Source organism: Mus musculus, chromosome 11 (assembly GCF_000001635.26).
Source record: "Mus musculus strain C57BL/6J chromosome 11, GRCm38.p6 C57BL/6J".
NCBI lineage: Eukaryota > Metazoa > Chordata > Mammalia > Rodentia > Muridae > Mus > Mus musculus.
The window spans coordinates 49,131,621-49,193,740 of NC_000077.6; the positions used below are offsets into that span (position 1 = coordinate 49,131,621).

The window sequence follows — 62,120 nt, forward strand, 5'->3', positions numbered from 1 at the left end:
CAGACAGCCAGAGTGACCAACAAACAACTGAGCTGAGAAGGAGGTGAAGACAGGTCTTTTTCTAGAGAAGACCAACAGTGGTTCCATTTATCCACCTTGGGGAAAACTGGCCAATTGAATTCAAAGAAACCATTGAAGATGGAGAAATGTTGCTTATTAGTTCACACTATAAGAGAGTTAGGATGAGGAAGAGAGGTAGGGAGTCTATGTGGCTGAATGCCTCTATCAGTAGGACAGAAGGCTCTCAGCATACAAAAGGAACTTCTGTGAGAACTAAAGGAGACCCAAGTTATTTTTCTCGGTTGAGATTAAGACCAATATATCTAGGAAGGTGCCTTAAGGCTTTGGAGACAGTAACTCACTCTTAAAGAAAACTTCATTCCTGGGTATTGTTCAGAAGAATATCTGGGCACATATGCTGGCACATCAGACATGTTGTGTTCTGTGGAGAAATGGATGATGTGGCAGCTTCTTGATCTCTGGTCTGATGTAACCCATCCTAATTTAGGGAGTTACCTCAGGTCTTTCTGTACAATGAGCCGGATGTCCTAGGTAATTGCATCACTTCACTTTTGCAGTGGGTGGGCTTGGTAGACACCAATACACCAGCACAGGAACATCCCCAAGGTGCAACTGTCATCCATTTGTGAAGCACTCCTTATGTTTTATAAATAACAGAGGCTATTTCCTACACTACCGCTCATTTTCTCACCAAGAAAAGAGTCATGTAACAAATCACTGTGCTCAGATAAAACAAAACAAAACAAAACAAAACAAAACAAAACAAAACAAAACGCCTCCCTGAAATCAAAAGAGGGGGATTTCTGCTTTTGGAACTTGGAATTTTGAATCATGTATTTCATCTGTATTATCTTCTTTAGCCAGCCATATTCATTGAGGTCATGCTATGAACTAAATGGCTCCCCTAGGGGCTGTCCGGATGCTACTGTAAACAATAGATGATATTTATATCCCAGTGAGATGACACAGATATTAAAATATAAATAGGAGCATCTATGCAGTCAAATGAGGTAAGAAATAAAAATTAGATCACAGAAGGACCTTGGAGGTGTAAAATACACACACACACACACACACACACACACACACATATTTCTAGAGAATCTGGTGCTTGAGCAAGGATAGGGGTGGTTTAGAGATAGGGATCTGGGTACAAAGCCTCCCTCAGAGACAAGCATTGAAGAATAAAAGACCAAAGATGCAGATATGGTCAGTTTGACGAAATTCAAGGAAGCATAATGAAACATCAGGGAATGGTGTGAGTATCAAGACACTAGTGGGTGCAGATATGTGAGTGTGGGCTCATGTATGTGCACACCCATGTACGGGGGGTCTTGTTTGTCTGCAAAAACCTGATTTGTATTAGACTAGTTTAGGAAATCATTGATATACTTTCAGTAGGAGTTTTTTTTTTTTTTAAATCACTTTACGCTTTAATAGAACCATACAAACTATTGTGAAAACAGACTCAAGGGATTTACAAACAGTAGCTGGGAAACCATGAAAAACCATATATATAAAATCTCATATATATACATATACATAATCTCATATATCACACTGTAATAGCTACATTGATAGTGAGGATAATTAGATTCTTAGAAACCTTGACTTGAGAGTCAAGAGGTTTTCAGATGGCTTGATTCTTGGTTGAATGATTGAAGGAAATATAGGAATAATAAAGGTTCTAAGACCTTTGTCCGGAGTAAAATAAAGGCTCAGGAAATGAAGCCAGGCATGGAGACTCACACCTGTAATGCAACACTAGGAAAGCTGAGGTAGGAAGATTGCCTTGAGGTCAAGGCTAGTCTAGGCTACATAGTGAGTTTTCTGTCTAGCATGGGGTTTTGGGCAAGACCCTATATCAAAAACAAAACAAAACAAAACAAAAAAACAAAATAACTAACAAAAGACTGAGGAACAACCCAAGCTTTTATTTCATATGTGTGTGTGTGTGTATATATACATATATATGAATACACACACACACACATATATATATGTGTGTGTGTGTGTGTGTGTGTGTCTACATGTAGATATGCCACATGTGTGTGGATGGGTTTAGAGGCCAGAGCAGGGCACTGGATCTCTTGGAGTCAGAGTTACAGACACATGTGCATTGACTAAGGTTGGTTCTTGGAACTGAACTCATGTCCTCTGAAAGAGCCACAAATGCTCTTATCCACTGAACCATTTCTCCAGGCTCCCATCCCAAAGTCTTTCCCATCTTTCTTCACAGTATATAAGTTTTCTTTTGCATAGGAAATAGACTCGGGAGTGTTAAATTGTGATCCCAGCTATTTAAAGTCGGTGCTGTATGGTAAAGCCAAGAGGCTACTGGCTGAAGGAGGATTGTCCAATATCTCTGTGACTCAACAAAAATAGATTCTATCGTTCTTGGTATCGAGGTAGACAAATATAAACATGAAATATTTTTTGCTGAATTACAAAGCTGTATCTCATTGAAGTAGAAGGATTCCGAAGCAAAGGCATGGTGCTTCATCTCAGAACGTCTCTGCATCTATTTTCAGGTGTTTGTGAATCACTGAACCATGGGAATATGGCTGAACGAATCGTCTGTAGATGGGTTCATCCTCCTAGGCATCTTCTCCCAGAGCCAGACTGACCTTCTCCTCTTCTCCACAGTTATGCTGGTCTTCACCGTGGCGCTCTGTGGAAATGTCCTCCTCATCCTACTCATCTACACTGACCCCCGACTCCACACCCCCATGTACTTCTTCCTCAGTCAGCTCTCCCTCATGGACCTCATGCTGGTCTGTAACATTGTGCCAAAGATGGCAGTCAACTTCCTGTCTGGCAGGAAGTCCATCTCTTTTGCCGGCTGTGGCATACAAATCGGATTTTTTGTCTCTCTTGTGGGATCAGAGGGTCTCTTGTTAGGACTCATGGCTTATGATCGCTATGTGGCCATTAGCCACCCACTTCACTATCCCATTCTCATGAGCCAAAAGGTCTGTCTCCAGATTGCTGGAAGTTCCTGGGCTTTTGGGATCCTTGATGGAATAATTCAGATGGTGGCAGCCATGAGCCTGCCCTACTGTGGCTCACGGTATATAGATCACTTCTTCTGTGAAGTGCCGGCTTTACTGAAGCTGGCCTGTGCAGACACCTCCCTTTTCGACACCCTGCTCTTTGCTTGCTGTGTCTTTATGCTGCTTCTTCCTTTCTCGATCATTGTGACTTCCTATGCTCGCATCTTGGGGGCTGTGCTCCGTATGCACTCTGCCCAGTCCCGAAAAAAGGCCCTGGCCACTTGTTCCTCCCACCTGACAGCTGTCTCTCTCTTCTACGGGGCAGCAATGTTCATCTACCTGAGGCCAAGGCGATATCGCGCTCCTAGCCATGACAAAGTTGTCTCAATCTTCTACACAGTTCTTACTCCTATGCTCAACCCCCTCATTTATAGCTTGAGGAACAGGGAGGTGATGGGGGCACTGAGGAAAGGACTGGACCGCTGCAGGGTTGGCAGCCAACATTGAAAAGCCATGGCCTAGTGCCTGGCTGTGTTGCCTGATGTTTGCCTATACATTGGTAAGGCATCTTTGTTTTGTGAATCTCTGTTTCTTTATAGATAAAACAGAATCACGACATGTCCCTTTACCACAAGGATTTTGAAGGGACCACTTCCAATGAATCTGAAACCCCATAGGGGAGCGTTGCTACACTATTCATGTCATTATTGATTGTTTGTAACATCCTTGAATTAAACTTACTCTATTTCTCAGTTATTATTGGTGATAGTTGTCTTTTATTGAGTGCTTACTAAGGACTGGAATTGTCTTATTATTCAGTTCAGTACTATTTAATAGGTAATTTAGGATAAGAAATGTGAGTGTCTTAAATGGGATTTTTCTCGATGACAAGGAATGAGTTTCTATAGTATTTGAATATGTTTAGCTTGCTCTCTCTCTGTGTCTCTGTCTGTCTGTCTCTGTCTCCCTCCTCTCTCTCTCTCTCTCTCTCTCTCTCTCTCTCTCTCTCTCTCTCTGTGTGTGTGTGTGTGTGTGTGTGTGTGTGTGTGTGTGTGTGTGTGTGTGTGTGTTCTAGTCAAGGCTATAGAAACTGTCAATTAAAATGTTGTTTAGGGACCAGTGAAATGGGTCAGCAGGTAACTTTTGAAGCAGGTAGCTTCAAAGCCTGACAACCTGAGTTTGATTCCAGAACCCACACAGTGAGAGGAGAGAGCTACTTCCACAAGGTGTCCTCTGACTTCACATGTACTCCAGGACACACATGTATTTGCATACATACATACATACATACACAGAAAACATGTAATCTTACAAGAACCTGAGTGAGTGTATCGTTTAAATCTTGGGGAGATGTGCTTCTTGGGGTCCTTCCCCTATCTCCAAATTCAGTGTTCATCTTTTTCATGACTTGTAGTTCTTTTTTTTCTTACAAAGACTATGACCTTAGGAGACATGTGAGGCACAGATATTGTTTTCCCTTCCCTGAGCTTTCTTTTTACTTTTGGGTAGTAATTGGGTAATAATTACTCTTGGGTAGTAATTTTGATGCACAAAAGTTTTTAAGATTTTATAAAGTCCAGTTTTTGTTCTGCTTGTGGCTTTGGCATTGTAACTGAGAGTCCACTGTGATATTCAAGGCCATGAATATTGACTTCCACATTTTAAGGATTTATTGTTTTCAGCCTTATATTTAATTCATTGATCCATGTACAGTCTATTGTGGTATACCGTATAAGAGCTGAACTTCATCCTTTTTGTATGTGGATGGATGTCCAATTTTCCTAATGTTTGTTGAAAATACAGACTTCTTCCTCCACTAAATGACATTAGCATCCTTGCCAAAAGTGAGTGCACTATGAATGTGTGAGTTTATTTCTGACCTCAACGTTCGCTTCCAGTTTTCTTTCTATCCATGTTTATACCAGCAATGCACAGTTTTGATTGTTCCCATTCCACTGTTGTGTTTTGTATTTTGAAATTAGTGACTTGGAAGCCTCCAACTTTGATCTTTTTCAAAATTATCTTTCTACTGGGATTTCTGAAAATTTCCATAAACTTAAGAATTGACTTCTCCATTTAAAAAAAAGCCATTGGAATTTTGATAGCAATTTCATTGGATCTATATATCACTTTGAGTAGTTTTGTCATCTTAATTATGTCAGATATCTTGATCTGTAAACACTGGACAATCTCATTGTTTAGTTAAATGGTGTGTGTTTTTGTTTGTTTGTTTGTATTTTATTCTTGGGTGAATAATTGAATTTACTGCCTGCTCAATAGGAGAATATTTGTGTTTTCATTGTAAACCTAGTCAACTAACTGTGGGAAAGGTCATAGACTCAAGAGAAGAACCTATTACTCCTATTTTCATATATATAGTTTGTCTTTTGTCTTTTGAGAAAAGCTCTAGTTATGTTGCCCTGGCTGGCCTGGTACTCACTATATAGAAAAGGCTGACTACAGAGCTCTGTCTGCTTTTGCCTCATGAGTGTTGGGATTAAAGGCATGTGCCACCATGCCCAATCCTCAGTATAATTTATAACTGCATTCAAATACTTATCCTTATGCCCGCCAATAGGCATAGCTGTCATTCCTCATCCAAGAAGCTTCATTTTGCAGCAGATGGACACTATGGCAGAGATCCACAGCTGGTCAAAACATAGACAATAAGGGACTATAGGTGCCCAGCCCCAAGTCATCTGCAAAGCAACCCCTATACCTAACACTCAGGAAAAGTCATGGAAGAGGGAGACAAAAGATTATGAGATCTGGGGGACTAGGATTTCTGTTGTGACATAGTTGTGTCTTCTAGACACTATGGATACGGAGACTATGATTGCCTAAAAAGACATGCACAGTGACAACGCCAGTTGACATGCCAATGCAGATGAGGAAATTTCACAGTGCCTCACCCCTAGATGAAGAGCTATAGTCCATCAATGGCTCCTGAGGGTGGGAGAATAAGTTTTCACCAGGGATGCGCTCCCTCATAGGTTACCCAATTCCACTCTAGGCACAACACTAAATGGACTCAGTAGTGTACACATGTGTGTGTACAATTTGTACATACATGTGACAATAAGAATTAAAGATGAAAAGGCCACGGGTTTTAGAGAAAGCTGTGAACATGGGAGCAACTTGAGTGGAGTAGGAATTAAGTGGATACAGTACTCATATATAAAAAATTTAAAAACAAAAAATTTAAATGATAAAACATCCTATGCCACAACCAAGTTGATTTCATCTCACAGATGCCATGTTGGTTTTGAGCGAATCAGTAAATGTAATACCACATGCAAATAGAACGAAGGAGAGAGATCAATGATCATCTCAACAGATACAGAAAAGGGCCTTGGACAAAGTTCAGCATCCTTTCATAATCAAATCCCTGAAGTCACCAGGATGAGCAGGAACACACTTTAATTTAATAATGCACACACACACACACACAGTCACACAGGTCAGCAAAGGGATGACAAACTGAAAGCCTTTTTTCTAAAGCCAGGAATGAAGCAAGGAGGCCACCATCACTGCTCTTCTAGTGCTGTAAGATTTAGAGCAGCATTAGAAGAAAGGAACGGGAAACAGACAGGAAAGGAAGAGAACAGAGTGTCTGTTTGCAGATGATATGGCTAAAAGACTCTGCTGACTCCACCAGAAAACCCTTAGATCCAAAAAACACTTTCAACAGAGAAATGAGATGCAAAATCAACATACCAAAAATCTTTAGTTTTTCTACAGACCAAAACCAAACTTACCAAGAAAGAAATTGAGGTGGAAGAGAAGGTGGGAGAACCTATTTAAAGCTAACAATAGCTTTAGAAATATTTAGAAATAGGGGCCAGGGGATGGCTAAGGACCTGAATTTGGACTCTTGTCTCACACATAAAAATCCAGATACCCCCATACTCGTCTGTAATCCCAGGGCTGAGAGGTAGATCATGGCAGGTCCCTGGAATTCTCAGGCCAGGCAGCCTTGCCCAGTCAGTGAGTTTTAAATTCAGTGAGAGACCTTGTCTTAAAAGATTGGGTGGTGAGTGAGTGAGAAAGACCCTGACATCAACCTTTGGCTTTACACACACACACACACACACACACACACACACACACACACACGTGTTTACACAAGAAATAGAATGAATGTAACCTAAAGGAGTCAAAAGACTACTACAACTAAAACCTTAAAGTACTGTTAAAAATCAAAGAAGATAGTAGAAGATGTAGATATCTCCCATGCTCATGGGTCGGTAGAATTAATGTTGTAAAAACCAGTCCTGGGTTCAATGTATTTTCACAGAACTAGAAAAAACAATCCTAAATCATAAAATCCACACAAAGGACTCTAAATAGTCCCAACAATTCTCAGCATAGACAGAAATACTGGAGTGATCACAAAGCCTGGACTCAGAAAATGCTACAGAGTCAAACTGGTATAACTGCATGGTACTAGCACAAAAGCAGACATGTGGAAGAGACCAGTGGAATAGAGGGCCCAGAGAAAAAACCCACACAGCTGTAGCTCACTAATTTTGGCAAAGGTGTCAAAACTATGTTGGGGAAAAGAATGATCACTGTGTGTGTGCATGTGTGTATTTTATATGTGCACCTCTGTGTGCATGCAGAGACCACAGAAAGATTCTCAGTGCCTACTCTGTGTCTCTCCACTGTGTTCCATTGAGGCAGGCTATTTCACTGAGGTATGTTGTAATCAATAAGCCCTGGCTATCTCCCTGTCTCTGCCCATCATGACACTGGGATCACAAGTGTGCCTGGCTGGCCACAGGTGACCCTAGGACAGTTCTTTTAACAATGAGGCTAAGAAAACTAATATCTGCATATGGTGGAATGATACTAGATCCATTTCTTTCACTAAGTCAATTCAAAGACCTTGATATAAGACCTCAAACTCTAACATGGCTAGAAGAAAGGAACACGAGATATAGCATGTAAAGTACTCTCTGAAAAGGCAAAACACAGGATACAATCCAAATACTGATAAACAGAAATGCATAAAACTAAACAGCATCTGCATAGTAAAGGAAATGATCGCCAGAGTGAAGAAACAGCTAAGGGCTGGAGAGATGGCCCAGTAGTTAAAAGTGCTTGCTGTTCCTGACGAGGACCAGAGTTCTTTTCTCAGCATCCACATCAGGCAGCTTATAAGCACCTATAACTCCAGCATCATGGGATAGGATGAGTTTTTATAGCTTTCATAGGCAACAGTGTGCATACCCGTCCTCACATATGCATATAATTTAAATTTACAAAGAAACAGTCAATAGAACAGGAAAAAAAAAAAACTTTGCTAGTTATACATCCTACAGGGAACTAATATCCAGACCCTATAAGGAACTCCTAAAATGAAATACACAACCCCCTAAACTATTTAATCATTAACTGACCTAATAACTCAATAAATGACTCTCCAAAGAATAAATAAAAGTGACCAGTATACATGTAAATAAAGAAAATATCCAATAAAAAACAAACAAACAAAAAAGTGGCCAGTATGCATTTTAAAAGGGGTCCAATATTCTTAGCCATCAAAAAAATGCAAATTGAAATGTCATCAGGATTTCAGTTCTCCCCATTCAGGATGGGCACCGTCAAGAAAACAAATAGCAGCAAGTGTTGGTGATGATATGGGGAAAGGAGAGCCCTTATACAGTGCTGGTGGGAACGAAAAATGATGCTGTCACTATAGAAGTCATCGTGGAGGTTCCTCAAAAACTAAAAATAAAATTACCATACGACCCAGCTGTCCCTCTCCTGGGTATGTACCTGAAGGACTGAGTCAGCATACCATGGGCATACTTTTACATCCATGTTTGTATTGCTACACTACTTACAATAGCTGAGAAACTGAACAAACCTAGCTGTCTGCCATGAACCCGAAGGGTGGAGAGATGTGCTACATGCACTCAATGTGATTTTATTCAGATGTAAGTAAAATTGAGAACAACATGCTAAGTGAAATAAACTAACTTCAGAAAGACAAATATGGCATGTTTTGTTATTTTTTCTTTCAGAATTTCATTCGGTATATTTTTAGAATATTCTTCTGTGTCTCCCAACTCCTTCCAGATTCCCACCCACCTAGCTACCTACCCAACTTCATGTTTTTCCTTCTCATTAAAAGAAAAAAAATAAAAAGAAAACAAGCATGGAATTCAGTTTGTATTGGTTTTCTAAGCTTGGGGAGGGGGTGGGAATTGACCTGCAGTGTGGTAGATATACCCAGTGTCACTCCATTGAGGATAAATGCTTTTTCCACTCCCAGCTGCTATCATTTGTGAATGGTTCCTTGGCTAGGAGAGGGGCTGTGTGTCTACCTCTCCTCCTGTGTGCTGGGATTTTGTTTGGCTTGAGCTCATGCAGGTCTGGTGAATGCTCTCCCTCCCTCCCTCCCTCCCTCCCTCCCTCCCTCCCTCCCTCCCTCCCTCCCTCCCTCCCTCCCTTCCTCCCTCCCTCCCTCTCTCCCTCCCTCCCCCTCACTGTTCTCTCTCTCTCTGTCTTTCTGTCTCTGTCTCTTCTGTCTCTCTCTCTGTCTCTGTCTCTCTGTCTCTGTCTCTCTCTCTCTCTCTCACTCGCTCTGTGTGTGTGTGTGTGTGTGTGTGTGTGTGTGTGTGTGTGTGTTTGTGTATTAAAGGGGAACCTGAGAGGAGAGGAACAGTTTGCAAAATGAACGGGGGCGGGAGAGGGGAGAAACAGAGAAGGAGGTAGAATTCACATAGCCTGAAAGCAGAGTGGTTACTATTTGGGGAGGGGGCAGATGAGCAGCCATAGGGAGGCAAGAGACTTCGGGGAAGACAAATAAGTTAGAAGATACTTGTATCCAAATGCCATGATCTTTCCCAGGCTTTAGAGGGAATGAAGGGAAGAGGCACTAGCAACTCTAAGTTTTAGGACTTGCAATGAGGAGATAACTTTATGTTATTTAATTTTCACAGCGTGGGAAATGTATTGGTTAAGTCACTTTCCCAAGGTCAAACCTAAGTAAGATTCTCATCTAGCTTTGTCTGATATTGTCTATCTAGCAATTGATGTGTTATGTTGTTTGTTTGTTTGCATTGTTTTCTGAGACAGGGTATCACTTTGCCCAGGCTAGCCTCAAAACTACAATCTTACTGCTCCAGCCTCCCAAATACTGAAGATTTCTTAGTATGAATGAAGTCCATTTTGCTGTGAGCTTACAGGATGGTGGGCAGAAGGCAGACAATAGCAGAGACAACTGTTCTTTGGGCATGTTTGCTGTATCCTCCTGGGAACTGTACCGAAAGACAGTAGATTGAGCATTTAGGGAAGGGCCAGTGTAACTACCCTAAGTGGGTTAGGAAATAGGAAGATACAGAAGTGGGCTCCAGAATATTGTAGGCGCACTGCTGATTCTACTCACATATATCACGTAACGGATGTCAAAGTAAACTGCATCCCAACACAGAAGCCAACGCTGCCTACTTGTTTTTGGAAGAAAACCCATTATTCTCAAGTTGGTCCATAGAAACCCTCATACCCTAGTTTCCACTATGTCTTCCCCTGGGATGGAGTTTGTTGCAGCCCCAGAGATGATCAGAGAACTTTGCAGGAAGCTCTCTTCCCTCAGAGGTTTAATTTCCAGAGACTGGGACAGAGGTGTGGCGGAGGACAGGTCTCTGAGGACTTATCAAAGCAGAAGCAACTTTCTTTCCTCAGAGAGATGACAATGGGTGAGAGCCATCAAGGGATAAAACCTCTCCGTCAGGAGCTGGCCTTGGCCCTGGCAAAGGGTCACATCTGCAGGCAAGAACTCTGTCTATTCTTGTTCTCCTAGTCCATGGTTCTTCCGTAAGACTAGAGTTGATGCTTCTAGAAAGCATTTCCCTAATCCCTAAAGATAGTTCCAGGCTTTTAGGGAGGACTTTTCTCTTTTCGGGGTTTGCTGTAATCCTTTTCTCAGCATCTCCTTCACATCTTTGTGCATCTCTTCAAAATCTTGCCACAGCCGCTTAGAAAGCACTGTGTCTCCACAACTCCTAGAAGATGCGAAGAGCCATTCTCCTATGAAAAAGGAGGCTTTCTCCTACACGCTTCTCTTCCTTGTTTCCTAAGCTTCTTGCTCTTGATTTTCAAATCCTCCTCTCTCAAGGAGATGGAAGTACTTCAGCTTGTCTGCGTGGAGATCACCCTGAAGATCTAAGTCACTGACTGGAGCAGCTGCTGCTGGGTAGTTGCTGTGAATGGATTCTGCTTACTAAACCCACTAAAATACTGATTGGTGCCCTTCCTGGTTCCCCAGCGCTCCCTACTGTCATTGTTCCTGTGTTTGCAGGTGAGATTCTTCCTCTTTGCATCTTGGTCCTCCCTTCCAAGTCCTTAAACACCATCAATATCTGTGCGCAACCCACACTAGTCCTGACACTCTTTCGCTTACACCCCTTCAAGTGTAGAAGTCTGCGTGTCTCTGTTAGGCTCCTAACATGGTAGGTTCTTTGACCTAATCCTTTACTCTTTGAGTAGAATTAGAGAAGACACGACTGTCTTATTAGTTCATCATATAAAGCTGGGAGTGTCACTGAAGGGAGGTAGCATTCTCAGAGTCCTGTCATAGGTTTTAGGAAGAGTGAGCATAACTTGGTATTTTCAAGTCAAGGGAAGGCTGAACAATAGCTAGACACCTTGAAACTGGCACATGTTCTCATGAGCCCCACAGAGTGCTGGGAGAACTGTCTCTTATGATACTGAGATGTCAGATTTTGCCAGAAAGGCAGCAGTAAAATCCATATTTGTGGACCAACCATAGTCACCTACATGTCCCCTTCTTGGATACAGGGTATTGCTTGCTCTTCCTCTACCAACCATGTATCCTCGTCCCCCAGCCTCCCGTTTTCATATTCACTTTTTGAAAGCTAATTAGAAATCAGTGCTTATTTGGAGAGGTGTTCATTGGTGTCTGCACCCTTCTCTTCCATTCTTTTCTTTCTCTGTGAGAACGCTCCTGGTGGGGCAGATTCCCACTCTTTCTGATGCAAACCTCTTCAACAAAATCCCCAGGTGTGCTTCTGCTCGGATTCTCTAGTGCACAACAAAGGCTTTGGCAAGATCTGATGCTAAGGAAAAGGAAACTTTCATCAATGCAGCTTCATGCTCTGTTTTGTTCACTGACAAGGCAGGATCTTTGAATTTCTTTTTCCAAAATTATTTTAGTGATTTTTTTCAATACATTTTTACAAGCTACTGCAGTGGACTCTGTACTTGTTTGTTGGCTCTGTCCTGCAAATTTCCATGACAAAATCTATTTTAATATTTTATATACATATATATATACATACATATATATATTATATTCATTTTGACTAGGCCATTGTCTCACAAAGTTTAAAAATGCTAAAGATAAAAAGCTGTGTCCCATGAAGACTTTATTCTCTAACTCCGTGTCAGCCATCAGATTCCTAGACTCTCCCCTCCGAGTCAGTCTTGCTGTTTTCTTGCACACAAACCCGGGTAGGTGATTTGTCATTGCCTTCTGTGTGTTGCTGCATTTTAAAACAATTTAGAGAGAATTCTGTAGCCATTTACCCAAAGCCTATTTCCTATTTACCTCATCCCGTTGTCTACTTAATGTTTCCTCCAAGGAACAATTAGATTGTTTGTAGTTTTTTTTTAAACTTTAATCAAATCTACATCTTATCTACAAGTAATTTTGCATATGCTCAAATATTTCTGTAAGCTTGCCTGCCAGGAGAGCTATCCTTATTTTGTATCTTTGCTTTCTGAATATTTGCCTTCTGAATAGTTCTTTTTTCCCCTCGCCATAATCTTACCACTGCCTTTCCACATCATAACTTTGGGTTTGTCTCTAACACTCTCTTATCTTACTCAGATAAGTAGTTTTGATACTTCTCTGAGAAGTCTTTTTTCCTTCATTAGTGGATAGAACATTTTTATGTCTTTTAGCCCTTGGATGTTGACTCATATTAAAGTCTTAAGTATTAGTAGTAAGAATAAATTAGTTAGCCTGGTGGTGGTGGTGCATGCCTTTAAACTCCTCAGCACATGGCAGGCAAGGCAGGTGAATCACTGTGAGTTCGAGGGAAGCCAGGACTACACAGAGAAACACTCTATGAAAAACAAACAAAACCAAAACAAACACAAACAACAAAACCCAAGTTAGCTCTGAATGTGTGTGGGGTGTGCTCATTGTACCTCACTTTGCATTATACACCTGTATTTTTTTTCCCCTGTCTGGCATCAGTAAGTGGCTCCTGAGCTACTCAAATTCCTGATTGTAGGGAGGGCCCTCCCATTTCCTGCTTGGTGGAAATGCATCTGAGTCCAGGAAAAAAAAAAAAAAAAACAGATGATGCACGGTATTCACATTGCTTGCAGTAATCTCAGCTTCCCTGCTCTTTAATTCTGTTTTCCTCTCCCTAGAGAAGCAGTCTAGTCTGTCTGCTGTGGCTGAGGGAGCCCATCTGTGTGTGGTGAGGGGGGACATGCATGGCAGTGTGTTTCCTCAATAGACTTCCAGGCAATGCCTTTGTTGGTTTCCCACTCACCCTGGTTTACATGGCTGCAGCTGCATCCAATTCTGAGTATTCGGGTGCTTGCTCTGTGGGTGCTATTCTGTATCATCATGGCCACTACAGAGCTTAGCTGTCTTCGTTGCAAATTGGTCCCCTTCCACCCAGCTGCTCTCAGTACCTGAAAATAGTGCTTGCTGCTGCCCTCACAATACTTTCATTGTCTCTGTGGTCACTCTTCTCAGAGTGAAGTTTTAGAGATATCCTCAGTATGCATGTACAACCACCCATCTTCCCCCAGAACTGGAGCTCTTCAGACCTTCTACATTTTAAAGTCAACCTTTAGTGACCCTCAGTAGCTGAGACGGGGCTTTAGGGAGTACCTGGCACAAGCCTGCTCACCTTTCCCTAACACAAAGGCAGACTATAAACAGAGCCCACCTATGTGCCTTAACTCAGTATTGTTCCCTGTTCTGGGGAGAGTGCACCTGTTCTCGCCAGCGTGAACTATTGAGTTTGGCTTTGTTCATCTCTCTGGAGAAGGTGCCTTACAGCTGCTCCTCTCCTACCTTCTCCTTTATTTCTTCTAAGTCTCTACTGCTTCTGCCCCTTCAGGATGTTTTGTATGCTCAGCCTTCAGTACCCAGAATTTCACCTGCTCTCAACCTTCTGTTGCTCTGGGGGAAAGTATATGTATAGGTGTGTGTGTGTGTGTGTGTGTGTGTGTGTGTGTGTGTGTGTGTGTGTGTATGTGTATGTGTATGTGTATGTGTATGTGTATGTGTATGTGTATGTGTATGTGTATGTGTATGACAGGGTCACCTTATGTCCTGGAACTCACACTGTAGACCAGGCTGGCCTTGAACTCGCAGAGGTCCACCTTCTTCTGCCTTTCAAGAGTTGGGATTAAAGGTTTGCACCACAGTGTCTAGCTAAAAATATCTTTTAGTTGAGTTTTTAAATTAAGGATCTTTATTCCATACTTGTTGCAATTGTAAATAAATATTGTGGCTTTTCCTGCTATTTTTGTTAATTGGTTGGTGGTAAACATGAGAAGACTAACAATTTTTTAGGTGTTGAACTATACATAACTTAGATTTTCTCATTTTTTTTGAGCCTCACAATAGCCTGAAATAGCCTAATTTTAAAATTATATTTATTTTTCATGTCTCTTATAGAAAATGTAGAAAGTACAAAGGCATTTAGGGAAGTGATGTTTAATGCTACTACATGGAAAGGACTATACTGTTAATACCTTGGCATGTTTTCTTGAAGCTTTTAGAAATACTTAAAAAACATTTAGTGTATTTTTTAAATATTAAAATGTCATAAATAGCCAAGTGTGGTGACATATACCTTTAATTCCAGCACTCTGGAGTCATAGGCAGGTGAATCTTTGTGAGTTTGAGACCAGCCTGGTCTTCAAAGTCAGTTCCAGGAGCTTAGGTTGTCAGGCTTGGCTGTCCCTTAGTTTCTTCTCTGTGTCAGACATTTCTGTTGCCTCCAAATCTTCATTTGATTTTATTTGTTTACATTTCAAATGATTTCCCCTTTCCCCGTTACCCCTCCACAACCCCCGCCCAATCTCATTCCTCCTCTCCACCCTCCCCTTTGCCTCTCTGAAGTACTTTAAAAGGCCAGTGAGATTATTCAGTTGGTAAAAGCCTAAAAGTCTGAAGACCTAAATTCAATCCCTGGGACACTTGACTTGTGCAAGTTGTCCTCTGAACTCCACACACACAGGTTCTGCGGAACATGTGTGTACATGCATGCACACTCACACACTCACACACACATACTCACACACACACACTCACACACACTCACACACTCACACACACACACACACACACACACGCACACACACACGTGCACACATGCACAGTAAGTGTAACTGAAATGTGTTTCTGTAACATACTGTAAGCTGTCTGAAAATAATGGAAACCTTCAGCCTCAGTTTGCCATTAATGACATAGAGTTAATGAGCACTTCCCACCCCACCCCCACCCCAAGGACTTTGTGTTCTTATTGGGTTTTGCTTTAAAATAGGGTCTCACTATGTAGCCAGGGCTGACCTTGACTCCAAGATCCCCCCACCCCGCTTAGTGTCCCTCGTAGGTGGAGTCACAGGTGTGCACCACCACACTGCTACTTTAAGGATAACTATGAGGGTTAGATGTGAAGATGCAAGAGAGTCCTAGTCATGGCTCCCAGTACATGACAAATGTTTCAAGCAATGGCACCCGCCATCATTTTTAGCCACTAAGGGCTGTTTAGGTTCCCACACCTCTTTGCTATTAGCTTCTGTTCTTTCTGTTGTCTCTATCTAAATAACAGAGACTGAATTTTAGAGAGATTATGTTAGGTGCTCACTTGATCGTTCTTTTCTTTTTTCTTTTTGGTTTTTCATTCTTAATGCCTAAGATTTTTTGTTTTCATGTTTTCTTGTTTTTGTTTGTTTTTTGTTTTTTAAAGAGCAAATCCTCAAGTGGGGTTGGGACCTGGGACCTTTACTGATCTTATGCTATCTTACTGTGTGGTGATGGTGTTTGAACCCAGGACTTTGTGCATACTAGGTAAGTGATCTATCCCTTAAGGACATACCCTTGACCTAGAGAGCTAGAGATGAGAGCAGGAAAATAAACATAGTTCCTGTCAGGGACAGAGACTATTTATTACATTAGTTAAAAAAAAAAACAAAAACAAAAAAAACCCCAAAAACTTTGAAACTAATGTTAGAACAACCAACACAATCTTTTCTTTTTTCAAATCTTTAAAGAGCCTACACATTTATTTTAAACCAAGTTATTTTTAAAGATGACAATACTCCAGGTGGTGGTGGTGTACACCTTTAATTCCAGCAATTAGGAGGCAGAGGCAGGCAGATCTCTATGAGTTTGAGGCCAGCCTGGTCTACAGTTCTAGGACAGCAAGGGCTACACAGAGAAACTCTGTCTTGAAAAACCAAAACCAAAACCAAACAAACAAGATGACAACACATTGGACAAAGTCACAGTATCATATATATATATATATATATATATATATATATATATATATATATATATATATATATATATTGCTGAATTTGTAAACCTGCTTCCAGATCCCAGCGCTCCCTAACAATGGCCTGGGCAGGCAACCAGACTCTCATCTCTCACTTTGTCCTCCTGGGCCTCTTCACCCACTCTCCACTGCATCTCTTCCTCTTCTCCATCATTATGGTCATGTTCCTGGTGGCCCTCTCTGGCAATGGGCTCATGATCCTCCTCATCCTTATGGACTCTCGCCTGCACACCCCGATGTACTTCTTCCTCAGTTGGCTGTCCCTCATGGACCTCATGCTCATCTCCACCATTGTGCCACGGATGGCTGCTGACTTTCTCCTGGGCCGTGGCTCCATCTCCTTCGCTGGCTGTGGGCTCCAGATTCTCTTCTTCCTCACCCTCCTGGGGGATGAGTGCTTCCTGCTAGCCTTCATGGCCTATGACCGCTATGTGGCCATTAGCAACCCGCTGAGATACTCTGTAATCATGAGCCGCCGTGTCTGCTGGCTCATGGTAGCGGGGTCTTGGCTCTTTGGCCTGGTAGATGGGCTGATCCAGGCTGTTTTTACACTTCGCTTCCCCTACTGCGGTTCCCAGGAGATCGACCACTTCTTCTGTGAGGTTCCTGCTGTGCTCAAGCTGGCCTGTGCTGACACCAGTCTCTACGAGACCATGATCTATGTCTGCTGTGTCCTCATGCTTCTCCTGCCCTTTTCTGTCATCTCGGCTTCCTACCTCAGGATCCTGGTGGCAGTGCTCCGGATGCGCTCTGCAGAAGGGCGGCGGAAGGCCTTCGCTACCTGTTCCTCCCACATGATCGTGGTCTCCCTCTTCTACGGGGCTGCCATGATCACATACATGAGGCCACAGGCCTACCACTCCTCCAAGCAGGACAAAGTGGTCTCTGCTTTCTACACCATGATCACGCCCATGCTCAACCCTCTTATTTACAGTCTAAGGAACAAAGAAGTGACCGGAGCCCTGAGGAAACTACTGGGAAAGTGTCCCTGTGGTGGTGGGACTCTTGGTTGAACTTGGTGTCAGAAGAGGTGAGGGACAACGCTTGAGAGCCTGGATCTGTCAGCTGTGGTTTGTCTGGGGGATACCCAAATGTATCCTATTGAAATCATGTGCACACATTTATGCTTTCTTCATTCTTGAATGTTTTTACTGGGTATAAAATTATATGCTGACATTTGTTTCCTGTCTTGAAATGTCTTTTCTGGTTACTTCTGATAAGTGCTCAACTGTGTCTTTTAAAGGAGAGCCTGTATTGTGAGATTACTTTTGGCTACTTTTCTTTACACACCTTGTCATCTGCAGCTTAAAAATGGCATGTCTCTAGAGTGGGTTTGATTTAAAATTAATGGACTTGAATGTCCCTAAAATTGTTAATGTCTGTGGACTAGACATTTTAAAGACAATGTATATGAATACTTACCAAATTTGAGGGCTTTTGTGGGCTAGTTGCTTATTTTGTCCATTTTTGAAAAGGTCTCACAAGGTAGCTCAGGATGCCCCTAAACTCTCCAGCCTCCTGCCTGAGCGCCCTCTGTGCTGGGACTGTAGCACTACAGCCCTTTCCCTTAGACTGTGGATGGATAGTCTACAGACACATATTCATCATAATTATCCTATGATATATGAGCCTGCTTCCAACTTAACAATTTAAGACTGCCAGGATGCTCAAACGTGAGTATCCGATGCTGCTGTGATTCTTTCATTTGCCTTCATTTTGTTTGGCCCTGAAATATTTGATTAGCCCATTTTGCAGTTCAGAGGTCAGCACCCTAACCCACAGGCCAAATCTGGCCCACTGGTTGTTTTAGTCAAACTCCATTAAGCTTCCTTCCTGATAAACAAGAGCTGGGTAGTTGTGACATCTCCGTGTGCTCCAGCAATCCTGAAATAGGAACTGTCTTACCCTTTACAGGGTAAGCTTTATCGGTTCCCACCTTCGATTGTTAACATTTTCCCTCTGTTTCCAAGATGGCTCTTATTTCACACCATAACCCAGCATTTCAGCCATTGTATTTCTCAAGTCTAGAGTCATTTTATTCTTAGGGCTTCCATTTCTCTCTCAAACACAGTTGAAGATCTCCATATGTTCAAGCAGTCTCATAGTCTTTACATTCATTAAAAATGTATGAGATGTAAAACCATGATCGATTTTTAAATTTAAGAGATCTGTTAGTCTGGCTGGACTGTTTCTCTGGATGTTTTCTTTGTTGTGCACTTTGAATAAAAATCATATTGAAGAATAAACCAGACAATTTTTGTTCTAGTCATTTTGTTTTGAGGGCGAATGCCATTCTTCAAACTGACTGTTAATCTGTTAACTTTTAGTTTCCCTTTGATTTAGAATGAGATATCGGCCCTTCGCTACAACCTTTGATTTCTTTTATTGCAATGCTCACTTAGGGTATTTGTTTGAGCATAGTAGGATTGGAGCTGCAAGTAGGATAAGACTTATTGGTTCCCACCTTAGATTGCTGACATTTTCCCTCTATTTTCAAGATGGCTCTTATTTCACACCATAACCCAGCATTTCAGCCATTGTATTTTTCAAGTCTAAGGGGTTGGAGTCCACCTCTGGTAGCATGTGATTAGTTCTGTATGCACCTCCAGTGGGGCCTGACTAAAATGCAATTGAGAGAACTTTCCCTTTTTCTTTTTTTCTTTTTCTTTTTTTTTTTTCTAGCTTCACTTTTTTTCTATCAATTAGCAAAATATCTCTGAGGAGAGTATTTAAATTTATCAGGAGACAAAGATAGAATGGCTGCAAGTTGCAGGCCAGCTTGGACTGTATAGTAGGACCCTTTATCCAAAGAAAAAGTTTTAACAAAAGATGCTTATATCTGAGATTCTTCCAGATTCCAACCTGTTGTACTAGCCCATTAATTGTAGAGGAATTTTAATCCAGCTAAGAATATAGCACAGTGGTACAACACTTGTCTAGCACAGAGGGATTCCGAGATCCAATCCCAGGTACTACATCAAAGATGGAAAAAGACCAAAACATAAATTTGATCCTTTCTCCTGGCATTGCAAACCTCGCTTCCCTGTGTAATGCCATCTTTTGCCAGTGGGCATAGCTTATTCATTCACTGACTGTTTTGTTTTGTTTTTTCCCAGTGAGGTCTTAGTTGATTCACCTTAGTGAATTCTGCTTCCGTATCTGTCTTCCATCTGTTTCTTCACCTCCAGTCCTGGAACTGAAGGCAGACATCACACCCACCAGGACAGGACTCCATTCCTGAGCTACAGTACTAATTCTCTATTCCCTGAACACAAAGTCTGCTGTCCAGTTTCATATCTTTGAATTTAAAATAAAACTGCCCAGGCTGGGAGAACTATCTGGACCAGTAAGTGGAAAGGCTGTAAGAGCCAGGAGAACACCAAGAAATCTGTATTTTCCAGACACAACAGGATTGACATACATATCAACTCACTTCTAGAGAAAATTGTATTATTTTTGTTTCAAAGTAAAAGTTTCAAGGAAGAGGAGAAACATGTTTGCCTCTGGTGTCTTTTAATATTTTTATTGACTGTGTGTGTGGTTGAGTATGTCATGTGTGTGCACGAACCTGTGAAGGGGAGAAGAATCAGATATCATGGTGCCAGAGTTACAGGTGTTGTGAGCCACACAATGAAGGTGCCAGGAACTGAACAGAGACTATGGTAGCATGCACAGGCCAGCACAAGTTCAATCCGGATAGAGCCCAGCACTGAGACAGGCCTGGGACTAACTAAAAAGCTACCTTCAATTTACAACTGATTGCAAAGGAAAAATTAGTTTTTTCCAATGGTGTCTCACTGGGTCTATAAACCACACTGAAGACCATGTCCTATGCCTAGCAGTAGATGGCTAATACTCTACAAATTTATTTTTGGTATTTTGGGAGCTTTTTTTTTATTTCACAAGGCTTTATTTGGCCTTTCCCCCCCCCCCCCAACTGGTCTTCCTTATATCTTAGTTTTGTGTTTTTCTGTTTTGTGTGTGTGTGTGCTCCCATGTCTATGTATGTGTGTTAGTACTTACTTTTTTGGTTTTAAATTATGATATTTTTTTATTTGCTCTTACTTTTTAAAAGAATGAGAAGGCCATGGAGTTGGATGGGTTGGGAGGTAGGAAAATCTGGGAGGTGGGGGGAGGAGATGGGGAGGGGAAAATGTGATCAGAATATAGTGTATGAAAAGGGGCTTTTCAATTAAAAAAAGCTTCGGCCTCTTTAAACTTCTATTAGGAGGATATTTAAAACTCTTGTGTAGTGCTGGCATTGAACCTAGAGCTTTCATGCAAGCTAGACAGGCCCTCTATCACTGGGCTGTACTTCCAGTCCCAAACTTATTTTACATGCTAGTCTATTAGTAATCACACAGTCATATTGTATGCATATATATGTATACACACACACACACACACATTGATGCTGATGACTAAATTGAAGTCCCAATGTTCTGCCATAGTCATCCCTAGCCTTCAATCAGAATCTTAAGAGCTGTGCCAGCTGACCTAGCCAACGGCTTCCTTCAGTTTTCAAGGGTTAATGCTAATATTAGAGCCCAGGGGAGCATACATCTGGTCAAAGTTGAACCCAGGCTAGTCCAGGCCTTGGCAATGGCTATAGTGTTGCTCAGTATGCATGCACCTTGCTGTGTCTTGGCCAGGTCTCTACCAGGTACCATGGTGGGAGTTCAGTGGTTAAATGCTTAAGATTAAAACACCGGGCTGGAGAGAGGCCTCAGTGGCTAAGAGCACAAGCTCTTCTTCCAGAGGTTCTGAATTTAATTCCCAGCAACCACGTGGTGGCTCACAACCATCTGGTGTGTCTGAAGACAGCAACAGTGTACTCATATACGTTAAATAAATAAATATATTTTAAAAAATACTCAAAAACCAAAATGCCAAAAGTGAGATTTAAAATTTTCAGTTGCTAACAGAATGGAAGAAGTGAAGAGGAATTTGAGAAGGGAGGAACTGTCTCACCCTGAGGGCTACTAGGAGGAAGGACAGAGAGTCCCTTAGGAGATGTGAGTGTCAGAAATGGGTGTACCTAACTGCTCCAGCAGCCGCTGTCTCAGTGGTGTGGTTTCTGGAGCTATTTTGTTTGAAGGAACTGATCCGTAGCTGAGTTTGAAGGAGAGCAAACAATATCTTAGTCTATCCATTTCCTTATGAAAGGAAGTTTTCATAAAATTATAAGGCTATCTGTGATGTACTAGGATGGCTTATGTATGAGGAGGAACTGTAACTAAGACAAAGACACGGAAAAATTAAACCCAAGTCATTTCATTATGCACAGACTTCAGAATCTGATTAAGAAATATAACTTTGACCTCCTCAATGGTCTTGGAGGATTCCTAGGAAGGTGGGGTAAGGTCTGTGTATAGGTTCCATGTAGGCAGTCTGGAGACTGCTGTAACTAGACTCTAGATGGGGCCAACAGATGAAAATCAGGCCCCTTTTTTTCTAATCTTTATTTCCCTTTAATCTTTTCCTCTCTGTCCCAAATCACCCCGGCTGGTCTGGAACTTGCCATGTAGTCCAGGATGCCCTAAAACTTAGAGAGGCCCACTTGCTTCTACTTCCCAAGTGCTGGGATGCCAGAGGGTCTGCGGCACTGGGACTAAAGGCATCCATCACTATGCCCAGCTATTCCCTACTCACCATGTCTGCAGCTTCTGACTGTCAATCAAAACTCAAGAGACAGTAGCTGACTCCCTTGCTATGGCAACTTTGGGTAAATAGCCTTGGGTTTTCTTTGATTGGTCTTTATTTATTTCCACAGTGCTTAATAATTATTTGTGTATTGAGTGATTAACCAGTGACTGATATAGGAAAGTATTGGGTGTGAATTGAAAACAAGGGTCACAGAACACGTGAACTGTTCATCCATTAACAAAACTCCCAGAGTACAGGCAGACATTCTGGCACTCAGTGGCTGCCCTGGGACAAGGTAAACATGGCTCTTGGGGAAGAGTAGGTGGCATGTTAGACAATATCCCATGGGTGTCTCCTTCTGTAATTTACTGGGAGTCTAGGGTATTTTTCGGAATTAGGGCTATGGGGAGTGAACTTTGTCCTGGAGCCAGTTCATTATTTGGATTTCCTTTTTGGAGCAGAGTACATGTCTATTCCCTGATCTCATTAATAGCTGGGTCTGGAGTCCCAAGATGTCTATCTTGAATAAACCTGGGACATGAGCTCATTATCAGCTTTGAAAGAAACAGAAGACTACCTTGAGTGGTTAGGTCTATAAATCTATATCTGCAGCTTTGGGGTTGGGGGGTAAAGAGTGTGTAAATGTCACCCCTCCCCAGGACCAACACTTACACACTCTACCAAAGACTGGATTTGCAGAGTGAAGTAGAAGGTAAACTATGGGGAGTTGACTGGGGCTGGAAGACGCTGAAGAGGTGAGGGAGAGTCTGAGTGATGAGGGGCTGAAGGTGGTCAGGAGTTGGGAAGAGCTGTTCTGACGTTAGCCTTTCACTTCAGGCTCTCTGGAGAAAGTTGGGCTGAACATGGAGGTACCTGTGTGCTTTGACTGGCAAAGGCACTGGGAAGCAGGATGGTGGGTGGCACTCTTGGTTTTCACAATGGTGAAACTGTTGTCTTTGTTCATCTAATCTTGGGCTGAGTTCCAAGGTCAGTAAGATGATCCATTGAGTCCTAACTGCATCCACTTGTACTCTGACGTCCTCAGTGTGTTGGCCAGAGCAGCTCTTGAACTCCATCCAGACTATATTCTGCCTTCCTTTATGGGTGCCTGTCTGCAGCTTGCTATGTCTTAGGTATCTCCTCATCGATTTCCATGATCTCCTCACTCTATCCAGATTTTCTGCTACTATCAAATGAGAATATAGACCCAGATTGCCCTAAACCAATGTGTGAAAGCCTAATTACTTCCCCTGTAGCTCAGCTCACCCGAGGAGCCAAAAAGCAATAAATGGAAGAACCCCACCCAGATCCAGCAAATAAGAACGCCAGGAGTGTACATCAACACATACACTTATAAAAACTCTCTGCATTCCTTCTGTCTCAGCCTCTTGAAAGCCAAGATTACAGATGTGAGCCACCATGCCTGGCAGGTTTTGCTCTTTAAAACACTTTCCAAAGTGTCTCAGAGACACAATATGATTAAAAAACACAAATGCCTTCCTCCCATAGAAGCGCAGAACTGTCTCTAGTTAAAATATGGAAGAAGTTTATTGTTCCTTTGAATCAAGCCCAGTGAGCTAGCAGATATCTGGTCCAATCACCAAACCAAATGGCTCGGAAGTTCCTGCTTCGGCTCATAAAAATATTCATTTCAAGTCGGCTGTAGCGTTCTCTGCCTTGCTTTGATACTTTAAAGTTTATGTTGAGGATTCCTTCCTCTTCATCTTCCTTACTGTCCTCCTGCCCTGTGTCTATTTTTATATTTTCAAGTCGAGATACGTCTCAAACTTGTGATCCTCCTGCCTCAGAGTACTGGAATTATACCACATCTGGTTAGTTTGGGTTGACAAATAGTGTTTGTATGTATTCCTTAGGCTATAATCCAATGTTGCGTATGTACACATTACAGAATTCTTGAATCAACCTAACGAGCATATGTGTTCCCTTTGTGGTGAAAATGTGCAAGCATTACTAACCCTCAGCAGCTGTGAAGCATGAAACATTACTTTGTACCAAGCTCACTGTATTGTGCAGTAAATAAGAAAATGTACTTTCTCCTCTGCACTGTTACTTTCACTGGAGTCTCAGGGAATGTCCTAGATCCTGACAGATGTTTTACAATTTGTCTGATAAAGCTGATAGTGTACACTTCCTTGCCCACCACATAGGATGGGGTGTGAGCACTGGCCCAATTTTTCTTTCATAAATTGGATGAATGTAACAAAATAATGGTTCTAAAGAGTTTCATCCACCTAGATTAAGCACTAAGTTTGGCAAATTATGTTTGATAGTGACATGCGCAGGCATGTCCCCAGTACCTGCCCTCATGTTTTCTAAAGTCAAGTATCAGGTAAGATAGTGGTTGGGTTGCACCCAGATTCTCCGGCTTCCTGGAAACCTTTGACATTGACATTCATCTTTGTTCAGCACCCGGCTCTTTTGAGGGCAAACCAAAACCTCTCCCTACCTAGAAAAACAGAAAACCCTCTCAACAGACAAACATAGAGGAGAAAGACAACACCTTTTGTTACTGAATAAGCCTTCCACCAGAGGTGATGTTCCTCATGGGGAAAGGCCATGACGAGAAAGAAGGGAGGCTCAAGCTTTTGTATTCACAAACCCTTGTAAGCAGATCTGCCTACATGCTTATGCAGCTCTAGGGATGGACCTAGCTGGCATGGCAGGGGAATAAAGAGAGGACGGACGGACGGACACACAGAAAATCTCAGATTGGGTGGACCAGGCTCTCCGATGGGGAAACTGCAGCTGGAATCTCCTCAGGTTTATTTTATACAGTTGGATAGTGAAACAAGGTTATTGTATAAGCTGAACAAGAAGGTAGGGTTATAAGACACAGATAAACAAGGAGCCTGGGCTATTACACAGCTAAACAAAGAGACTGGCTTACCTAGCTTGGTAAGTGCAGTCTCTGTAGGGGAGCAGTCTTCAGGCTGTGACCATCCACAAGGCAGAAAGCTATGGTGGACATTTTCTTTATACACTGTCAATATTTGCTCTTGGATTAGGAGAGATGTTGCCATTTCCATGAGCCTAGCTCAAGGAAGGTTTTGCTATGTTCCAAGAGTCTAAGGCTCTGGGATTCTTGATATAGTAGTGCCCTTGTCAACAACCCACATTTACACAGGATGTCACTCATTCCCTACACTGGGGCATGTATTACTACACAGTTTCTTTCCGGTAAATGGACACTAGTCCCCCAAAAAGAGGATATGACTGTTGTCATACATGATTTACCTTAAATTTGTTTGCCAATTGAACAACACCAGCTAGATAATTGACTCTGTGTAAAGGAAAATTAAAATTACATCTATCCGAAAGGAAGCAACTTTGTGTTTCTGAAGGAAGTGCCAGGCTCCAGTTAGATTCCTACACTACCCCAGTGCCCAGGACCAGCTTCAGCTGAGGGTAGGGCTTGGAGTGGGTGGATACAACAGTGGGGAGGGAAGAATTGGACATGGAAACATTTCTGTTTCATAAGAGACAGGACAGAGAAGAAGCACATCTTGGTTTGGTTTGACCTACTCTGACAGCCTGTGTATTTCACAGGCTTTATTTATACATAAGATCATTTCCTCAGAAACTCTTCATTTATACACAGCTTTTCAAAATACATTTTCTTTTAAAGTCTTCCTTGACTATATATGAATATGGAAAGAGGAACAAAGCAAGCAAACAGCAATTTCACAAGAGCAAAAAATTAACATTATGACAAAATCAATTTTCTTTTAAGTCAATATCTTCTTCCTTAAGATTAGTGTTGTAAAGCTTTGTGGTTAGAGAAGTGCTAGACAGGATGACTCTATTTGAATTTGGTTCTGTTTCAATTTGGCAGAGAATTAATAAATCAAAAGTTATTTCCTACTACCTGTTATATCATACTTGGCTTTCTACTAAAGTTCAATCTCTGTGACCCTTATTTAATTCTGCCTTTCCTTCCTCTATATTTTTTTTATATTTGTCATAAGATCATTGTCGTTTTTCTTTGATTCTTAAAATACAGTGCAGCCCCTTGCTTAAGCTAAGGTGGCCTGTTTTCTGGTTTTCTACAATATCAGAAAAGTTCTGGTCTGACAATTATGTTCAGGAAGGCAGGCAGTTTGCTGAGCCAAAACGTTTTTCTCTGTGTCTCTGTCATGAGCCCTTGTTTCAATACGATTCCTATGTTTACTACAATTCTGTAATGAATAGAGGAACATCAGGATTCCTAAAACTGCTTACTTTTGCCTTTAGGAAGGTCCCAAGGCTTGTCATTAACTGTGTGACCACAGTCTCTTCTATTCATACAAGTTCCTTATGTCTGTAGCTGAACATGGAAACCTAGAGATTCAATTACAGCTTGTCAGCTTCTAGAATTTCCCTAAATTTTTCTTCTTTAATAATTTTTCTTAAACCCTCTGACTTATTCTTACTAATAACATGCATTAACAATCTAAATGTGAATAATTTTTCTCAAATCCTCTGTCTCATTCTTACTAATAACATACATTAATAATCGAAATGTGTATCCAAATAATAAGTCCTTAAGAAAGAGTCAGTTTTCTTCATAACTGTTTTTCCTAAGGAACTTTCATTTATCTCATTCTTTTTTACACCAGCTTTTTGTTATCCCAGCTCTATTTTTCTGAGAGAGGCCTTTATCAGGGAGAAATAGAAGTATAAGCAAAAGGTGCATAGCAAATTTCCACCAAGGGTAGCGAAGGGTCAGTCCTGGTCTTCCAAGTACTAGAACCTTGTCAAACAGCACCTTTAGGATGATTGGTACCGCCACCCCAGAGATTGAGATAAGGGCACAGTCTCCCCTTCTTCCTTCTTTCTTTTCCCTCCTCCCTTCTCCTTCCCAAGGAACACACTCAACCCAGGACCTCAAACATACTGGTACATTGAAGTACAAAAGCAATTCCTTTCTCTCTCTCTCTCTCTCTCTCTCTCTCTCTCTCTCTCTCTCTCTCTCTCTCTCTCTCTCTCTCTCTCCCTCCCTCCCTCCCTCCCTCCCCCTCCCTCCCTCCCTCCCTCCCTCTCTCTCTCTCTCTCTCTCTCTCTCTCTCTCTCTCTCTCTGAGGGTCTCACTCGTTAGCTCTGACTGTCTTAGTTCTCACTATGTAGACCAGGCTGTCCTAGAACTCATAGAGATCTGCCTGTCTCTGCCTCCTAAGTGCTGAGATTAATCTTTTTTTCTCGATAACTGCATTTCAAAGGGCTTTAGATCTTAGGTCTTGGAAAGAGACATTCCCAGGTCAGAAACATCACTAAAGCAAGAATTTCGCTAAGCTTTTGAAAGATTTAAAGAGATATTGGGAATATGTAAAGTGAATAAATAAAAAATGTATTTAGATAAATAAATTAGTTGGAGGGAAAGACATAGCATAGTAGCATATACACAGAGAGGTGGAAGGCGGGAGGATCAAGAGTTCAGGGCCATCCTTGGATACATAATGAGTTCAAGGCCAAACTGGGCTAGAGATCCTGTTTCAAAAACAACAACAAAGCTTTAAAAGGACTGACATTCATCTCACCTAGATGGGGCTCACTTAGTTTTCTAAGGCAGGTGCTCCAAGAGAAGAGGTGGAGAGAAGTCGCTGCCCTCCTGCATCTTATAACGAACATATTGTATAAGTGGGGGTACGTGGGCCATGACACGTGTATGGAAGTCAGACTTCCATGGAGTCCGTTCTGCCTTCTGCATGGCTTCTGGAGAATGCTCAGGTCATTAGTCTTACACAGCAAGCACCTTTACCTGCTGAGCCACCACGCCAGCCTGCTTCCCTTATTCTTATCAAGGCTTTTGGTTTAATTGTGTTACCTTAACCCCTTCCATCCAGTCTTCTTTATTCTTCTGTCTCTTGGGTCATCCAATGCTTCACTTCCCTGGCTCCTAAATCCCGAAAGGGGAAAGCCTCTTTCCCTGAAGCTCTTCCTCCCACCGGCTATTTAGCTACCCCTCATCCGTTACCCTGCCTGTGTCCTCGTTCCTGCCTCTCTCAAGAGAAATAAGGACCAATTCATGCTTGGTACACTTGAAAGCAGCTGGGAGGAAATGAATTGTTACTGCAGGAGGAGAGGGTAGGGCAGGAGTCAAAGGACTAGTCTCCACCTTTGGGTTTTGTGCTACCGAGATGCCCACTAATCCGTTTTGTTTGTTTCTCAGGGTCATGGCAGAGGAGCTCTGGAATCATTCCTCCCTGTCCAGCTTCATCCTTGCCGGCCTGTTCGGCCACTCACCTTATGACTCTTTCTTCTTCTCCCTGGTTCTTCTGGCCTTTGGGGCTGCTGTGGTTGGTAACATCCTCCTCTTGATGGTCATCCAGGTGGATAGACGCCTGCACACCCCCATGTACTTCTTCCTCAGTCAGCTCTCCATCATGGACTTGACTATGACATGCACAGTGGTACCCAAGATGGCAACCAACTTTCTCTCAGGCGGGAAGCTCATCTCGCTGGGAGGCTGTGCGTCTCAGATCTTCTTTGTAGTTACTGTAGGAGGTGCTGAGTGCTTCCTCTTGGCCGTCATGGCCTACGATAGGTATATGGCTGTCTGCTACCCACTGAGGTACCCTGTACTGATGAACTGGAAGGCCTGCTCTTTCTTGGCCACGGCATCCTGGATGGGTGGCATGGCAGACAGTGTGATTGATGTGGGTGTGGTCTTTAGCTTTCCCTATTGTGGATCTCTAGAGGTGGACCACTTCTTCTGTGAGGTTCCTGCCCTGTTGCGCCTCTCCTGTGCAGACACCTCACTATTTGAGGACCTCATCTATGCATGTTGTGTGGTGATGTTACTGCTGCCTCTTGGGGTCATTGTGGCATCCTATGCTCGGGTCCTCACAACTGTGATGAGGATGCCCTCCACTGAGGGGAAACAGAAGGCCCTCACCACTTGCTCTTCCCACCTGGCCGTGGTGGGCCTCTACTACGGGGGAGCCATATTTAGCTACATGCAGCGAGCCTCGGCTAGAACACCACTGGGGGATAGAGCCACCTCCATCTTCTACACTATTGTCACCCCAATGTTCAACCCACTTATTTACAGTCTGAGGAATAGGGAGGTAACCAGTGCCCTGAAGAAGATGCTGGAGAGGTGGGGCATGTAGGCACCCCCACCCCCTCACACCTCACCCTTTGGTTCTTTTCTCATCTGTTCCTTCCTATGCCCATTCTTCTCTGCCTTTCCAATGCTTCCTCTATGCCTTTTGGGGGCCTCTCTGGCTAGGTAGGACTAGACTTTAAGCTGAGAGTAACCTGCTAATATAGGATACCTGGAAGGATGATGAGAGAGTAACAGATGGGTTCCTTAGCTTCCTGGGCCACCTTTCTCCCCCTGAGAACCATCATTTTGAGAATCCAAAGGCTACTGTGAATTTAAGAACCAGGAGACACTCTGTTTTATGTCGTCCTGCGATTGGCAGCCACAGCCTTTCCTCTAAGCTACATGTTAAGCTGGGCATGTGGCTCAGTTGGTAGAGTACTTGCCTAGCATGCACAAAGCACTTGATTCCATTCCCAGCACATGAACCAGACATATTAACCGATGCCTGTCATCTTTCCTCTTGGGAGGAAGAGGTAGGAGAGCCAGAAATTTGAGGTCATCTTTAGCTACACATTGAGTTCCAAGTTCAAGTTCTAAGCTGGCCCTGTTTAAAACAGACAAACAAATACAAAGAAAGCACAGGGAACCAAGCCTGGAAACCGATTCCCAACTCATCTGCACATTGAAAAGTTGAATCAAGCTCCTTGAGATGTGGTGCACAGCTTGGTCTATGTAGGAAATAGGAAACTTTGGGCAAGTTTACATCTCTGTGGACTTCACGTTTCTTATCTGTATAACCATGGTTGCTGATAAAAATCACACCCAGAGTTCCTTGGCATTGACTAATAACTAATTCCTTTCTGTGAAACTCCATTTTTATGTGTCTTGCTACTAGAAAATATAGTTTTGTATCTTTCCACAACCATACTTTATATTTTCTATTGAGAATGGAGTCGCAATGTGTTGCTTTGGATTACATGGGCTCAAGTGACTTTTGAAGTCATCGGGACTGAAGCTGGACAGTAGAACCTTGTAACATGACAATAGAAATGAGACCAAGTCACACATTACAAGCAGGACAGGCAAACTGTGTTGTGACATCTGTCTGAGCTGGCTGACCTCAACTACAGCTAAAGAGAGAGCTCTGAGCCTCAGTCTGAATCAGGCTGCTGGTCACTGGACAAAATGGAGCAGCAGGCTTTTATCAGTGTTGGGGATCATAGGCTGAAGAATGTTAATTGTCATGTCAGAGCCATGCTCTCAAAAGTTTGTCACCTTACATGCAAACTCTGTGACCTTGTACTTGGCCAGCTAATGAGCAGTGGACTTCCCCCAGGAACTGTTGTCAGTCAGTGCTACTGTCTTGTGTAAATATCCCTGCTCTATGACCAGGCTGTAGGACTTACAATGGGACAGAGACAGCGGAAAACATACAACATGTTTTTAATGTGTGTCATGTTAAGATCCCAAAGTTTATTTCATCATCTTGAGTGGTCCCTGCTGCAGGACTACAGACACCCCTCTGCCTTTAATCTTTTAGTATTTATTTATTTCTGTTGTGTTGGAGACTGGGTTCATGTTTCATGCATGGTAGACGAGGGCTCTACCACCAAGCTGCACTCCTAGCTTAGGCTTTGTACCTTAAGCATGGAATCAAGGCATAGAAATGGTAAGAAAGCCACACGTAACTGATTCCTAGATTCATTTTCTGCTTTCTGCACACACAATTCACAAGTACACGTGGTATATGTTACAGGTGTTTGAAGTGCTGTTTAGCTCATTTGGGAACAATCGCCAGGGATTGGGGCAATCTTTCAGAGCTGGAGTTTAAGCCACGGGAAGTACAGAGAGAATAAATAACTCACTCTACACCAGTGGTTCCCAACCTGTGGGTCATGACCCCGATAACATCAGAAAATTGAGATATTTACATCACTATAACAGTAGCAAAATCACAGTTATGAAGTAGCAACAAAAATAATTTATGGTTAAGTGTCTCCACAACATCAGGAACCGTATTAAAGTGTCACAGGCTTAGGAAGATTAAGAACCACAATCATATAGATATAAGATATAAGATATAAGAACCACATATACAATCAAGAGAGTTCACAGATTGATTTGGGGGTGTAGTGCCAGAGACTGAACCCCATGTTAAACATACATTCTACAACTAAGCTAAACTCTAGCTCCCAGATTGTTTATCACCGAAACCAAAGGAGAAACAGAAGTAATGCGTGGTGAGACCCCTGTAGACAGGAATCAGCATTTGCTTTAGGCTTTGTTGCAAGCACTATGTATTGTTTTGTTTTGAGATAGTGCCTGGTGTTACCCTCGCCGACCTCAAATTCTCTGTATAGCCAACAATGATCTTAAATTCCTAGAGTTTCTGTTTCTCCTATGTGCTAGGATTGTAGGCATGGGCTACCACACCAGGCATAAGCACAAGAATTGACTTCTATTAGGACAGACTATCTATGAAGACAAATATTCAGGAGGGAGGTAGGAAGTACTCCTTGGGTGTTTTGTCTTGAGGCAGTGTCTCCTCTCACTATGTAGCCTGGTCTTGCCTTAATCTTATGATCATCCTACTCTCCTGCCTTAGCAACCCCACCTTTAATTGCTTAGATTACAGGTATGTCCAACAATACCCAAGTCAAGATATAATCTTTGATCCATATTTTCAATAGAGACCTCCTTTAAACACATTGGACCAAAAGAAAAAAATGCATACTTAATTATTCCAAAACAAAAGCGACCTCTACCAGTTTCCTGGTACACCATGGCATGTCAAGTACCATGTGGAGGTACAGATGAAGAAGGAAACATGGTCCAGCCCTTGACAGTTTAGAGTCTGGGACATAATTCAAAATGTTTTAGCTAGAAGAGGCATCTGAAAATGAGTTCTAGAGTGGAGAGACAAGAGAGAGAATGAGAACTTGCTGGCCAAAGAGAACCAGACCCACTTCATGTAGGGTCTAATAATCCAGTGTGAGGAGTTAGAGCTCTGAACAAGAAGAGGGAGAATTTGCCCTGAGATAGTTGGTTTGTGTTTGAGAGCCAGGGGCCCATTATACAACTTAGACTGGTTTCAATCTCATTATCTGCCCACATGCTGGGATTACAACTACCTGTTGTAGTATTTTTATGGGGAGTTCGACCCATTCTTGAGTATTTTGCTCCCAAGGTAATGGCATGGAACCACTGTAACTTATTAATAAGCTGTCAGCACTCTGCTGGGCAGGTTCTGAGCTATTCTAACCTACATCCCAGTCATAGGTCCCGTGTTACTTCTCAACTGAGTCTTGCTTTGTTCCATGTGTGTCCTCAGGGAGATTTTGTCTTGACCACATGTTCATTGTCCATCCTCATGGGCCATCCTGCCTCATCCTGCTTCTTCCTCTACCTTTCTACTTCTCCTCATGGTCCCTACTTGAGACCTCCTACTTGATCTCAAGTCTTACCTTCCTCTCTCTCCTGCCCAGTCACAGGCTTTATTTAGCCTTATAAAAGAATCATAAGAGATTATTGGGGAAGCATTCTTTACTGCACATTAGTCAATACAATGCCCATCTCTAGATTACAACCTGATCTCAGCACCTGAATACATAGCACACAAGACCAACCTCAACACGTACCAGCATACCCAGCTGATCTGTTTTAATAGGTCCATTTAGTTCGTGCACTGATTGAATGGGAGGTTATGGAATTCGGATGTTGGTAGAAAGGAACATGACCAGCAGTGAACAGGTTCTGCATACATTTTGAAGTTTAAATAATAAGAATTTTCTACCTTATTGTTAGAGGAGAGAGTCAGGATAGAGTGCCATTAGCTTAGGTTTATGATGGAATGAAGGGCTATGTGTTTTATTTGTTTGTTTCTTAATGTGATGCTAAACATCAAACCCAGAGCCTCCTACATGCTGAACAAGTGTTCTGTCACTGAGCTACACTTCCAACCAAGGGGGAAAAGCCTTTGTTAATTGGACGGTAATTACTCACACAGCCGAACCTACACAGTAAGCTGTAGACATCTCGACACCAAGGTGAGTAAACCTATGGAATACAGCCAACTTCAGCAGTACATTGATTCCTTCCTCTAACTCACCCAGAGACTGAGAAGGCACCTGGCCCCTTCTTACAAAACAGCTGATGCCACACAATCCTAAGTCCCAATTAATAAGTAATTTGTAACCCCCTCATTGTGGTTTACAACTATAAATATAAACCTGTAAACACATTCTCAAGATTGTGCCAATCATCATCTTTCCAGATTTTGATCCTAATGCTAGCATCTTGTTAGAAATTAAGGAGCCTGAAGAGGAGGCAGAGTCTCTCTCATGATCAGCTTGGGACTCCACCTCCCAAGTGTGTCTGTGGTAACACTAATTTCAAGGAAGGGAGATGTATGACAGTTGCTAGTCTTCATTTGAAATCCCCATGGGAGAGAGAGGCAAGAGGAGGTAGTAGGGCTTTGCTGAGGTCTGTTAAGGGAAACCAGCCTATTTTATATTTAATTTTAAAAACTCTAGGCTCCTTGAGAGACCCTGTCTCAAAACATAAAGGTAAGAGAATGATAGAGGGAGGTACCCAAAGCCTTCACATGTACATGCGCACGTGCACGCACACACACACACACACACATGGGCCTCCAAAACAGTCGCACCATAAAAATTTATGGCATCATAACATTGGATAGTATGAATACGTTTATTTTGTATAGTAACAAACAGGTGGCTTCTAACCTCTAGGCTGCATAGTAAGAGCCTGGCTCACTAACACCAACAAGGCACCTTTCCCCTCCCTACAGAACGAATCTAATCATACCTCTGACCATTTAATACTACAAAGAGGCACTTAGAATATTAACAGTCACCAAACATTTCCCCTCCAGAGACTAGCATTGAACTTTTGGGTCTGTTCTCTTTTGGTTTGTTAGGTTTTTTTTCCCAACACACTCTTTGTATGCTTATATTTTTCAAAACCTACTTTAATAAGTGTACTTAAATGCTTTAACCTCCCTTCTAGCCTACCACCCACCAGAGGTAGTGGGAAAGAAGGTTAATAGGGCAAAGGAGGGTGTGGACCTGTTTAGAAATTGTTCTTTGGAGGGAATCCGATCTGTGTTGTCAGAATAACAGCAGTTCAGTTCACACAAATCAGCAGCAGTATCTCGATCCACTTGCAAACACCATTCACGAATCAGCAGTGGCAGGTTGATCCAGGAGAAACCTCAAGGCTCTGTCAATCTGCTGGAGTCTGCAGAAGTGCCAAGAAGCTGCAAGAACACCACCAGAAGTTCTTTGGTGTGTTTCTCTCTGTGAAGTCATGACAAAGACCAGCAAGGAGTAGCAAGGCGAACCAATACCACACAGTGTTGTTCACTGTTGGGATGTATTTATACCTTCTCCAAACATCACATGTTCTCTCAAGCATCTGCTCTAGCAAAACATCATATACCCCTTTCCAGGCAGCTTCCAGAAAATCATCACATATCTGTTCTCAGCAAAACATCTTCTACGTGTCTGCTTCAGCAAAAACATCCTCTGATAAGACAGTTTCCAGAAAAGCATTACATGACACAACTGAGTCTCCGAAGAAACCAGACATTTCCACTTCAGCTCTTTGAATCTGACACACTTGAAGCCTACCTCAAGGTATGTCAAGTCCCTGCAGATGAGTTAACCAGAGACGCTATCAATCACCACCTTTGCTTTCTGGGGTTTGGGGGAGCACCTGAGAGTAAAATAGTCATTGTGTTTACCTCAAGCATCTCTAAAGCTCTCAACACTTATTTTTGAAGAACAATATTTCCCTGCATCACTATGGCACTAACTAAAAATCAACACTCACATAAGTATTTTCATATTTGGGGGCTCCCATTCATTTTTCTTTGACCTAATGTCTTATCTCATCCTTGAAAATGTAAATGTCATTACATGGCTCATCCTGCAAATTATCATTGCAATAGTACTATCCCCATTTCCCTTTTCCTTTATTTTTCTAAAGGAAGCTCAAGGACAATTTTATCAGAGTTTACAGCAAACTGGTACAAAGGAGATGAAAACTCTGGCATGCAAAAGGAAAAGATGAAGAAAACACCATGACTTTTACATTAGATATGGAGTAGAAATAGGTGGCGCACACCTTTAATCACAGCACTTTGGAGGCAGAGGCAGGAGGATTTCTGAGTTCAAGGTCATCCTGGTCTACAGAGTGAGTTCCAGGACAGCCAGGGCTACACATAGAAACCTTGTCTCAAAGGAGAGAGAGAGAGAGAGAGAGAGAGAGAGAGAGAGAGAGAGAGAGAGAGAGAGAGAGAGCGCCTTTTAAGAAAGGAAAAAGCTCTCCCAAGAATGTGAGGATGCTAGTAAGCTGAGGAAAGAGTCTGAAGTCCTTTCCCCTACTTAAAACAATTGTATTTGTTTTTGTTGTTTATTCTTCTCTCATATATAACATCCTGACTGTGATTCCTTCTCTCCTCTTCTCCCAGCCCCCACTTATCTCCCCTCTCCTCCAGATCCACTCCTCTTTTATTTCAGAAAAGAGCAGACCTCCCAAGGATATCAACCAAACATGGCAAAATAAGATGCCGTGAGACTAGGCACATCTCTTCATATCAAGGCTGGGCAAGGCAACCCAGTAGGAGGAAAAGGGCCCCAAAAGCAGGAAAAAGAACCAGCAGCAGCCACTGCACCTATTGTTAGGAGCATCACAAGAACACCAAGCTACTCAACTGTAAAATATAGGCAGAGGACCTCGGTCAGATCCATGTAGTCTTCCTGATCCTCCCTTCAGTCTCTGTGAACCCCTATGAGCCCAGCTTATTTGATTCTGTGGGCTTTGTTCATACAGTGTCCTTGTCCTTGACCCTTCTGGCTTCTATAAACCTTCCTCCTCCCTTTCAGGAGATTTACTGTGCTTCTCCTAAAGTTTAGCTGTGGGTCTCTGTGTCTGCTCCTATCAATTGCTGGATGAAGCCTCTCTGATAATGATGATGCTAGGCTCCAGTCTACAGGTATCATTAGGAATCATTTCATACACTTTTTTCTCAGTTGTGTTTATATTTCCACTATTTTAAGAAATATGTAAGATTGCTACATAAGATTGGTGCCATCTTGCTTTTCAATAGACTGCCTGGTGGGCTTATCAGCCATCAGTTTTTTGTTTGCTTGCTTGTTTTTTGTTTTTTGGTCTATACTGATTATTTCCTTGATGCAAAGCTAATAGCTTTTCCATTCCACCCTCCCCATTCTCTTTTAGAAAGGTTTCACTTAATTATTTCTAAGACTTCCTTTGCAAACAGAGGAAAAATAAAGTGTTAGCATGGGCTTATACATTTGGGTTTTAGTTATTGCCTAATACTACATTATCTTAATTTTTAATTTTAAGAGATTGTAACAAAATTCCATAATTTCTCCTTTCCTTTTCCTTCCCTCAAATTCTCCTATGCCTCACTTCTAGCTCTCTTTCAAAATCATGGCTTTTAAAATTAATGATATTAGATGAGTATATGTATATACTTATATTTTGCTAAATATAGCCTTTTCTGTTTGTAAATGTTACTTATATGTATGTTTATGTTTTAGGAGTATCGCTGCATTCCTGCCATCCTTATCCTGCTCCACCTGAGCGGGGGATCCAATGCACTTTTCTGGGGAAATCGGCAGTGAAGTTGAAGATGTGTGCTATCCCTCGGGCTAGGCAAGCACTCTACCACTGCTTACCCCCAGCCAGCCACATCACTGCCATTATTGAATTTCATGTTCGAATTGCCACATACATGATCAAGGAAGTCGCTATAAACTGTATTCTGAGCCAAAGGTGAACTCATTGCTTATGAAATGACATTACTTCTAGACTTTTGCAGGATCCACAAAATTACACACACACACACACACACACACACACACACATATACACTATACAGAACTATACACACATTAGCGGATAATTATGATTCTTTCCCATCTTCTACACTGCACACTCCAGAATCCTGCTATATACACAAACAATCTTTCATTTGTCTGTTTAAAGATAATTATATACATTCATCTGTATAGGCCCTCTCTCTCTGTCCTCTTTCTGCTGACTCTGCTTTGGCTGCAGGAGAGCAAAGCGCTGTCCAGGAGTTCAGGACAGTGCTTGGACCTGGCCTTGAGGTCAGGACACTGCCTCATTAACAGCCCAGGCGGGGTCCAGAGGCTCATAGGGCTGTAGCCAGTTGTCGTTGTCGTTCTCTTCGAGGACCTGTGGCCCTCTAACCGGCAAAGAGCAGATGGTCATAGGATCCGGATGTTCACTGCCGTCGTGAGCTCGGGGCCTTAAGTAGGCGCGGAGCGCCCCTGAGAAAGTGTCGGTGAAGCTGAAGATGTGCGAGCCATCAGACACGTTGAAGAAAGACAGCTTCCCGGCCTCGTAGTCCAACAGGACGCCTATCCTCCGGGGAGGCACGCGTAGCGCCAGTGCCACGCGATGCGGGTCCAGCACGAAGTACTCGCAGCGGTTCCACAGCCCCATCACCCAGTAGCCAGCCGCCGGGCTCAGGCGCGCGGGCCCGGAGCGCTCCACCGACTCCAGACAGGCGCCCAGGAACCAGCGGCTGCGCCGGCCCACGTGCACCTCCCAGTAGTGGCGGCCGCTGGAGAAGCGCTCCCGGCTCAGCACGCAGGTCTGCTCCGAGAACCGCTGCGGGTCCCCAGCTGCAATACTGGGCACCCCCAGGCGGGAGGACACGGTCTTGCCGTTGTTGGAGACCTCCAGGCTAGGGTGCGCTGTGGCAGGATCCAAGGTCACATCCGCTGAGCAGAAGCTTAAGGTTAGTACCTACTGAGGAAGGTTCAGAAACCTCTTCTTTCCCCTCCATTCCTCTCCCTTCTACTTCCCTCCACCTCCCGCTCTTTCCTCTTCTCTGCTCTCATTTGGCCTCTCCTCTGTTCCTCGGAAAACTTCTAGTTGACCAGTTGGAGCAACTGGTGGTATCACACTCCTTCCCACCCACCAATTCTGTCAACCATCCCTCTTCCCAGAGCATCATGCAGATCATTCCCAAAAACAACTCTTCCTGAATCCCACTCTTAGGTTCCAAATGAGGTAGGTTCATGAGTAGATTTGCGAGGACGGAGCCAAGCCTTGTGCAATGAGGAGACAGATATTTGTTGGCTTCTGTGTCCTCTGGTCCTATCGCCCAGTCTGAACGTCAATGTTGTGCCTCTGCTTTACAGCAATTTTAGGGCTCTTAATACTACAGGGAACCTCTGAGATCATTCAGTGACCTACACTCCAACACCCATGACCCCAAACACAACCACTCGATGGCTGAGAAACTAGAGGGTACACACCTGCCCATTTCTTGAGACAAGGTCTCCCTATATAGCCCAGGATGATCTTGACTCATGATCAAGATCATGATCTTGACCTCAGCCTCCCAAGCACTGGGACTTCGTGTGTGTATCATCATGGCTGCCTGAGGGGCCCTTCTCTGAAATGATCTGAGAGGTTCCTTTCAGATTCTGCCCTTTCTTCTGCAAAAGATCTCAGAAGCAGTCTTCCTGTCATGGAACATGTATGCAGCATGTAGTATGTATAATGTGTTCATTTCCAGGATATGGACTTGACTCCTGGAAAAATCCTCCCTCTAAAGTCAGGTCCCTCTGCATCCCTTCTGTGCAAGACCCAACCCAACCGGTCAGCTTCAGATACTTACCTGCATATTGCTGGGCTGCTCTCCACTCTGAAACCAAAGAGAGAGGAGAGAGGACTCAGAGAGATCAGCCAGTAACTTTGAGACCCATAAGATGGCATCCCTTGCTCAAGAGCTGCCCACAAATTAAAAGGGAAGTAGATACAGGGAAGGAACATTTGAACATCCGGAAGCCACTAAGGCCATAATAGTGATAACAAGCAGGGGAGGCGAGCCCTTGGGCAAGCCCATCTGGACTGAACATCCGCTCAAGTGGAAACCTTGCCTCAATGGGGAAATTATAGTTGGTGTACTAAATGGCATTGAGAAGACCCATTCCCTGCACACAGACAAATCAGTGGACTCACTGTTACCTCACAGCTAGAGTGTGAGGAATTCTGTAGGATTAATGGCCTACACATGAAACATGTCATTGCAGTTTGGATATGAAATATTCTCCAATGGCCCTGAGTTAAAGGCTTAGTCCTCAGCTCTGCACTATGTGGAATCTTTAAGAGAGATAGCAAAAATGAAAGTCTTCTGGCCATCCAGGGGTTATTGAGACTCTGGCCTTCCCGTCTCTTCTCTTTGCCTACTGTGTGGCAAGCAGCTTTCTCTACTCACACTCCCTGCTGCAATGTGCTGCCTGGTCACAGGCCCAAGTGACCATGGATCCATCACCACTGAAACTGTGATCTCAAGTAAACCTTTGCTCACTGCAAGTTTCCTGTATCAGATGCTATGTGACACTACTAGAAGGTGAGAAATACACTATACATTAATAAAAGAAGTTATAAGACAGCATCATCGTGGGATCCTTAGCAAAGGTCTTCAACAAAATTTCAGGAACATAAGCCATAAGGTACAAGTTTTGATGAATTAAACTTTATCAAAAGTAAAGTAATGATTTCTCTTTAATAATGGGAACATGAACAAAGCTAACAGTAAATGACACAGTAATAAAAGGAATTCGTGTTGTTTAATATCGATTGTGTGTGTGTGTGTGTGTGTGTGTGTGTGTGTGTGTGTGTGTACACCAACACCATACAGGAATCCTCAGAACGTTAGTATCCAGAGAGCACCACAAATAAAAGAATGAGAAAGCATTTATCTCTCTGGGCTGGCAAATTTAGAGAGCTAGTCCACACAGGATGCAAGTGTACAGAGCTTCACCATAGGGGGTGGCAGGAAGATGGCTTTCTGGGAAACCTTTGTCTGGCCAGCATCCTAATCTCCCTTCCTGGTTATACTTCCTAGAGAAACAGGGTGATAGGACAACACACTTGGGGCTTATTCGGTGTGGTTTGCAGTGATGTGCAGTGAGAATCAGCAAGAAGAAGCAGACCTAACATACACAATATGGATATTTAGTCAGTAATACGTGTATGAAGCAAGGGACAGACAGCATGTGACTATGAATGATGTTTACAAAAACCTATGATGCATGTGACAAAGTAGAAACCCAGGTTTACAAGAATGTATACAAAATAAAGTATACATTAGATTGATGGCCTTATGGAGGGAATATAGGCCTTTATGACATTGTCAGGTTCCAAGAAATTCCTTTTCCCAGAGTCTAGCCTTTAGGCAAAAGCCAGAATTCCCTCTGGGATTTAAAAAGATAGTTCATACTTGCTAAAAAAGAGTCATTCTCCTTATATGTGGCAAAAATGGCATATGTCTTTTCCATCTACCTATGCCTCTGGTGCCTATTAGCATATCAAGGTCTATGCTAGGCTCTAGGATCCCTCAATCCTGGCTGACATACCCTGCCCACTACCCTAACCTTCTCCAGCCAAGAGAGGAAGGCTGGGCTGCTCCTCCACCCCCCACCCCCAGCCGCCCTTCCCTATTTAAAATCCAGCCATTTTGGTACCCAGTTCTCTTTTAGGCTTCCTGGCTGCTATACCTGGTTCGCCTCCCTCCTCTCTCCCTTCCCTTCCCCAACTCTCCTCACATGGCTCAGGGGCGTGTCCACTCTGGGTTCTCCCTTTTAGCTACAGTAAACTTCCTCTACACCATTCCTAGGACCACTCATGCCCTTTCCTTTTGATTTATTTGTTTGTTTATTTGGTTTTTTTTTCCATTCAGTAACCAGGATTAGAAACAATGCTCTTCCACATGTAGCCTTGGGACAATAAGTATAAATATACAAGGAAACGTGGGTCTGACCTCTACCAAGTACAATATGCATACAACCTGGGAAGCACAGGAGAGAAAATGGAAGCACCAGGCAAGAGTGTGATGTTGCTAAGTAGAGAGTAACTGGCTAGTGATCGCTTGACCTACATTTTTGGTGTGTTTGCTTGCTTGCTTGCGTTACTTTACAATAGTGTGGGAGTCTTAGGATTCATTAGAAACCAGGCTTGGAGTTTCGATCAGTTCTCAGGCTGGTGATAGGTGGCGGGTTAACTCTATGGAGATGCCGGGGAAGCCACAGTGAGCTAGCCACGTGATCAGAAGGTACCCGGCCAAAACCCCAGCCCGGGTTTTGGCCGGGTGCCTCAGTGATGTTTAGTAGGCACATCAAATGCATTTCCAACTTAGGACATTTTCAGTGGGTTTAGAAAGGTATGATTCTATCATGGAAGTCAAGGAATCTAGTGAGAAACAGCAGGAGAGAAAGGGGCTTTACTCACCAGCCTGGCCTTCAGACCTTCTCCAGTCTGTAGCAACAAAGGAAAAGGGGTATTAGAAAGTCAGGACACCACTTTTTTTTTTGGCCATAGTTGCCCAATTCCCCCTTCCCTCGACACCCATGCAGCCAGCACAGTTCCAGCCTGGGTGCCATACTTTGTTGGGAGAGGAAAGGATACATAAATAAATAGTCAGGTATAATAGGGGACTGAAAGGGATGGTTCTGTTGTGGAGGACACTTACCAAGCTCTGTCTGAAGTTTCTCTGCAAGCAAAACAGAGAGCTGTCAACCTTCTGATGTAAACACATTCCTTCATCTCAGGTCACTTCTCTCTGCAGCTCTACCCTTGATGCCACATTACCCTGTAGGAGGCTCATCCCCAGCACTCCAGAGCCTTTATCCTATCTTCATTTCAGAGGAAGAAATCAACAGGCACTGGGCCTGGGAGGAACAACAAGCTTGGTTCTAAAGGGTTTCTCCCCTAGGCTCCAATTGGGTAGAGAGTTTATTCTTTCTAAAACCAAAAGATGTTCCTGGTGTTTGTATGTTTGGGGCGCAGGGCCAGAAGCACATAAATAAGCTCAGGCACAGAGCACCTACGTCTCTGGGGTCATTTCCTGAATACTTCATTTGAAGATAAGAGGACGACGTAATTATTTTTTCCTGGCTAGATGTAAAAGATCTGACTCTGTCTCTAGAATGTGGTCCTCTGGTCTCTCCATCTTCTGTACTCTTTAAAAACAATCAGTATACTAATTCAGGCTGTGATCTTGATGACTTAATGCAGTGCTGCTTTGGTTTGGTTTGGTTTGAGTTCTTGTTTGTTTGTTTTATGCTTTTGTTTTTGTTTTGGTAGGATGGGGTAGGCAGTGAGACCCAAGGTGCTCAGCTTCCTCACCTTCCTCTGTCTGTCTCTCTGCTACACCACACCCCTCGATGGTTTTAAGTTGGTGTGTTCCAATGAGAGGGAAAGTAATTTATCAGAGTGTTGCCGTTTTAGTGCAAACTCAAGGTTCCATCTCCACAGTGGCATTTGGGTTAAAAGAGAAAGGAAGATGAGTTGGGGGACGTAAACACTCCAGCAGGGTGTGTTGAACAAACCCTGAAGCTGGGATGCACAAGCAGCCCATCTCAGTCTGACTGAGGGAGGAGAGGCAGGCAAAGCTAGGTGGAGAACCAGATGGGTGTCATCCTTCTTTCTCTCCAGGGATCCTAGTCACTTTGACTGCCCTTTTCTGCTCCAGGGGTGGCCAGATAAGCATACTTGTCCTGTAGCCTGCCCTGTGGTGAGGGACCCAGAACTTACTCAACCGTGCAATTTGTCTTCCTGGAGACAAAAGGAATAGAGGATGTTCTCAGACATCCTCTGTCTGAGGTGAGGAATGACCAGACAGGACAGATTATGAACACGGGAACCTCACTCCCCCCAAGGTATGCAGTCTCAGTGCTTTGCATCTGGGAGCCAGTCTGGGTGCCTGGACACAGCTTAGCAAACCCAGGCCTTCCCTCCCTCTGCTCTGTTAGTCCTAGATGCCCCCTCCAAGACTGAGGTCTTGCCTTGGAAACCTGGGCCCTGCTCCGGATGTAGGGTTAGAGGGCGCCGCCTCTGACTTACCTCGGACCTCCTCTCCCTGCTTCACCTGTTTTTCTGAAAGGAAGAAGGAATGGGAAGAGCTGAGTAACGAGCTTGCTCTTTTCAAGCTCTTCTTCCAGACTGGGTTGCCTTGTGCCCCTCCCCGTGTCCCTCCACACCTCCGAGCCGCCCCTCCCCCTCGCTCCCCTCCCCCATTTTCCTATTGAAAGACTGGATGTTAGACTCCCTGGTGGGCAGACAGGGAGCGGGACCATAGGTAGTTAATATAAAGGTGCCGAGATGGCCAGCGTCTTCCTCAACCTCCTGTCTTGAGACAAACACAAATAACAAAAAACCTGGCAGCTTTCGTTGCCCACCAGCAGGACTCCTGACTGACTCTACACATTCAAAGCCTGATCAGGACACCTCACATAGCCTTTGTGGACCAATCAACCATTCCATCTGTCCTCAAACCAAGCCGCCATACAGTAGGGGAGGAAGATTCTTCAGAGGATTTAAAGTCCCGGTCTTCCTCGGAAGAGATCTGATAGCTTCCCAAGAGTTTTTTTTCTCTGTGTATCTGTTGCATGTATGTGCTTCCTCATCCCAAATGAAAAAACCAAAAAACAAAATGACCTCCCATTTCAACTGTTGATTCTGTCTGTGGTGCTTGAGGTTTCCCTGAGGTTTCCTGCCACTCCCGGCAGGGGAAACGAACCCCATTAGACCTCTACCTAGACTGTACCATTATGGAGCAAAACCAGCTCCAGGGCCTGACTCATACCTTGGAAGCTCCGCAGCTTGTAAAAATATCGCAGCGCCAGCATGGTGAGCACAATCAGACTGAGCGGCAGGACCACCAGGGTTCCCACAAACGCTTTCTTCCAGGGGGACATTCTGGGTAGGAACACATCTGGAAGACGTGCCACATGGTGTTAGTTATCTCAACTTAGGTTAGTTCTCTACTAACCACTGAAGCAAGAACGTCTTGGACCCCACATCATGATGTCTTGGACCTTAGGGTGGCCAGTTACATCTTCAGTGGGAGCCTCTCTAGCCAGGTATGAACAGAACATAAACACAGCTGTGCAGCCTTCACTCCAGGTAGGATCGGGTACAATGGCAGAATTCACTACTGTGGAGGAAGGGAAGGCTGTGAATTGAAGATAAAGGATGGGTCCCTGCTCAAGAATGCGACAGCCAGCCTGATGGCACTGCGTCTTTGCCTGTTCCCAAATGAACTGCTCTATCTCAGTTATTAGTGTGCTCAGACCTGGGTAATAATTTATACAGGTCCCCTGTGATGACTAAAGAGACTCAATATGAAGCCAGGGGTCCCTTAAGTGGCGTTGACCTTTTGCTCTGCAATGCCTGTGAGATGCTAGTGGCCTGCAGGTGAAATGAGAATAGGAAAATGGGCTCTGGGGTAATAACAGCTGCCATTGCTTCTGTAAACTTGCTTATCACTGTGGGAAAGGGATGTAATGGCCTTTTTATTGTTATATAGAGGAAAAGTCAGAAACAACCGAGGGAAGTAAACCAGTTTTCCTGCCCAGCTGTGGATTCCGTGGATAGCTGTAACACACACCTTTCTGGTGTCTGCCTTAAAGAAAAACAAAAAACAAAAAAACAAAACAAAACAAAACAAAAAACCACCTTAATCCCTGTGATGGTTTGTATATTCTTGAACATGGGAGTAGCACCATTTGGAGGTGTGGCCTTGTTGGAATAGGTGTGACCTGGTTGGAACGGGTGTGTCACTGTGGGTGTGGGCTTAAGACTCTCACCCCAGTTGCCTGGAAGTCAGTCTTCCAATAGCAGCCTTTGGATGAAGACATAGAACTCTCAGCTCTGCCTGTGCCATGCCTGCCATTGATGATAATGGACTGACCCTCTGAACCTGTAAGCCAGCCCCAATTAAATGTTGTTTTTTTTATAAGACTTGTCTTGGTCATGGTGTCTGTTCACAGCAATAAAACCCTAACTAAGACAATCCCCCTTCCACACAGCATGCTCTTTGGTTCTAAGGCTGTTGTCCTTCTGTGAGCAGTAAGAATAAATTCATTTAATCTGAGTTTGGAATGAAGTCTCTGGTTTCTCCCAGTGGGTTTGGATGCCACAGCACAGGTATGCCCTTCATCTCCCCACCACTTATAACTGGGGGACCACAACCCCACTTTTTCAGCTCTGATCTACACTTGAAGGAGTTTAGCATCCAAACTGTTTTCAACCTGGCTGGGGAATCTACAGGTTGTCACTTGCTCCCTGGCATTTATCTCAGTTCTCACACCACTGGAAGAATCCCCAATAAAACCAATAGCTGCTTAGCCACAGTAGCAACCGAACCAAGCCCTGTGTTAGTGTCAATGAAAATGGTTCCATGACACCAACCCAACCCCAAAACCTTTGACCTACAATTTGTCCTGCCTACAAGACGTGCTATGGTAAAGGTGGTGTAGAACTTGTGGGAGTGGCCAACCAGTGACTGGTCCTGCTTGAGGCTCATGCCATGAAAGGGAGCCCACAGCAGAGCCCAGACACTTAGGATAGAAGCAAACATGACCAGCAAAGAAAAAAGTCCATGAAATGATTCCTAATGATACTCGTAGACTGGAGCCTAGCATAAACATCATCAGAGAGACTCCACCAGCAACTGGTGGAAATGTTTCAGAGAGCCACAGCCAGACATTAGGTGAAACTTGGGAAATGCTCTGAAAGAGGGGGAGGAAGGTTTGTAGGAACCACAGGGATCAAGAAAACCTTAGAATCAAGTAACCTGGGCTCATAAAAACTCAATTGCCAACCAGAGAGCCTGTATGAGACTGGCCTAGGCTCTCTGTAATGTGTTATAGTTGTGTAGCTTGGTCTTCTTGTGTGATACCTAACAGTGGAGGTAGAAGCTACCTCTGACTCTTTTTGCCCGCTTTTGGGCCCCTTTTCTTTCCACTGGGTTGACTCATCCACCTCTAATATGAGGGGAAGTGCCTAGTCTTACTGCAACTTGATATGCCATGTTTGGTTGCTATCCACTGAAGGCTGCCCTTTTCTGAAGGGAAACATAGAAGGAGTGGATGAGGGGATGGAGGGAGGAGGTATAGAAGTAGGGGTGGGGGAACTGCAGTTGAGTTGTAATATATGAAAGAAGAATAAATTAAAAAGAAAAAAAGAAACTGTCCTCCCCAAAGACTCATAGGGAGTGGCATTATTGAGGTGTGACTTTTTGAAGGAAATGTGTCACTGAGTGTGGGCTTTTGAGGTTTCAGAAGCTCAAGCCAATCTCTCTCTCTCTCTCTCTCTCTCTCTCTCTCTCTCTCTCTCTCTCTCTCTCTCTCCCCTCCCCCCCGCCCCCGAGTGCCTATCCAACTCTGTTTCCAAAACCTGGGTCCCACCATGCTTTCTGCCATGATGATATGGACTAAACCTCTGGAACTGTAACCCAACCCCAGTTAAATGTTTTTTTCTTTAATAGGAGTTACCATGCTCATGATGTCTCTTCACAGCACTACAACCCTAACTAAGACAGGCCCCAGAGGCTGGGTGCAGTTTGGTGCTGTCTGTAGCCCAGGGCAGCTTCCAGAGTGGCCAGGGATGAAGGGACGAAGACAAAAGCAGAGCCTAATTCTGCAGAAACATGCGTTGGCTTAATAATTCTGTGTCTGTGTGATCTAATCATTCAAAAGTAATGTTTTATTGCAGAGGGGTGTTTACTTTAAAAAAATATTTTTAACCTTTAGAAAGTATAGTAAACTAAGGTGGAGATTGCTCAGTAGTTAAGAGCCCTCTTCCGGGGTCTCATACAAGAGATAGGCATCAAACCAAGAAGCTACACCCCCTCCCCTAAGCCATGCATTATTGTATAGATGACTTCTGGGCGAATCAACATGGAGCTTTTGATGATTAGAAAGACAAGTGTGAGCCAGTGCCTACTGACCTGCAATCTGGATCACGAATTCTTTCTTCTGGGGCAGCAAGGGGTTCTGGATTATACAAGACACATTGCTATGGGCTCCTCCTCGGACAATCACGGATGTCTCCAGACTGAACAGGCCTTGGGCATTCTGGGTGATGGCTTCAGACTCTGGAGAAAGGCACTGACCCTGGTGACCTCTCCACTGAACCTTTGGCTTGGGGTACCAGCCACTGGAACTGCACTGCAGCTGAATACCTTCTCCACTGAAGCCCTGGAGGGAGATGTGTGGGTCTGAGCCCGATCCTGGGAGAGCAGAAGGAGTGAGAAAGATCAGGCTCACCATGCATAAAATTCCTGCCACTGCTCACCATCTGAGGGCACCGTAAGATGTCAGGAATTATGACTGCTCTTAGCATGTATGTGAGCTTCAGCGGGGAGGGGCTATGTGCATTTAGTTATATTGTGCCATAAATGATCCCACTACAATGAAGAATCATCTCACTCAGAACTCCAGTAGATTATCCTCTGTTAATTCTCACTAGATCTCAAATGCCTACAGTATACGCAATCCTTTCCCAGTCAAACAGAGCTAGCTCTGATATCTAGCTATCATTTGTTATTTAACTATCAAATTATGTGCTAGGGGTCAAACCCCGCTCTCGTTCAACTAAGTAAACACCCTACCACTGAGCTCTATCCCCAGCCGTATATTTTAAACTTGCAAAATATTAATGTATGTGTGTACATATCTGTGTGTACAGAAATATATATATATATTTCTTTCCATATATACATACATATATATATATATATATATATATGGAGAGAGGGAGTCCTTTTTGTGGCTGGTACATATATGACTTCAAGGCTGACCACTCTTCATGTATGTAACAATAGTACTCAAGGAAAAAGGAAAAAGAGGCTATCAACTTGAGAGTGAGGGACATGGAAGGAGGGTTTGAGGGAGGGTATCTGGAAAGAGTTTTAGGGAGAAAAGAAGGGTAGAAAGGGATGTAATTCTACTTCAATCAAAAACAATAAAAGATTAATGCTGTTTAAATAGCAATGATATGTAAAATACATATCAGGAAAGCCCCCAGGCCTTTCTCCATCATTTTAATTCCTTATGTCTCACTACTTATGCAATCCACTTCTATTTGCTTCTAGCTTGTATTTCTTACACGTCTTCCTACAATATTCCCCTATTAATTATGTACAAAAAATACATCCTCAGATTTCTTTGTTTTTTACCCTCTTGTTAATGGATTCTAGGAATCATGGCACATCTGCTCATTGAGACATTACAGGCTCTGGGCATTCTAGATGTTGGCCAGGAGCTCGTATTTTCAAGCTTCTGTGCTTGAAAAAACACGGTGCTGATGGACCATATTCAGCTCCTGTGGGTTGGTATTTAGGAATCTTCGATGTTCTTGAAATTCCATATAATACTACAAATACTGATCTTACACAAATGCCTATTACATCCTTATGTCACTTTGATTCGCCTTGTCATTATGATTTAAAATTACCTCTCCAGCTGTTTTGAAGTCATTCAGTATTTTTTGAACCTTTTTATTGCTGCATACTGGTTTGTTTTTTGTTTTTTGTTTTTTTTCTTTTAATCGTTTTAAATGCTTCTACCACCTGACTCCCAACCGCTGGTACTGGGGATCGAACCTCAGCCTGTGTGTACTGGCCAGGCACTAGACCTCAGAAGTATCCCTTCATGCCACACCCAACGTTTTAAAATACTGCGTTTGTTGTTTATTTTCGACCCGAGATTCTCTCTGCAACTCCAATCCGATCCTTTCCTCTGTCTCCAGCTCCTGTCTGGCTTGAGAACGTACCTGCTACTTCCAGCTCCCACGTGGCTTCACCAGAGAAGTTGTCAGAAAGAAAGCGGCACCCATATCGGCCCTCGTCGGAGGGAAGCACTTTAAGGATGTGTAGGTTCACGCTTCCCTCTGCAATGTCATAGGCTTCAAATAAGGTCCTGTTTCGGAACTGTGCCATCTGCAGGCTGGAGCGCCCCTGCGGCTCCTGGTACAGGTACACCACGTTGGAGACCTGGGCCCGAAACCAGCGAATTTCCATGTGCTCTGCGTCTTGGTATGATGATAAGCGACATGGGAACTCCACCGCTTCCCCGACGCGGGCCAAAATGGACTCCTCAGGGCCCAACACCCAGACCTTGTCTAGGACAATAATCCAAAACAATGCATCAACCCACTTCAAACTTAAAAAAAAAAAAAAATCACTTTTGTTTGTAGATCAGAAATCTACAGCAAATCATCCAAACGACAAAGATGAGATGCTCTCCAAGAACAATCTGTGTGCTTTCCTGGAGAAGAAATTGTTATGAAAAAAGTCAATTAAAATACCTATCTATGTACACACATTACAAAGAGATGCACTGTACAGAGAGGGACTAGTTATTGGTTTGAATCAATCAAGCAGATGCCATTTGAGGAGCTGTGTGTGGCCAGGGGAGCATGCTAAATACAATGTGTTTTGTGACTAACAAAATGTATGCCTGTGATAGAGAATTGCTGGTTTGTATAAGTGCACCAAGAAAAAGATCTTGAAAGAGAGAAACCATTTAGCTGATGGTGCTACGTTCTGGGCAGTGAGACTGGAGAGCCTTATTCTGTCCATGTCTTAGTAGAGTTGCCATCACTGTGATAAACACCATGGTTGAGAGCAACCTGAGAAGGAAAGGTCTCATTTACAGGTAAGTCAAGGCAGGACCTCAAGGCAAGACCCTGGAGGCAGGAACTGAAGCAGAGACCATGGGACCATAGGGGAGAGCTGCCTACTGTCTTTGTTCTTCATGGAGTCTTCAGTCTGCTTTCTTAGGCCCAGAATGTATAAGCAGAAAGGCTGGGCCTTTCTCTATCAATCACTAATTTAAGATGCCTCAGGCTTGCATGCAAGTCAGTCATAAAGAGCCATCTTCCCAAGTGTGCTTCCCACTGCTCAGATATCTCTGACTTGTGTCAAACTGACAATAAGCTAGCCTGGGCAGGCAGTTTTCACAACATTTATCAACAGAGTTCATATGTATAGCTTCTGTGTATTTTGGTATTTAAATGCCTACTGAACTCTGCCATTGAGAGAGACCTGTCATACTCTTTCATTTGATCGTTGGTCTTCTTTTCTGGTGCCTCCAGGTGGCCTCTCTGCTATCGTTAGTCGGCTTCCTCCTTTCTAAATTCAGCTAACACTTCTTCCCCAAACTCAAACATACTACATCTCTTTCCTCATCCTTCACTTTGCCTGTAGATCATGGACGTTTCTTGCTTTGTGTCATTTTGGGAAAAAGCAAAAACAAAAAACACCCAACAGCAACCTTTTACCTCCTGGACGAATCCCAGCCAATCCTGTCACCTTCCTACCAGGTTCCCTCTCCGGGGTCTCTTCAACTGTCCTTCTCACACACCTGAGATGCCTCTGTCTCTGTCTCTGTCTCTCTCTTCCATTTATCCTTCATCTATTAGCTTCCCAGGAAAGCAAGGCTGTCCAGGAAAGAGAACTGCTCTTCTCTGTGCTTGTTTTGTTCCAGGGAAGTGTATATGGGAAACAGGGGCTGGCAAACTGATGAAAGAGCATCAAGCAGTGTGGCTTTAACAACTGGGATTGAAGCAGTAAATAGTGCTATATAACTGTACTGGTTGGTATATAATTGTACTGGTTAATATGACTGTATTGGTTGGTATATGACTATACTGGTTGGTATATAACTACACTGGTTGGTATATAACTGTACTGGTTGGTATATGACTATACTGGTTGGTATATAACTATACTGGTTGGTATATAACTGTATTGGTTGGTATTTAACTGTACTAGTTGGTATATAACTGTACTAGTTGCTATATAGCTGTACTGGTTGCTATATAGCTGTACTGGTTGCTATATAGCTGTACTGGTTGGTATATAATGGTAATGGTTAGTGTATGTCCTAGTACTGAAGGGGCTGAGGTAAGAGGATTGAGAGTTCCAGGCCACCCTAGGCTGCATAGCAAGAACCTGTTTCAAAACAAAACAACAAAAGTTACAAAAGCAAAAGAAAAATAAACCAATCAACCGAACAACAATAACAAATTCCAAAACCCTGAGTGGGAATCTTTTGGCATTTTAGTAATTAGTATGGTCTGGTGCTGTATCATGAGAGCCCACTCCTAGAGGGCACCCAGCAGAAATAGGGGCAGAGTTTGGGTGCTCATATTCTACCTGGATGAGCTGACTATGGCTGCAGATCAAATACACTACCTGAGTTCACCTCCCACAACTGAAGGAAGAGAAGGTAGGTGAAGAAGATGCTGAGGCACCGAGGTATTTGCTTCAGAAACCCCAGAAATACTGAGAAATCTGCCATCTGTCAGCGGTGAGGGCCCACCTAGAAAATAATGAACATGCAGGGTAATATGGACGGTGACCCTTCACCCAGAGGGTCTGAGATTATATTCATTCTTTTATTTATTGTTATTATTATTAGCTAATTCTGGAGTTCCATATCAAGCTCATAGCTTCTTTTTAACTATGACAGGATATAAGAACTGATTCTAATTTTATCAGGTGATGCTGTTACCATTGGAACTCATGGTGCTGTGAGCAGACAGGGTTGAAGGGTCCCAGAGGAAGCAACGTATTGTTTGGACTCAGGAATGGAGCCATACATTGTGTGGAGGCTCAGTGTCACCCTCCTCTGGGTTAGTGACACTCCCCAGAGAATGGGAAATCTAGGAAGAATATCAAATGCAGCTTTATCTCCCTTCCTCCCCACTGCAGACCACTGGTGTACACATTCTTTGCCCTGGAACATCAGGTTCATAAAACAGGAAGACAGAGCTATTTTTTTCCAAAGCAGAGTATATATGGTGGCTACCTGCCAACCTTTGGGACATTCTGGTCAATTTCATCTATTCTGATCTTATTGGGGGCTAACTAGTCCCTGTTCTCATGTTTTTTGCATCTTTAGGCCCAGCTGATGGAGGGATACCATCTGGCAATCCCTTCTCTATCCTCTGGTCCAGAAAATTCAGACTCCTCTATCTCTTAAGTCCCTGTTGCGCTCTGTGTTAGCATCTAAGTCTAGCAACCAATGAGTCTAATGTGATGAGTGCATCTTGGGATACAGAGTCTCTCCACATCGCTTCTTTATTTAGGCGTAGGACTTCAGGCAGCAGACTTTGTAGCTGGGTGAACCTCAATCTTTGTGCTTGAGCAAAGGAAGGAAAAAGTCTAAGCCTCCTATGAGTTGACAAGATGCTGTTTAAATTGCATGTGATGGCACACACTTAAAATCCCAGCATGCAGAAGACTGAAGCAAAGTGATCATGAGTGTAAAGAGAGCCCTGGGCTAGCTAGCCAGAGTCTGTCTCAAACACAGAAATAAAGAAACACTCTATAAATAAAAGTCATCACCTTCTCCTCTCTCCACTTTCGAAACATCATTTTGCAGCTTTCTTCCAGAAAGGGTTCATCCCATCACGACTGTTCCTCGGGGGGAGGGCATATCCAGTGGATTTTTACTCTCTAATCCAACTCACATTCTACTCTGTCTTTTGCTACCACACTCGCCATTGTTTGGTGACCCCCAGATAGCCTTTGCTTCTGCTGAGCCCTAGCCATATGATCTGCAAAACTATGGACAAAGATGTAGGATTGCGCAGTAGGAAAGCAGTCAGAGGAGATGTAGGAAGGTTGATAAGGACTCCTCAGGGTGACTTATGGGCTAGAAGGACCCAGACTGGTAGGAACACAAGATGGGGTGCAGGAAGCAATGGTCTAAGAAATGAATGTACCACATTTGGGGCTTTGGAGCTCAGACTCAGAGGTTGCAGAGATAAGGCAGAGGAGCAAGTAAGGGCCACACCAATTGTGTTTCAGATGGACTCTTTAGAGGGAGGAAGGCTCATTCCCCTCTGGAGCCAACCTATCTGTTTTGATGGTCTGAATATACTGAGATTATTATTTGTGCGATAACTAACAAGACCAGAAGTCCTGGGCAAAGATGAAAGCTCCAAAGGGACAGTAATGTGCCTTGTCCACTGTGGCTGATGACAGAAGTGGGCACGTGCATGTCAGTGACAGCTCTGCAAAGTGGCAGCAAGGCATCCGAAGCCACACTGACTTTGTGTTTGTCACTCACCTTGTCTTCCCTTCCCTTTCATGCCTTGTTCTTATGGGCCAGACACAGCTTAGAGTCCCAAGAGAGCAAAGCCACACTAGGAACATCACCACCCAGATAGCACCTTGCAAAGCAAGCACTGGGGCATATGCAGTGGTCTGTTTGGATGAGCTACAATGTGAGGACTTAGTCAACTGTGTTAAGTGGTAGCTCTTGTCAGCCTAGAGGGAAAGTGTGTTCCTTCCAAAGGGGCAAGTACGTGAAGTGGTAGCTCTTGTTAGCTAAGGACAGTTTGTTCTTCCCCAAGGGGCAAGTAAATGGGGTAGCATGTTCCAGAATTGCTATCTGTAGTCATTTCTCTGTTGTGATAAACACGTGATTGCCATCACTGAAGCTATGGGGGGAAAAAGGTTAAAATATAAGGTGTATACGTGAACACACGCACACACACACACACACACACACACACACACACACACACACACACACTGAGGTAGAAGCTCCACTCTATCACCTCTAACTGTGTGTGAAAGTGTCCCACATGATTCAATTTCCCAACTTGTAATATAGGCTTATTGATGAAGGTAGTAATAACTTTGTCACCAGCCTCTTCACAGACAGGAGTCACAGGTACTCAGTGTCTGTTCACTACTCAGGGATAGCTATTGGATAGCCTTTAATCGAAAGCCAGTAGTCTGGAAACTTCCTGAAGTGACTAGAAAAGAGTACACACACACACACACACACACACACACACACACACACACACACACCATGTAAATTCCCACAAGCAATAAACATAAATTAAATACTTACTTATTGAACACTCACATATTCCGTCAGTATTACTACTACTTTTACCAAAAAGCCCAAATTATAGGTAGGTAAGCTGAGGCATGTGGGACACCTTCACACACAGCTAGAGGTGGCAGAGGGAGATTTCTTCCTCAGCTGTTGTTTACAGCATCTGTTTTTCTCTCCCAGCCTCTCCCCAGCTGTGCTGTGTCAGGTCTGGCTTCTGATTTCATTTGCATCAATAACTACAAACCATCATGCTGTTATGAGGCACCCAGCCTCAAGCAGTGCCATACCCACCCGCACTAAAGAAGAAACTAGGTCACAAATGATGAATTTAAATTTTACTGCCAAAGAAAAAGAATGAAAGCTTAAACCAAAGTGTCCCCAAGACTTTGTCATCAGCCTTTTAGACAGGAGTCATGGGACTTCAGTATCTGTTCAATATTCAGGGGTATCTGCTGGATAGCCTGTAATTGGAAGCCTGGAAATTTCCTGAAGGGACAAGAAGAGAGTTTCCTAAAGTGACTTTGTGTGCCATTCACCACACTACTCCCCACCTCAAGGCTCCTCTCCACCTTCCCTTCAGTTAAAGGCTTTGATCCTTCCCACAGCTTCCCCCAAGGAGAAACACTTTCTAGTTTTCACCACGTGTGCCAAGGTTGCCACGGGCTCCAGAGTCTGATCCAGGTGGAGAAGTTTGGCTGGAGAAAGGAGAAAGCTAGACACGCTGAATTGGGGTGTGGTGGTGGTGGAAGATGGAGACCTCGGTGAAGAGGCCTCAGACCTAGCTAAGTTGTCCCGGTGATCCCTTGGGATGCTACTTTCTGAAGCTATGAAGGACACAGAGCTCGTGCACACTGTAGTACTGAAGCCCACCTCTCACGTCTGCTGTTCTGCACTGTTGTTTTGCAAACCACAATCGGTACATTTCATCTTGCAGTTTATCCCCATAAGTTCCAAAGGGCAAATGAGACCTGCGCACTTCCTAATCCTTTCCCACTCCAGTGCCCTCTACTGCCCACTAGCTTGCATCAGTGTGATTTTACTTGGTCTATAAGAGGATTTCCATCCTCATAAAGAGCTGAGTCACTTTAAGAAGGGAGGACCAAAAGAATGAACCCTTTTCATCTGCAGGGGAAAAGGATGCATCGGAACTTTGCCTCCTCAGAGGAGCCAGCCTGAATGGGCATCTCCCCTAAGACAACCAAAACATCCCACGCACCCCAGCAACCAAACCACCAGAACTGGGTGATGAGAGCATATGTGATTCCACCTATGCTGTGCTTCCCCTAGGGTGCTTTCTATCTTTTTCTGCTTTCTGTTTCTAGAAGGTTCATACAAGTGTTGCAAAGGAGCCACGTACCTTTCAGGTAACAGAAGAAGATCCAAGCGGTAGAGGGATGCTGGCAATCTCACCTCCCTCTAAAGGGGGTGATTGTGAAATGTTAGTCCCTGATGCTAAGCTGCTTTGGATGTGGGCTGGCAGCTGGGTTCAGGAAGAGGATGCAGCTCACTGGTGACAAAATTACTCGCCCACCTTTCACCTTAGGACATAAACTATTGGTTCTGCCCTTTGTTATAAAAACCAAGATAGATAGAACAAAACGAGGAAGTCTCCGTCATATCCCGTCCTCGTGGAAAAAAATCTCAAGCTAAGTTCCCATAGAAAATGACCCTCCAGTGTCTTAAAAAGAGGCCAAAGGTGCCTGGGAACTTCGTTAGAACAGGCTGCATCTGCAGGTGGCTAAGAAGAGAAAAAGAATGCCCAAGCTGGCCATCCAGGATTTCTGGATAGATCAAGCTGGATATCCAGGGAGGCTGGATGGTGGTCCAAGGCCAGCCCCTCTAGCTTCCCAGTAACACTGAGACAGACTGCAGTCTCCATTAGAAGTTGGGAAGTGCTTGTGCCCAGCTCTGACTTAACCCATCATATCCCTCTCTGCAGGGAAACACCCGGCGGAAACCTCCTGGGAACACTGTCACAAGCAGACTTAGAACAGCGTTCATATACAGCGCGGAAACAGTGGGGTATAAGCATTTCTGCAGTGAAGCTGCACTCTACATGAAGCTGAATGCGAACAGAAGAGAGGCTGCTAGAGGTGGCGAATCTACCCTTCTCTTGAGTTTGTTCTATAAAGTGTGTCCTTCCTCTTCAAGACTCTCCAGTCACTTAACCTTCACCCCTTGCTCTTGCTTTCCCACAGTCCTCTCTCTGCATTCTCCATGTGGAGATCCTCCTAATCTCTCCACGGAGCCGGAAGGCAAAGCTGTGTCACACGCTCCGCCCATGCGCATGGCATTCTATAGGTCTCTTTCCTACCAATCGGCACTCTTTCCAAGATCCTACTCAAAATTCCTGCCTCTGATGGGTGGACTTGACCTCTTCCCATGTGCACACTTCTTTCTTCCCAGTCTTCGTGCAGGGGGTCTCTGAGACCGCCATAGCCTGCAGAGTATGGTCCATAGGAGCCGAGAAGGTAGTTTGGTTCAACACAATTAAGCAGCCGATATTGGTTCAAACTTTGGGCGTTTTACCCCCAAGTGGTTTATTTTAGGCATATGAATGCCCTACACATAAATAAATGTGCCTGCAATGGAAATCTGTGTAAAGTGCATATGATGCCTTCCAAAAAGAAAATAGGCTCTATGGATTGAGAAAAACAAGCTTATGATAAGGGTCTGGGGGAGGGTCCTGTGGGGTCTCAGACTCACAGACAGTACAAAGGTCATTAGGCTATTGACCGTGTCTGCTGCCAGCCTTCTGGGCAGCTAACGGGTTATGACTTCCTTCTTTCGAAGGATCAATCCTGTGTTTAGCACTCCAGACTCCCCAGGTGCTTATCTGTGAGCACAAGGACCTCTGGGCCGCCTATATCTCCCTCGTTTTTACTTTTTAAAGAAAAATTATGGTTGTAATAGAGTCCAAGGTTGAATGCATTACCTTCATGGCTGGTATAACTAACTAACACAGGCAAGGATAAAATAATTATAATAATAGCTAACAGAGAATCAAGGAAAGGGCAAAGCCATCTTAACATGATGGGTATTCAGAGGTCACTTGAGAGATTTTATCTCTTTATGCAAATCATGAATTTGACCTTCTGTAATGTGAGAGAAATCTAACACAATAAAGAAACATGTCAGGAAATTGTTGACAACCAAAATAATGCTCCAGCAACAAATTATCTATAGTAGCTTTATTTTGTAAAACTGTGACTCTAAATTCAACCATCTCTGGGTTAATTTCTGATAATATTTTTGCTATAATATTAGTAGTTTTACTACTAATTATATACTATAGTAATTATACAGGCCACTCTCTGTATTCCAGGAATCATTCCTGTGATTGGTAATAAGAAAGCTGCTGTGGATGCAACTATTACAGGGTCCCATAGATGCAACTTGGAGGGAAGTCTCTTAATTCTGCTGATCAATTGTAAAGCTTTCCTGGAAAAATGGATGTAATATGGCCTATCCCACATAACACCATTCACACAGATCCATCCCAAAGGCAGTTGTTTGCCAGAGGGAAGGGTATGGTTAGAGGTGGGATTACAATCAGGAGAGATATAAGTTATATATAATTTAAGATAACATGTAAAGCATATTCAATGTGATTAAAAAACAGCATTGACAGGAATATCAGGGGATCCTGGTGCAGATGGATTCTAATGCATATGAGTAACTCCTATGCTATATATATATATATATATATAATTATTATTATATATATATTATATATATTCCAGGAATAGATGGGTATCTTCTGATGCAAAAAGATTACTCTTGTTAGCTGTCAGACACCAAATGAAGCCAGAGTTTGTTTTATAAATCACTGGCAACAGATAGTGCTATTTTGCAACAATATCAACTTTGGTAAGCAGTATGACAGACAGTATTTTTTATCTTTATACAACTATAATTTCCACTAACAAAGCTTTCTAAAGAGTGATTAATTATGCTAAAATCCACACTATTACACCGGGCTGATCAACTAGATTAGTCCATCCACAATATCCTCCATTAATATTCCATAAGTAACAAAATTTCTTAAGCCATTTGCCTTTATAAATAGGACCGTTATCAGATTTTAGTTGTAATGGGAGTCCTGGAAAGGAAACATATATAATAAATGATAATGGTATCTGAGGTTGCTTCACCCTTGTAAGCAGAAGCAACACATCATATTAGAAAAAGTATCAACTGTTACACGGACATATTTTAAACGTCCAAATTCTAAGATATGAGTAATGTCTGTTTGCCTAATGGTGTTAGGTTTCAACTCTCGAGCATTAATTATGCCAGCAGATGGCGGCAGTGTGAAAGAAGAACGTGATGGTCTGTCGAGCCTGCTCCCTAGGTAAAAAGATTATACCTGTATTTGATGAAGTACCAGAGATTTTTGAGCAGCCTAAAAATAAAGTATTAGAGGTAGGGAATAGGTCAGTGCATAGGTTCGAGCATTATCAAATATTAATGGGCCTGGCAGATTAGATTGAGCATGAATATGAGTTATGAAAATGTTGAGACTGGTTGTCTCTTTGAAGGGAGTAACATTAGTAATAGGGTTGGGTTAAGGCTTGCAGTTTCTAAAAGAGAAACCGTTTGAGCACAATACACAGAGCCAGTTAAAATATTTAGTGGCTGAGAAACAACTAATCAACACTGATTGATTACAGCGAGTTCAGACTGTTGAGTGTACAACCAGCGGTGGGTATAGTCTTCTTTGTGAGGAGTGTGTGGAATTTGTATATAAAACACAAACTCCTTGTCCTTTTGAAGATCCATCCACCTGCAAGACAGACTGAGAACTGTTGCTGCAGGCTCTTTACCAGTAAGCTGTTTAAGATATGCCCTTCTTATCATTGTCAAGCCTATAAGTTCTTATAAGTAAGGAGTTGCAGATCATGGCAGAGAATTATGGTACGCATAAATTTCTATACCATCACCTCATCATTCCAGTAGGTGGTGAGCAGGAAGGAATGATAAGTAATTGATAAGGAAGAAAGGGATTAATGACATGAACATGAAGTATTTGCTACAGCATGATTTAATAAACCAATAGCTCTCTCTGCTTCAGGTGTTATGTTTCTTGCAGCATTTAACTGGGAGTTTCTGGAAAGCAACTTAAAGAATGGAGCCAATCCTCAGTAGTAATAGGCATAGAAGAGTGCTCCCAAATGACGTGGCCATACATTTTTTTGTAAGTAGTCGAGGGTATATTGTTAGGAATGTTTTAGGCTGAGAGGATGATGGCTAATTAATTATTGAGCAATAACATATCCGAAATAATTATGAGGTGATTGCCTTATTTTACTCAGATCTATGTTCAAATTTTCATGAAAGTTATGTACTCATTTAAGTATTGATTAAATGAGCAAGAGATGGGGATGTCTTTCCCAAGATCCCATTCAAAATTCCTACTTCTGATGGGCATTCTGACAGGCAAAGATCCTCTCCCTGTGTGCATATCTCTTACCCCTTAGTTTGAACTTTCATAAATGTCTCGTTGAGGCACATTGGCATGAGGCACATTTCCTCTGTGTGCCTGCTTCCTTTCCAAGCACTCTTACTCCTCCTGGAGTCCAGGGATCCGTGCTTCTTGGCCTGTGACATATTCTGCATTCTAAATGCCAGTGAGTCACTTGGATTGCCATGCAGGAGAGAATTTCATGAGACAGACATAAGTTATGCTTCAAACTGGACTAAGGATTTCTTTTCCATAGCTACTAGCCTTGATCTAACTTTACATTCCAAAATAAGCTCAGCTCAGTCACTGTGTGTTATAATCCTGTGTACTTTCATGTTGACCTAACTTTACATTCCAAAATAAACTCAACTCAGTCACTGTATGTTACGACACCGTGTGCTTTCATGTTGGCCTACCTTTACACTCCAAAATAAACTCAGCTCAGTCACTGTGTTATAATCATTTGTACTTTATTTTCTGAATTTGCAAAATTTTGACATCCTTTCATGTTTTTGGCTTTGAGTAACCTTGCTGAGGTGTTACCTTTTTTTTTTTTTTTTTTTTGCACTGCTCTTGTTTATTTCAGCACTAACATTATATCAATCCAACAGTGGGTTTAACATTTGTATTCTGCTTGCTAAAAATTTGATGTACGAATGTGTCTATTTCTCTCTTTAAACATTTGGTTGCTTTCACTTAAAAAAAAAAAAAAAGTGTGACTTCGGTGTCGTCTGTGTAGCAAGACTGATTTAAAACCCACCGGAGTACGGGGCATTTGTGAAATGTTTTAACCTCTTAGATTTCTGTTTCATATTTTTCCATGATATGTTTGTTCAGCTACATTCAAATGTGAAGTTATTTCAGGCAGTTTAAATATATACCCCATCTGTACTTCTTCCCTTCTTCCCTGTGCCATAGAATTGGGCCAGTTCTCTTGGTTTGGATGTTTGTTGCTAGATGCTCATTGGTATCAATAGCATTTTATATTTTTTTCTTTTGGTCAGGCAAAGTCTGTGTAGCCCAGGCTGGCCTCAAGTTTGCTATATAGCTAAGGATTACCTTGAAAACTTCAATCATTCTTCATCTGCCTCTCAAGTGATGGAATGGCCAATGTGCACCAGCACGGCCAACTGATTAGCAGGGCCTTGCAGTGACAAGCTTCCGCATGCTCCTCCCCACTCCTCGCCATTTTATTTATAACTCTTCCTTACGGTTTCCATCCTCCCTCCCCCTTCAGCTTGTTCCAAAAAATTAATATTTTAAGATATTTAAATGCTAACTACAAATATATAAATAAAATATTTTATGTATAAAAGCCCGATATTCATATGTATAACTACATATACATCTCTACAGTCTTTCCACTTCTACCATGAGTGCTTATGGATATAACTTTGACTCAGAAAAATTATATTAGCTGCTTTTCATAATCAATGATATCCTTTTGTTATAAATCAATTTGAAGAATGATACTGTTTTGTTGTAGTTAAGTTCTAAGAATTTGTAAACTACCACTATGAATTTAATGACTCCATTGGTTATTTTAGAATTTTTGTATTTTCCAAACAGACAATTTTAAAAAATTATCCTTCTTATTGGCACTTAGCATAACTTCACGGTGATTATTGAATGCTGTCTAAATGACATAAATTCCTTGAAAATTTTTGAAAGCCATTGAATGCTGCTGTATCTGGTGAATGTTTATAAATGTTCAGCTTCAAATATGCTTCAAAATCATTCTTAAAGAACACCACTCTTACAAAACTGTCACTAGGTCAAGTTTATTAATTCACATATCTATTCTGTAACATAGTCTATGCATATAACCAGTTTTAGAGAGCATCACACCCAATTTTCTTATGTTTATGATATAATTGCTTTACATGTGTGATGGTTTCTATACCCTTGGACCAGGGAGTGGCACCATCTGGAGGTGTGGCCTTGTTGGAATAGGTGTGACCTGGTTGGAACGGGTGTGTCACTGTGGGTGTGGGCATAAGATCCTCACCCTAGTTGCCTGGAAGTCAGTCTTCCACTAGCAGCCTTTGGATGAAGATGTAGAACTCTCAGCTCTGCCTGTGCCATGACTGCCTGGATGCTGCCATACTCCCACCTTGATGACAACTGAACCTCTGAACCTGTAAGCCAGCCCCAATTAAATGTTGGTTTTATAAGACTTGCCTTGGTCATGGTGTCTGTCCACAGCAGTAAAACCCTAACTAAGACAACATGTTTTGTAGATATATTAATGTCATGAGAGATTAATATTTTAAATGTTAGTGTTTTTTTATTGTGAATGTGTTTTCTGTTTATGAAATAAATCTGATGATAGTAGGGCTTTTTCTTTCTTAAATCTTTTTCTTTCTTTCCCAGACACATTCCTGTTGAGGTTCTCCTCTGGTCAGTGTGGGTCTCTAATGGTTTTCCTTTTCCAGTGAACAGCTGTTTCTCTGTAGGAAGACTGACTCATTAGTCATCAGTTAGAAGACATTTGTGAGATACTTTTTTTTGACTTAGATTTGCATTTGCCCTTCATTCTCCCTTCACAACCCATCACCTGGTTGTACTCTGGAGCCCATCTTGTGGACCAGGCTGGAGTGCTGAATGAATCATGGTACATTCACAACATTCTCTGGAACCGTGAGA

The 62,120-nt window shown here is 43.0% G+C and overlaps 4 protein-coding genes across 4 annotated transcripts; 3 read left to right on the forward strand and 1 right to left on the reverse strand.

The window, feature by feature from the left end:
• Positions 1–2,552: 2,552 nt before the first annotated feature.
• On the forward strand, positions 2,553–3,767 carry Olfr56 (olfactory receptor 56). The gene has a single exon (NM_010999.3). It carries the CDS (start codon positions 2,574–2,576, stop codon positions 3,519–3,521), a length of 948 nt encoding a protein of 315 aa, NP_035129.2. The 5' UTR covers positions 2,553–2,573; the 3' UTR covers positions 3,522–3,767.
• A 12,871-nt stretch (positions 3,768–16,638) lies between these two features.
• Olfr1395 (olfactory receptor 1395) lies at positions 16,639–17,592 on the forward strand. The gene has a single exon (NM_146877.1). It carries the CDS (start codon positions 16,639–16,641, stop codon positions 17,590–17,592), a length of 954 nt encoding a protein of 317 aa, NP_667088.1.
• Positions 17,593–28,395: 10,803 nt separating this feature from the next.
• Olfr1394 (olfactory receptor 1394) lies at positions 28,396–29,334 on the forward strand. The gene has a single exon (NM_146276.1). The coding sequence runs from the start codon at positions 28,396–28,398 to the stop codon at positions 29,332–29,334; it is 939 nt and encodes a 312-aa protein (NP_666388.1).
• A 7,370-nt stretch (positions 29,335–36,704) lies between these two features.
• On the reverse strand, positions 36,705–55,469 carry Btnl9 (butyrophilin-like 9). The gene is made up of 10 exons (NM_172793.2): positions 55,368–55,469; positions 51,346–51,472; positions 48,921–49,268; positions 47,095–47,376; positions 43,948–44,076; positions 43,206–43,238; positions 41,833–41,853; positions 41,592–41,618; positions 38,977–39,003; positions 36,705–38,071 (listed from the first exon to the last, which is right to left on the reverse strand). Exons 2-10 carry the CDS (start codon positions 51,449–51,451, stop codon positions 37,434–37,436), a joined length of 1,611 nt encoding a protein of 536 aa, NP_766381.1. The 5' UTR covers positions 51,452–51,472; positions 55,368–55,469; the 3' UTR covers positions 36,705–37,433.
• Positions 55,470–62,120: the final 6,651 nt, after the last annotated feature.

Excerpts from the sequence above, each read along its gene's own strand:
- Olfr56 (NM_010999.3), top strand. The coding sequence starts at position 2,574 with ATGGGAATATGGCTGAACGAATCGTCTGTAGATGGGTTCATCCTCCTA.
- Olfr1395 (NM_146877.1), top strand. The coding sequence starts at position 16,639 with ATGGCCTGGGCAGGCAACCAGACTCTCATCTCTCACTTTGTCCTCCTG.
- Olfr1394 (NM_146276.1), top strand. The coding sequence starts at position 28,396 with ATGGCAGAGGAGCTCTGGAATCATTCCTCCCTGTCCAGCTTCATCCTT.
- Btnl9 (NM_172793.2), bottom strand. The coding sequence starts at position 51,451 with ATGGCAGATTTCTCAGTATTTCTGGGGTTTCTGAAGCAAATACCTCGG. Across the intron at positions 47,377-48,920 it reads GTGGGAGCTGGAAGTAGCAG|GATCGGGCTCAGACCCACAC; the intron begins GTACGTTCTCAA and ends CTGCTCTCCCAG. Across the intron at positions 41,854-43,205 it reads GCAGGGAGAGGAGGTCCGAG|AGAAACTTCAGACAGAGCTT; the intron begins GTAAGTCAGAGG and ends TTTTGCTTGCAG.